Genomic DNA, 68,094 nt, shown 5'->3' on the forward strand with positions numbered 1-68,094 from the left:
ACTTAAAAGGTGAAACTAATATATTACCTAGTCTTATTACATGCAAAGCAAGATATGTTAAACCTTTGTTATAATTTTAATGATGGAATTGTTTATTGATTTCATAAAATATTCTCTAATTTATTTTTTATTTGGGGTTTTCATAAATGTGAGCCATAATCATCAAAATGATAACAAATAAAGGCTTGAAATATTTCACTTTGAATGTAGTGGGAAATAATATATTTGTTTCACCTCTAGTTAAATTTACTACGAATGACGTTTTGCAATATATTCAAATGTTCCAACCTTCACCTGTATGACATTAATAAATAAGAGCATAATATATGTCCGTATTGGTTCAATACGGAACGCAACTTTTAATTCCCAATTCCCAACTACCTGGAGTCCTCCCCGCTGTCTGGCACACACACACACACACACACACACACACATATCTATATCTATATCTATATCTATATATCTATATATATATAAAGATCTGGGCACAGACGCAGCAGGTCCTGTTGTCCCGCCACAAAGATTTTGCTGGACTTAATCTTTCCTGTGTTTTATTTTGTTCATTATTGATAAATTTAGTGTTGGTGTGTGTGTGACAGACGTGTGTATGGGGCGTTAATGAAAATACGGGACAAATCGCGTCCCGTATTAGTTCAATAAGGGACGCCACATTTTTTTCTCAAATAAAGCACAATTCCGTATTTTACGGGACGGGTGGCAACCCTACATTGCTGGCAAGTAGACTAATATGATAAAATCCACCATCCCCCCTGATTTTATTTTACAACTCGAGTCCTGGTTCCCATGTGTCGGCAAGAACACGCCAGTCCAGGTTGTGTTTTATCGCTACGTTTTATTTGCAGTTTGAACAGAAGCAGGTGACATGAGGAACAATCACAAAACAAACAAAAACAAGAAGGATCTTGGAGTCACAGGTTTCGACAGTGCAAACATGAATGTGCATCACGTGAGAGACGGATCACGTCTCCTGCTGAAACAGCGCCAAAGGTCGTCCTCACACCGTTTTCCTATTTAATCCAGAACAAAACCAGATCTGGTCTCGTTTCTGACCGGATCGTGTGATCTGAAAACCCGAGCAGGTGTCGGATAAACCCCGACGCTGGAAGCTGCTTCCTATTCCCTGGATCAAAGATTATCCCTGTTAACGCTGCAAGAACAATCAACTGCGTAGAAATGAAACCAACAAGTAAAACAGTTTGATATAGGAAACAAAAAATTATACTTCTTACATTATAACAACAACAAAAAAAAGCCTGAAATCGCTTGTTTTCTACTTGTCAGGTTTCCTGTAGGGTCCGTGTACTTCACGGCCATCCGTTTTTTGTTTTGAAATGACAAAATAAAAATAGAGAAATAAACCAAAATAATCCGTTCCCCATCTTTTGTTTTGATAATAAAAAACGGAAAACGGATCGTTATCCGTTATCCGATTTCATTGATGTGTTTGAAAATCGAAATTGTGAATTAAAACAGCGAGTGGAAAACTCTTTTCTCTATTTCCTATTCGTTTCCAAGGATACTGAAAACAAGGATTGGACAAATGGGGGGATTGCACATGCGCAGTAATAAATGAAGAAAGTTGTTTCTGGGTCTTTTGTTCATCAGATTGAAAATTAACAGTTTTAGATTTTTTTTAAATGTTGAAACAGAAAATAAATCAAATATGAAACCTGGGAGTGAAACACTCTGTCGCGAAACTGCAGTGATGTTGTGACAGTCCGTTCAGCTGCAGCGTCCAATCAATAACATGTACTGAACTCTAACATACTGCCCCCCCCCCCCGTTGGAAACGAATAGGAAATAGAGAAAAGAGTTTTCCACTCGCTGTTTTAATTCCCAATTTCGATTGTCAAACACATCAATGAAGTCGGATAACGGATAACAGATAATGGATGACGATCCGTTTTCCGTTTTTTATTATTATTATTTATTTATTTATTATTATTATTTTTTATTTTTGTATTATTTTTTATTATTATTTATTATTTTTTATTTTATTATTATTATTTATGTATTATTTATTATTTTATTATTATAAAAAAAAAAAAAAATGGGAAACGGATTATTTTAGATTATTTCTCTATTTTTATTTTGTCATTTCAAAACAAAAAACGGATGGCCGCCAAGTACACGGACCCTGTATCCAACTTGTATTCTGCCTATGAAGGTGTTTGAAACGGTTGCCATCTCCAACTTGACCACTAGATGTCAGTAAATGTTGCATGACGTTACTTTAAGTCATCGTTTAAATCAGACCAGGGGGAAAAAAGTGCTTTCTAAAACAAATCTTCGACGTGAAATCCTGGATAAAAATATGATGCAAACATCCGGAGGTGCTTTTTTTTTTCTCCTTCCGTCGCAGAGCGACCGGTGAAAGTCGGCGGCAGGAACTTCAGTCAAGCTGGAAATTACAAGCCGCCGCCGCGATGAGAAGATTCACTTCAACTGCAATGAAACGAGAAACGAGATGAAAGTACGAGACTTGTGTACAGAAGAACCCGTAAGAGGAGGATCGTACGCCCGTTTCCCTGTGGGGAACTCCACTTCCATCATGATTAATATGGAGTTAAATAAAGAGAGATATTGGTCTCTAAACGTGAGTCTGCTGCAAAATAAAACGCATTATGAAAATGTCAGGCGATAAAATAAGAAGATAAACTGAAGTAAACTGAATGAAAAACGAGTGAAACTGGCCTAAAACTGTAAAAACTCCAATTTGCGCTGAAGTTACACCCACAAATAAGAGAATTAGCTGCTTTTCTGAGCCATTTTTGCAGTGCAACTGTTGTTCAAATCAGATACCAAGATATTTTCTTCATTAGAAAAAAATATCAAAGTAACTTCTTGCAATTTAGAAAATGTACGGTGTGATTATTATTATCATTATACGTCATTTATTATTGGCTGGAAATGTGGAGGTTACACAGCAATGTATTTGGACTCCAGGCATCGTTTATTGAGTCTTTATCCAACAATAATATTGTTAGATAAAGACTTTATCAATATTATTGATGAGCAGATAAAACTCTGTGATCACGGAAACATCTGTAGCCCAAAAGGGAATTTGAAGTTGCTTCATGAACTGTTGAATTTGGGGTAACTATATTATGAAATGTGAATTATATACACTCATATGTAATTAAATATAGTTTTTAAATTAAGTTTGATTATAAACTTTAGTTTTTCTTTCCTAAATGAGGCGAGAGCAGGCGGGACGTCAGCTGAACGTCGGCTTCTTGCGATTAATAAAGATGTTTCTGCTCGACGGGGGAAACGTGCTTCACTATCTGGTTCCCCGTCCCAGAATGCAACGCTGTGTGCCGTTCGTTCATGTTCCCAGTAATTAACATATTTCTTTTTACAAAGATTTATTTGCAGAATGATGAATATTGAATGAAACCAACGGTGTGAAATACAAACGTTCTAAAGGCTTGGTTTTTCCGACTCGTCCTCGCTCGTTTCCAGAGGCCGCGCTCGCGTTCAGACACGGCAAAGAGAACAAACACGTTCAGTGTGGAGCTTTTATCTTTTTTCTTTTTTTTGTTTGAGTCTCAGAGCAACAGAAATTGCGTCTGCGCCGCCCGACTTTCAGAGGAACGGTACTGGTTTAGTGGAGCTCTTTTGTGCACACGGTGCAGTGATGGATTCCTACCACCGCCCGGGGCCCCGGGGCCTCCTCACTTCTTCTTCTGCACCTCCTGCAGCAGCTTCATGGCCGCCGTGTTCTTTGGTTCCACTTTCAGCAGAGTGTTCAGGTCCGTCACGCAGCCGCTCGTGTCCTGCAGGGACGATTAAAAGGAGTTAAAGGCTGAAATCAATCAGTACAAGTGAGGCAGAAACATGTCCAGCCTGTGTGGAGCGAAGGGGGCTGATTGTGAGTGAATTAAAGCATAATTAGGTTAAATATTAACCATTTCCAACTTCACTACGTGACATGGGGCTCATGAAAGTAAAGGTTGCAGCTGCGATGAAGCACTTAAACGCATCACGCTGCTTCAGGAGGATGCGGTTCTTATTCTGAGACGTTTTATGACATTACATACAGTAACGTCTCAGATAAATTCATGTACTTGGGCGAAAAATCTTTGGCCGAACTCTTAGCTTTAAATATGTTAAAAAATCGAGAAACACACTGAAGTTTAACGAATTTAACGTAAGGAATTCACTCACAGTTGAGGCTTCGAGTGGATCTGAATGTTAAGATTATACTGCATTTTTAAGATTGTATTACAAGCTGGTCTCAGTCAAACAAAACAGTTGTAAAACCACTTGAATTATTTTACAAAAGTGCCCTCAAGATCCATGTCAAATCCTGTCAAATACTTGATAAATATGACATCTTAAACTTTGAGAATCTGATAAAGCACTAAAATGTCTGATTACTTTTTTAAATCATTCACAATGCTGCAAAAATATGTTGCATGTTGGCTACTATCAAGACAAGAGTGAACATATTTATGAATTGTTATATGTGTGTGAGTCTTGTTGAATCTGCTTCCATGTCTCTATTTATCTATTTTATATAATGTCTCTATCATTATTGGCCTTCTTCTGTTATTTTACTTGATAATTAGGGCCCGAGCACTTGCAGTGCGAAGGCCCTATTGTATTTGCAGGAATTATTCTTTTTCTTCTTCTTCTTCTTATTGTTCTGACAAAAGGAAGGCCTTTTTGCCCCCCTAAACGTGCCCAAAAAGTCACCAAATTTTGCATGGAAGCCAGGCCTGGCGAAAAATTTGATATTTTTTGGTTTGCATTAATGGGCGTGGCAAAATGGCTCAACAGCGCCCCCTTGAAAACTTTGTGCCTCAAGCCCCACGATACGGTTTGACGTACATGCACGAAAATCGGTACACACCTGTATCATGGCGCAACTTAAAGAAAAGTCTCTTGGCGTCATGCCCGAAACCGAACAGGAAGTCGGCCATTTTGAATTAATTGTGTAATTTTGGCGCAACTTATGCCATTCCTTCGGCAGTTAATACGGCCCGAACCGTAACGTGCCCCCAGGTGTGTTATACATCAAAATGTGCGTCTCCATCCTCCGACACCACGCATTACTTTTCTCTTTCAAAAGCATTACCGTGGCGACGCTAGACGCCAAAAAGCGCGCCCACCCTTCATCTGATTGGTTCAGACAGAAAAAACTTTGCGCCTCAAGCCCCACAATACGGTTTGACGTACATGAACAAAAATCGGTACACACCTGTATCATGTCGCAACTTAAAGAAAAGTTTCTTGGCGCCATGGCCGAAACCCAACAGGAAGTCGGCCATTTTGAACATTCTGAATGAATCACGTAATTTTGGAGCAATATATGCCATTCCTTCGAGAATTAATACGGCCCGAACCGTATCGTGAACGCAGGTGTGTTATACATCAAAATGTGCGTCTCCATCCTGCGACTACACGCATTACTTTTCTCTTTCAAAAGTGTTACCGTGGCGACGCTAGATGCCATAAGGCGCGCCCCCCTTCATCTGATTGGTCCATATTTGATAGTTCCTCAAAAGTCACCAAATTTTGCAGGCAAGCCAGGCCTGGCGATAAATTTGATATTTCATGGTTTGCATTAATGGGCGTGGCCTAACGGCTCAACAGCGCCCCCCGGAAAACTTTGTGCCTCAAGCCCCACAATACGGTTTGACGTACATGCACGAAAATCGGTACACACCTGTATCATGTCGCAACTTAAAGAAAAGTCTCTTGGCGCCATGGCCGAAACCGAACAGGAAGTCGGCCATTTTGAATTAATTGTGTAATTTTGGCGCAATTTATGCCATTCCTTCGGCAGTTAATTCAGCCCGAACCGTAACGTGCACCGAGGTGTGTTATACATCAAAATGTGCGTCTCCATCCTGCGACACCACGCATGACTTTTCTCTTTCAAAAGCGTTACTGTGGCGATGCTAGACGCCAAAAAGCGCGCCCACCCTTCATCTAATTGGTTCAGACAGAAAAAACTTTGTGCCTCAAGCCCCATAATACGGTTTGACGTACATGAACGAAAATCAGTACACACCTGTATCATGTCGCAACTTAAAGAAAAGTCTCTTGGCGCCATGGCCGAAACCGAACAGGAAGTCGGCCATTTTGAACATTCTGAATTAATCACGTAATTTTGGAGCAAGATATGCCATTCCTTCGAGAATTAATACGGCCCGAACCGTAACGTGCACCCAGGAGTGTTATACATCAAAATGTGCGTCTCCATCCTGCGACTACACGCATTACTTTTCTCTTTCAAAAGTGTTACCGTGGCGACGCTAGATGCCAAAAAGCGCGCCTCCCCTTCATCTGATTGGTCCATATTTGATAGTTCCCCAAAAGTCACCAAATTTTGCATGCAAGCCAGGCCTGGCGATAAATTTGATATTTCATGGTTTGCATTAATGGGCGTGGCTTAACGGCTCAACAGCGCCCCCCGGAAAACTTTTCTCTGTCATAACTTTTGAATGGTTTGACATAAAGAGTCGTGGGTGGTGTCATGGGACTCGGTATTGAGTCCTTGACCATAATTGTTGAAAATTAGCCCCGCCCCTTCTTCTGATTGGTTGTCCCTATTTTCTGCTATAACTTTTGAATGGTTTGTCATAGAGAGTCGTGGGTGGTGTCATTTCTGATATGCTTATGGGGGGCGGTGGCCGTGAGTGCGAGGGCCCGTTCATCGCTGCTTGCAGCTTTAATTTATTTTATTTTCTCTTTTTATTCATTTATTTTTTTCCTATGTACCATATATATGTATATGTGAATAAAAAATAAATAAATCATAGAATATGTGTATGTTCTATGATTTATTTATTGGATATGAGACGAGTGCAGACGCTCCGCTCCATCGTCATTAAAGGACGGTAAACATGGAGCAGGTGAATTATGTAAAAACGTCGTAAACACCAATAACAGCACTGTTCTTCCTCCAGCTCATTGTTACTCTGGGTTTGAAGTAACCGTACTAACAATAACCACAATTATTAACAACCATAATTACCAGGAGTTGATGGATTTCTGTGAGACTCGCCTAAAAACGTAGGTAGGAAAATGTGACATGAATCAGTTTTGCTCCCGCTCTATTTTTATATACGCACACTTTTATGCTTGTGTGTGTTGTTGTAAAGTGGTGCTCCATATGTGTGTGTAGACGGCGCCTATTTCGTACGGTGCGTCGTGTTTGTTAAATACAGTAATGGCACACATAACTGAGACTGCGTCTTTTCATACGGGTATGGTCGTGAAAATACGGTATACTTTTAGGGCCCGATTTACTAAGATCCTAAATAAAGAGTACTAAATTGCGTGTGCACTGAAAAAGTTTGCGCGTGCTGTTGTTGCATGGTTTGCGGGTGATCAACTAAGATTGCGTGCGCAATTGATAACAGGTGCAAACAGCAGTATTTAAATGAGGTGTTGCGTGTCTTAAGGTTTGCGAGCGCAAACTCTGCGCCATGGAGAGTGGATGGAATGCACAGTCACAAGTGCAAAATGAAATTGAACGAGTTGGAGTTAGAGATATTAGTGGAAGAGGCAAATAAACACATTCATGAACTACAGCAAGAAATTTAAACATTACCAAAAGAAACGCAATATCAGAGAAAACCTGCGATAGAATAAATGCAGTTGGTAACACAAAAAACGGAAAAACGTCTGGTTTTTCATATTTCAATTTTAGGCACAGATCAAAAATACAAAACAGAAAAACGGGCCACAGGACCGAATTTGATTTTAATATTTAATTGGTCGGGTTTACGTGACAAAAGACAATCAGACACAGAGCTGGAGAGCGCTTTGATTCATCTATTTATGAGTTAAGTTTTTATTCAGATGTCCACAGTATATTGCAAATATTATATATTATATAGCAAACACTGACAGTAAATGTGTGACACCATATGGCCGTCGATTTAACGCAGAACCATAATTCAGGCGAAGCTGCAGTCTCTGCGCTGATACTGACACAGCGGGTCGGAGCGGATTTGGTCATGATGTTTAACCTGTGTTTTGTGATTAATAAGCACGGGTTTTAATTAAATGTAATTTACGAAGGATGATTTAACATTCAATAAGATAAGTAATCAATAAAATACAAAGTTTTGGCACAAAGGCTTGGCCTGCTTGTGGGCGAGTGGAGGGGGGCACACTAAAAGAAGAAGATATAAGGCGAAGAACTAAAGAAAAAGTGGCCTTTAATAAAACTTGTGCAACCATTTTTAAAATAGCATGCAGCAGAATAAAGACTCTCTCTCTGCGTATTCTTTGATTTTGGATGTCGCCTCCTTGCCACAATAACAGCAGCAGCAGATTAGCACCTTCCTTTCGAACGTATTAAATACAGACGCAATCACAATACGCGCAATTACTTTCAGGCTTGGTAAATCTCATTGCGCGTGGTAAATGGAGCAATTTGCATCTTCCCCTCCCAGTATTTAGGATTTCTGGCGGGTACGCCCCATATTGATTATTCATCAGGGCAAAAGTACTAAATGAACAGCGTGTGCTATTTTGCGCATTTGAGAGACACAGTCGTCTTTTCACGCTGTTAGTAGATCAGCTGGCACTTTGGTTTGCGGGTGCTGTCACGTTTGCACACGTTTTAACACACGCAAACCTTTAGTAAATCGGGCCCTTAGAGTATATACTGTTTAGTACAACATTTCAGACGCCCGGCAGTCTCACCTTCAACTCCTTGTGAGCCTGAGCTCTCCGGTAAAGAGCCTTCACGTTGCTGCTGTCGATCGTCAGAGCCTCGTCACAGTCTCTGATGGCGTCCTGGTACCGCTGCACTGACAGGTAGCACAGAGCCCTGATGACACACACACGCGCGTAAATAAAGATATTGTGGGAAAAAACAAAACAGTGATGTGAGTTAGAGGAGCTGCTCACCGGTTGGTGAAGGTCGTCACCTCCGTGGGGTTGAGTTTCAGGCTCTGACTGTATTTCTCAATGGCTTTCTTATGCTCTCCTTTCTTCACCAGCGCGTTCCCTTCGTCTTTAAGAGCTTGTCCTTTCTTCATGTCTTTATCACTGGAGGCTGAAGTGGAGGAAGAGAAACGTTAACATGCCTGGAATGTAGAATTCTGTTAAATCAAACTGGTTAAAACTTTTTGCATGATCATCCTAGGGGTAGGTGACATGACAATATTAGATGGTGAAGGATTACAACGTGAAGGCCATATTTCAAACTGCATTGATCGTGGGATCGTCTAGGTCTAGGACACAGTCTATAAATTGTTCTATGCTGAAGCGCCGACTCACGAGACGTAAAATTCCACCTCAATTGTCTTGATTTTTCCCGCAAGTGATCGAGCTCAAGCAAATTTAATTTGGAAAGTTTGCACGGAAACCGATCGCACGTCGGGTGGAAACACGACGGATCTGTTTAATCCCCTGAAGGGGAAGCAGCCCGAGCAGCTGAGAGATGGAAAGATGTATGAGAAGCTGTTACCGTTTATCTCCTAAATATTGTACCGTTAAAGACGGTACAAAAATGAGGGTTCAAAGGTTTAAAGTTAATTCAGCTGTCAGGTTGCAATTAAATCTATACTTTAATGAGATTGAAGGAAAGATTTTCTACACGGACCAGATTCCTAGAAAGTTGGAATAATGAACAAAAAGTAAATAATAAGAATGAAAAAAACATGAAAACTGACAAAACGTCAGTTATTAAAACAACTACAATCAGTTAAGGTTTGTTTTTCTGGCCCCATTTCTGCATTGAGGACGACGGTACTAACTCTGCTATCTTAGTTTTTAATAACGTGTTGGACGGCTCTAAACCCAATTTAGCAGTCTCTTTAAATTATTATCACCCTCAGCAACATGTAGTGTCTGTTTTTATTTTTTCAATTTAAGATCGTGATAAAATCTAAATCGTGAGTTTATCTTTTAAAGATCGTGATGATATTTTTGCCGTATCGCCAACTCCAAATTTTAAGACTCGTAGAACACAAACAACAATGAAAAGATTTTCTATATCAGTCAGTGGAGTTAAACTATGGAACAGAATGGATTCAGAATTAAAACAATGTCCAAACATTAACCAGTTTAAAAACAAATATAAAAACAGGATTTTCACGAGGTACAAAGAGGAAGGAGTTTAGCGGCTTTTAGGGGCCTGATATAAACTATTAGGTGAATCGGTAGATTTGTTTATATTTATGTTCAGAAATGGGCAGCTAATTATAATTATATGTGTATGTATGTAAATATGTATATATATATATATATATATATATATATATATATATATATGTGAGTGAATATGTGTGTAAGTAGATATACATAGATATAGAGCAGATGGAGTTAATATAGAGATAGTACGGTGTAAATAAGTATATTTATATAAATATTTGTATGGGCATGTGTGTACAAATATATAGAAAATACTCAACTATGTGTAGGTAAGTGTGTGAGTATAATTATAGTAGGAATGGGTGATATTTTACCGTTCACGATAAACTGTCAAAAAAATTCCTCACTGTAAGAATTTGTATCTCACGGTAAAAACGATAAATTCCCGTTGATGAAGCTTTTGTGTAAAGATGATTTATGGTTCTGCGTTAAATCGACTTAAATCGATTTAACGCAGAACCATAATTCAGCCTTAAACATGGTGGAAGGCGGATCTGAGAGCGAGGAGCTCGTTGTTAAACGAGGCTCCAGCTCCGTTATCTGGAACTGATTTGGATTTAAAAATACAGACGAGGAGCAAACATCATCTATTATATGCAGAGTCTGCAAAAAAACAGTGAGTGCGAAGGATGGCTTTTATTTATTTGTCCTGTTTCTTTATTTATCAGGTTGTATTTTTTTCTACTTTGTGATTTTATAAGCTAAGAAAATTTGAAGGACAATGGTACTTTTGCCGTTTGCACTGTTATCCCACTGTTTACGCCATACAGTTTGAATAAATGTTGAATCTGTTCTTACATTTCAAACTTGTTTCATTTGAATTATTACAGTTTTGCAGTACAGGTGAACTAATTTAATTGTTTTTTATTAATTCAATTTAATTGGTGTAGTTTAGTAGCATTTAGTATCTTTTAGAGCAGTGATTTGGCTCCAAAGACTGAATGTGGTGATAGATTTATAGTTACAAAGGTGGAGTTGAATTGGTATTTTTTCTATTGTCATTTTTATCGTTATCGGGATAAATGCCAGAAATTATCGTGAGAAATTTTTTAGTCCATACCGCCCATCCCTAAATTACAGTATAGTTATTATAAATACGTGTTAATAAATGATTAGTGAATGGGAATAGGATTAAATAAGTTTACACTTCTTCCTACTCCTTTTTGCACATGTAAATTAAGATATTATGTGTTACAGTTTTTCTCTATTGCCAAAACACAAAACCCAGTACTCTAAACCAAATGACCAGTTGCCTAAACACATTTAGTAAAACTACCCCCCTTTTGCCACAACCACAAACACAATTCACCTGTAGACACTGTTCACAAAACCCATCCCCTTTTTCTCAAAACTCTAAACACATTTTACCGTGCTAAAACACATTTTGCATATAACTCTGCTCCAATATCCATTGTGAAGCTCATGTGATGCAAAATGCTACCCACAATCAGCAAAACTTGAACACAATGAACATACCTGGTGTCAATCAGTAAACACAACGACTCATAATTGAAAACACCTATTGCAAATGATGTGACCACACCTATATAAGTCAGTGCAGTTTGCTGAAGCCTCAAAAACAAAAATAGATGATCAAGACAGAAGAAGAGGAGTTCGTGTCAGATGTGTTTGGCATTTGAGAAGGAAATACCATTTAGTGAAGAGTTAACATTGTTTTGAGGGTAGAGTGTGCTTTTGCAAGAGAAGTGTAGGATTTTGCATTTTGTGTGTGAGTTTTGTAATTTGTGTTTAGAGTTTTGAGAAAGTGAGGTAGTCTATCAGGAAATGTGTTTAAACAATTGTGAAAAACTGTAACATCAATCAGCAATTCATTAGTGTATGTCTGCCACCCTACTCTCCGTTCCTAAACCCAATAGAGGAGTTCTTCTCATCATGGCGGTGGAAGGTCTATGACCGCCAACCTTACACCAGAGAGAACCTTCTCAGGGCTATGGACCTGGCCTGTGATGATGTGGCTGTGGAGGCGTTCCAAGGCTGGGTGTGGCATGCCAGGGCATTCTTCCCACGTTGTTTGGCTATGGACAATATTGCCTGTGACGTTGATGAGGTCCTGTGGCCCCACCCAGCCCGACGTGATGCCGCCCCAAGATTTCGGTGTCAACATACAACATACTGTGTCCATTTTCAAACGTACTGTAATAAAAGAAATACCACCCTGAACATTGTGTTCTCAATTGTTACTGTACTGTATCTATTGTGTGTAATGGATCCTCTATGGAGTTTACAGTACTAATTTTTGCATTGAGTTGTGATATTACTGCATTTTCTGCATTATGTAACTATTCCCATGAAATGCACAAATCTATAGTAAATGCCCAAAACATATTTGAGAATAAATAAGGGTTGCTCAAATGCATCCTGGCAGTTGTGAAACTGTAAAAAGAACAGTCTCACACTGTGAACATTGTGTTTTAAATTTTTTTGGTAATGTGGTTAATGATGCTCAGTAGTGTTTACATTTCTGCAAGCCTTGAGTGGTATTTTGGTGTCAGAGTTTGCTTTTGAGCATATGAGCAACTGTTTTGGTGTGATGGGTTGGTTTTTGAGCATATGAGCATCTGTTTTGGTGTGATGGGTTGGTTTTGAAAAAAAAATTGTGAGGTTTAGTGTACGTAGCTTTAGAAAAGTGTTTTGTGTTTAGAGTTTTGTGAAAAGTGAGGGCAGTATCGTGAAATGTGTTTAAGCAATAGTGAAAAACTGTAAAGTATGAAATTCTTTGTTTTGCTGTTTTGTTTTCTTATCTTCCCTTTAATTGTTGTTTTTACATGTACAAAATCAAATCAAAAACCCCTAGATGGTCCCATTGAGGGACATGTTAAGCAGGTATTTTCCTGATCTCTGTAGAAAAAGTCCGTACCGGGCTTGGTTTTCTTGATGCCGTTCTGCTGCGGTGTGGGGTTTGGCTGCGCGGGGGGGTTGGGCTGCGCGGGGGTTGCTGGTGCAGGTTTTCCTGGTGCAGGTTTTCCTGCCGCCTGCTGGGACAGTTTCTCCCTCACGGACAGAGGAACGGTGGGGATGGGAGGAAGCTTCTCTCGCCACGACGGCCCGTCTGCCTCTGTGAGAGCCTTCGTCATCCTGAGAAACAACCAGAAAGAGACAAATCTTTATGTTTTTATTAACAAAAGAGCAAGACAAACTACCGCTTCTATGAAGGCAAGGCTAGTTTATCTGTACAGCACAATTCAACACAGGGTAATTCAAAGTGCTTTACATCAACATTAAAAGCGGAAAGACACAATTAAAACATAAATAACAAATAAAATGAAATAAAATGATGAGAAAAGAGGTAAAATAATAAAAAGCACAAGTTGTTAAAAAAACGCAGAAAGAAATTATACCAGAAACAAAACCCAAATAAAAAACACCCGACAGTGCTGGATAAATAAAAACTCATATGAACCCGAAATTCTTCTTGAAAGTAAGTGAATTTATCGGCCTTAAATGACGACAGAATAAGGTCTGGGCCACTTTACGCACCTGTTGGTGCCGTCGTGAGCGGCTGCGATGTTGCAGTCGATCTGCAGGGCGGTTTTGTAGTCGACGTAAGCCTGCCTGTAACGCTCCACGGCTTCATAGGCGGCAGCACGGCGAAGCAGAGACTTCACATTGTACGGGAAGAACTCCAGAGACCTAAGAGAAGACAAATATGAATCATTCTTGATGAAGAGACACAACAGAACAGGCTGCCGTCGACACATTATTGTTCGGCTCCCGAGACAAATCTACAGTAAACAGAGCTGGGTAGTAACGAGTTACATTTACTCCGTTACATTTACTTGAGTAAGTTTTGGGAAATGTTGTACTTTTAGGAGTAGTTTTGAATCACTATACTTTTTACTTTTACTTGAGTAGATTTGTGAAGAAGAAACTGTTCCTCTTACTCCGCTACATTAGGCTACGTTGAGCTGTTACTTTTCTTTTATCCCTTTTATCCACGTATGCATCAATCTCATGACATCACTGGGTGATTCTTTGGGAAAAATGTTTGTTTTTGCATGTTTTGTCACATTTACACAGACTCAAACACACAGAGTTTCTATGAGTTCATGTTTGTTCTAGTTCTGATGGTTAAAAAAGAAAAGTAAAAAGACTTGAAATTTTGTGCTACTTGTGCTTAATTTATTTTTTCATTCTGTTATTAATTAATTTATTTTATTATTTATTAAAGTACTTGAATTTACTTTAATATTGTTTTAATTTAAGCTATTTTTTTATTTTTTATTAATTTTAATTTATTTTATTATTTTAATTTGCCTGAAGATGATTATTTTGTACTTTTGTCTGTTTGAATGGTTGTGTTAAAAAAATAAATCAGACGTTACTCAACACTTACTCAGTACTTGAGTAGTTTTTTCACCGAGTACTTTAATTTTACTCAAGTAATTATTTGGATGACTACTTTTTACTTCTACTTGAGTCATATTATTCTGAAGTAACAGTACTTTTACTTGAGTACAATTTTTGGCTACTCTACCAGCTCTGACAGTAAAGCAGAAACATCTGAAATCCATCTTTGAGACCACTACATGTAACATGTAATTGCCACGTCAGACCACACGGAGGCGGTGCGTCACATGAAAGACTGAGGACGGCTGAGTCAGAGCTGCTGCCCTCCATCCAAGATTTGTACCTCTCGAAAGGGGGGCATCAGAAAGGACCCTCTACCCCTGATCCGACAGTCCTTCAGACCAGCACTAACAGGCCCTGCAGCAGTTTCCTCCCCCCAGCAGTCTCCCTTCTCAACCCACAACTGTTATCTGGCACAATTTTTGCTATTTGCAATTTTGTTGTATATACGTATAATATTGCATAGGGGTGTAACGATACACTGATCTCACGATATGGTACGATACATGATACTGAGGTCACGATAACGATACGATATTATAGCAGTATTTTTTTAACAACCTTGAATGAGGAACATATGACTGGAAAAAATGGTCTTTTATTTGAAAGACACAAAATACAAAACAATACTGTGCGTTTGCCCTATTGTTACAGTTTGTAATGTTTTATAACTGTTTAAGTTTTAAAGAGAAAACCAGGCCAACCATTTTCCACAAACTGAACTAAAAGTAAATGTCAGGTTTGCATTATGAATCTTCAGTTTCATACAAGTAAAATATTTAGCCACAAACTGAATAGTTTCTCTCATGCATGACTTGACTTTTTTCTTTTCCAGAAATTTAACAACTAAAATTTAATAAATAATTTATGAACGGTTCCAAACTCCAAATGCAACATGACAGTTATTTATCTTCTGCCAGAGCTCAGAGCTTCACCTGTTCCAGCCTCAGGTCGTAAGGTGAACCCGTTATCGTTTCATCCTGCTTCCACCTTTGGGGACGACACAATCTTTACATAATAAAAAAAGATTGATTCATGCTTACCTTATAAGTGTAAGAGGAGACTTATTTTTGTTAAGAAGGTTATTTTGGTAATTCAGGGTTCATTATTTTATAAATCTATTCTTTATATTGTGATGTAAATCAGGGACTATAATGACACTAGTCAGTTTATCTGTAGTGATTAGTCTGTTTTAGATTGGGCGGAGTGATACGCCACAGTACGGCACTAGGTGCTGTGTTGATGTTCTAAAATCCTACACTGTTGAGGGACATTAAAGTACACTGGAACTCAGCAGAAGTTGTCCCCGTGTTTATCCTACTCACCACCCCAAAAAGGTTTAATTTAATAAGGTAAGGCTTAACTCTACACCAGCCTTACATAAGTAAAGGTTCAGAGCTCAAAACGGGACTAGTTTCTTCTGAGCGGAGGAAGATTTTGGTCTGAAGGTCGAGGCGCGGTCGTTACTTGTCAACACAATATATTAATATTAATAACCCAATATCGTGATACAGTTTGTCACCTCCACGACACGTATCGTGACATTTTTGTACCGCGAAATTTCATGGCACGATATATTGTTACACCCCTAATTTTGCATGTGGCCAAAAGTGGTATTGCTACATAGATTGGCTTTAAAAAAGGGCCCAAAGGACCAACTTTATTGTAACAGAGGACTGTGGGACGCACCATGGACATTTATACCTCCAGATGCAGGAAACGCCTCCGGCGCCATGAAGGAAAACTGCCACATTATTATCACTGCTGTCGTGTCAGTGTCATCCGGCTGTTTTTACCGTTTTAATATTTTTTCTATTTAGAATATTTTTAGTATCTATTATTTTTTAAATTTTTATTTTATTTTATCGCTGTATATACTTTTCTCTTTAGTTGGGGCTTGCTTGGGGACCAGGGGAACAAATTTTGTGCAGGATTGACAATAAAAACTCCTTGAATAACAACGTTTCTGGCATGTTTGGACATTTGGTCTAGAAATAAATAAATAGCTGTTTAACCAAATGAAATGTTAGAAGAAAAAAAAACACACAAAACATACACATGAATGTTTCAGAGTTATAAATGTGATCTTACATGTAAAAGCAAAACTGGGCGGAATCACAGAGCCTGCCAACAGGAAACACTCCAATAAACTATAAATAACAGAGGAAAATACTTACATGTTGCAGTCCTTCAGACATTCTGCACAGTTCCCATCCTTCAGGTAGCTGGCTGCGCGGTTCGAGTACAAAATGCCCAAATCTTCAGGGTTCTTTTTACCTGAACAGGAAAGAGTTTCTGTGATTACAATAGCGCTTTAAATCAAAATAATCCAGCTCAAAATCCTGCGCATCTCTCTCCTTCATTTGTGCACAGACAGGATGGGTGTAATCTAGCGACGTCCCGATCCGATCACGTGATCGGTAATCGGGCCGATCACGTAGTTTCAGACTTGATCAGAATCGGACGTTGCATCCCGATCAAGGATCGGATTTATATTTTATTCTCGTTATTTTAATCAGCATCAAACAGAAGATGGAAAAAATTTTAAACAACTCGTGTATCAACAAGCAACGGGTCCACGTAATTTTGCACGACAACGCTGCTAATAAGAAGAAAGCTATGGGTATGCGCACAGTGGTGTTACAGTGGAGGTAAATAAATAAAAGTTAAGTTACAACGGTGATTGAAAACCGGACGAAGCTTCTGTGTCGATTCCTCAGCTGAGCGTTCAGAAAACGTTCATTCTAGCCGACTGTGTGCACGAGGGCAGCGTGATGGACTCCCTGCTACGAGGAGATTGTAGGTCCTTCAAACAGAAAAATTGTATTATTTAAGCCGGAAGGACAGTAAGAAGTACGAGTCTAAAAAGCACATTACTGCTATTACTACTTTATGCTACTGTTGCACTTTTATTTGCTTATTTGTTTACATGCCCGCTGGGTATTTTAAGTTGAGCTGCTGTTTTTATTCAATTCAAATTTGTATTAGGTAATAGTTGCACTATTATTACTTGATTGTTGAAGCTACCTCGAAGAAAACTGCTCTGTTTGAGTCAAAAATTATAGAATAAGGTTAATAAAATACAAACCTGGGTCTGTTTGTTTTGCATTTGCTAATTTTTTTAATGTGTAACAAAAGTATCGAATCGGGATCGGTATTGGCAGATACTCAAAATCGAATGACTCGGAATCGGATCGGGGCCAAAAAAACCTGATCAGGACGTCCCTAGTCTAATCAGGATTGTCTCAGAAAATTAGAATATTGAGATAAAGTTCTTTATTTTCTGTAATGCAATTAAAAAAATAAAAATGTCATACATTCTGGATTCATTACAAATCAACTGAAATATTGCAAGCCTTTTATTATTTTAATATTGCTGATTATGGTTTACAGTTTAAGATTAAGATTCCCAGAATATTCAAATTTTTTGAGATAGGATATTTGAGTTTTCTTAAACTGTAAGCCATGATCAGCAATATTAAAATAATAAAAGGCTTGCAATATTTCAGTTGATTTGTAATGAATCCAGAATGTACGACATTTTTGTTTTTTTAATTTATTATTTTTATAATTTATTACAGAAAATCACAATATTCTAATTTTCTGAGACAGTCCTGTAGATCAAATGTGTTTGGATGCAACCCCAATGTCAACATTTGAGGAAAGGAGGAATATGAAGCAGCAAACATCACCTGTCCTGTTTCTCTGTTCACAAATGATATTATGATGCTTTTCAAACTTTAAAGAGCCACCATTAAAAAAGAAAAAAAAAAAAAGCTCAAAGCTTAGATGTATGTGTAGAAATGGAAAATGAAAAAAAGACCAAATGTAATGAACAGGATGTTGATCTGAGGCCAAAAAAACAGTAGAAAAAAAACATAGAAAAACAGTCAAACCTGCCGAGAGACAACATCCAGATTAATTTAATAAAGTTCACTTTGTCCATGGCTTTACAATTTAATTTGCTAATTCTTTTTGTCGGAGAAGACATTTTTAGGTTTTTAAATACCCGACATGTTCCGGCGATTCCTTTCGCCTTCATCAGAGTGAACTAAAAATGTCTTGTCCGACAAAAAGAATGAGCAAATTCAACATCCAGATTAACCCAGAGCTGAGAAAATATATCTTTTAAAAAGACCTTGCTGATCCTTCAAACCAGAAATGAGAATATTTACATTTATTTAGGTGGGTTCAGATCACTAAAGAAGTCAAAAAGTGTAGCTGAAGAAAAACAAAAAAACAAATGAAAATCAATATGTTGACTAGATTTTCATTCAATTTATTGGAAATCAGATTTTCCATTTTCAGTCAAACATACTTTATACCCATAATTACTGGAAAATACACCAAAGCATGATCAAACTGCAGTTTTAGTCGTACTCACTGTTCTTCTCCAGCTCTTTGATTGCCTGGCTGTAAAGATTCGTGGCGTCTCCATACTGTCCCGTCTTGAAACTTTCGTTACCGGCTTGTTTCAGCGCCGACCACGACTTGTTCTTCTGTTTCGGAGGCATGTCTTTTTTATTTTTCTGTGAGAAAAGAAGGAAAAGAAGGGAAAGAAACCTTAATGGATGGATCTTTTCTTGCTCACAGGGGAGCCGGCCCGCTGTGTAAAAGCCCCTTGAACGCATCTAAAGATTCTTAATGGAGTTCAGATCTGGACAATGTGGTGACCAATCCATGTGAAAACAATGATGCTCATTCACTTTCAGCCGCTTTCACAACTTGAGCCTTTTAAATCCTGGTGTTATACAGGACTGTCTCAGAAAATTAGAATATTGTGATTTTCTGTAATGCAATTCCGAAAACAAAAATGTCATACATTCTGGATTCATTACAAATCAGCTGAAATATTGCAAGTCTTTTATTATTTTAATATTGCTGATCATGGCTTACAGTTTAAGAAAACTCAAATATCCTATCTAAAAAAATTAGAATATTCTGGGAATCTTAATCTTAAACTGTAAGCCATAATCAGCAATATTAAAATAATAAAAGGCTTGCAATATTTCAGTTGATTTGTAATGAATCCAGAATGTATGACATTTTTTTTTTTTTTTTTTTTTTTTTTAAATTGCATTACAGAAAATAAAGAACTTTATCACAATATTCTCATTTTCTGAGACAGTCCTGTAATCTTGGAAGATGCCTTAGCTATAAAAGGAGAAAAGAAAAATGTATTGACAGAAATAACTGGTCATTTAGTATTTGTGGTGGTAGATTTGTAGTTCTCCAGACCGGTCTTTTTGTGGTCCTGGTTTCGTCTCGGTCTCGGGTCTCTCCAGGTCTCAGACTCGGATAATTGAGAGTCCGTTTGACACCAAGGTGACAAAATCTGGTGATCAGCGGTTCTTCCTCTTGTTAATGTACAGTTTTGTAAACTATTTGTGTTTTGAATTTCATTTAACGGTAATGTTTTGGTGCATCTGCATGTGCCTTGTTTGAATAAATATATGAATAATATTTGGATTAGGGATGGGCGGTATGGACTAAAAAATGTAGCACGATAATTTCTGGCATTTATCCCGATAGCGATAAAAATGACGATAAAAAAAATACCAATTCAACTCCACCTTTGTAACTATAAATCTATCACCACATTCAGTCTTTGGAGCCTCCAAAACACTGCTGTAAAAGATACTAAATACTACTAAACTACACCAATTAAATTGAATTGATAAAAACCAATTAAATTAGTTACACCTGTACCGCAAAACTGGAATGACTCAAGCTCCTTGCTCTCAGATCCGCCATGTTTGTTACACAAAAACGTCATCAACGGGAATTTATCGTTTTTACCGCGAGATGACAAATTCTTACCCTGGGGAATTTTTTTGACGGTAAATCGTGAACGGTAAAATATCACCCATCCATAATTTGCATATCGTTGTAATTGATTAAGCATCAGGTCCATTTCAGTGATGCTGGTATACGGTGTAATCTGATTACTATAATGGTAAATAATGTAATTTCAATCTTTAATATCTAAAATTCAGGTTTCATCTCCAAATTCAGTCCAATTTAAATCAGTAACATTAACTATTCATGACTTTTCCGAGGTGGAGGGGGGTGTTGGAGCTGGTTATTCTGCTAGAGGACTTTGGGACTAGTTAGTAGTCGTGTCAATCCTTAAAAGCACTGGAGTCAATCCTCCAATAGTGTAGAAATAGCGGTAGTGCAGTCGCCACACAGATCTGATCTCAGCTGATGGATGAAAACATTTATAGTGAGTTCAACATCATCATCCACTTCTCTGTGTTATTGTGCTGCAGTTGAAAACAAGCTCATATGGAAACTGGATGAACCAGGATGGAGATGATGTTCTACAATCACGCAGGATCAGGACATTACTAGGTTTGTTTCTGGTCTCGGTCTTGAGCTGATCTAGTCTTGGTTTATACTCTCTGGTCTTAGTGTCTTGGTCTCGCTTTTGGCGGTCTTCACTACAAGTCTATGTGGTGGTCAGATAATCTCATTTAGTGATGCAACGTAGTGTTTAAAAAAAAAAAAAATAAATAAATATGCTAAAATACATTAGTTATTGCACTGTTCTTCCACCTGGAGGTTCTTCATCCACCTAGTATATCATTTAAGGCGAAAATGGTGTAAAAATGTGTATTGTTTATAGTTTAAAGAGCTGCAGTGACCTCTATGTTGGTCAGAAAGATTCACATCTTAGCCTGAATGAATGCTTAAAAGGCCCCCGTTAAAATGATACCATAGACCAGTGGTTCTCAAATGGGGGTACGCGTACCCCTGGGGGTACGTGAGGGCACTCCAGGGGGTACGTGAGATCTTAAAATATACATATATTTAAAAAGTAGCATCCATTCAAAAATCCTTTAAAAATAATTATTTCATAAATAATTGAGGAAAATCTAAGTCTAAATTCATAAAATTAATTTTATCTTCAGGAGTAGGCTATTCAACTTATTATCCTAAAACCGAGTATCCTGCACACCAGGATGGTTCCACCTAACCTGTCAATCACCTGTCAATCACTTGGACCAACGATGGAGTCGTGGTTGAAGCGTAGCAGCAATATTTTTATGTTTAATAAATCAGTTACTGATGGCACAGTGCTCTGTTTAGGTCTTTTTTTTACAACCAAAAGTTAGGGGGTACATGACTGAAAAAAGGTTGAGGACCACTGCTCTAGACAATATTGTGAAACATTGACAGATATCAGATATACGCAGCAGCATCTAAATTGTAATTTTCTGAAGGGGGTGGGTAACTTCATGAGCTGATAACTATGATGCAGCTGCCACTCAGGAAGGTTATCATACCAAAATATAATCTATAGACATAGATATTTTCAAAAAATGATAAGCAAGTTTTGTGACCTTGATTTTTTTTTTTAATTTATTTTATTTTTGTACATTTAAAAAATACCACACTTCATGAGAAGTTTAAGAAAACAAAACAACAAAACAAAGAATGTCATCCTTTAAAACTTGCTATCTTGATTTACATTAGCCAAAAAAGGAGTAGGAAGAAGTGTAAACTTATTTAGTCCTACCCCCATTCACTAATCATTTAACTTGTATTTATAATATATATTTATATGTACTCACACTGCTAAATAACAGTATTATTATTATTATATACTGTAATTATACTCACACACATACTTATACATGCATACATACTAGGAATGGGTGATATTTTACCGCTCACGATTTACCGTGATTTATGCTGATTTATGGTTCTGCATTAAATCCACGCACAACGTACGTGTGAAAGAAAGAAAGAAAGAAAGAAAGAAAGAAAGAAAGAAAGAAAGAAAGAAAGAAAGAAAGAAAGAAAGATTCCCGTTGATACGTGTTTGTGTAACAAACATGGCAGATCTGAGTCATTCCAGTTTTGCAGTACAGGTGTAACTCATTTAATTGGTTTTTATTAATTCAATTGGTGTAGTTTAGTAGCATTTAGTATCTTTTACAGCAGTGATTTGGGGGCTCCAAAGACTGAATGTGGTGATAGATTTATAGTTACAAAGGTGGAGTTGAATTGGTATTTTTTTTAATCGTCATTTTTATCGTTATCAGTATAAATGCCAGAAATGATCGTGATACATTTTTTAGTCCATACCGTCCATCCCTAGTGTAATTATACTCACACACATACTTATACATGCATACATACATACATACACATAGTTGAATATTTCTATATATTTGTACACACATGCCCATATAAATATAAATATAAATATATATAAATATATATATATATACACACACATATATATACACACACATATATATACACACACACACGCCTATCTCTACCTTGAGTGGTGCTGATATCTGGTCTGGAACATGGACTATTAAAAATAAAGAGTTGAGTCTGTTCCCCTGAAAGATATTGAATGTTACCTGTAGTTATTATTTAATAATAACTACAGGTAATATTCAATATATTTAATAATATAATAATAATTATTATAATAATATAAATAATAATAATATAATAATATAAATAATAATTATTTATTTTTAGGATGAATCCGAGTTGTGGTTTCTTTAGTGTATTTGATTATAAAATAGCCCACTTACTTTCAGTTTCTCAAGAAACCAGTAAAATGTATTAATTTTAGTCAACTCTACCCAGAAACTGAAAATAAAACAAAGTTAGAGTGAATAATGAGTGATTAAAGAGCAGGAAGGTAAAGCACCACATTAGCTTTCACCGGTGTTTTCTTCCTCTAACTTACTCTCTTAATGACAGTTGGTGGAGACTTCACTTTTAAAATAAAGTCCTCGACTCAATGTTACCTGAGCCAAAACATGTTATTTTAACTCTGACTAGAAATACGTATTTTTTTCTTTTTTTGGGGATAAAGTGTGTAGCTGCTGGTAATAGCTTAGCCGTGCTAACGTTAGCGGCTCTTACCGGCTCCGAGGAAACGCAGCGTAGAAGAAGAAGAAGAAGAAGAATTCTTCTTCTTCGTTTTCTAAACGGCTGAACGGCTCCGAGCACCGACTCCCCCCGGATGAAAGTGTCCGCTCTGGTGAACGCAGCCGCGGCTTGCGCTGCTCTCTGAGTCCCGGTGCTGTCACGGTGCTGGAGGATGGATGCACCGGCTGGTTCTGGTAACTTCTCCGGATGCCTGGAGGAGGAGGAGGAGGAGGAAGGAGGAGGAGGAGTGACGGTGTAAAGCGTGGTTTATGGTTCTAAGTTAAATCGACGCAGAGCCTACGGCGTAGGGTGCGCGTTGCCGCGTACCCTTACGCCGTAATCTCTGCGTTGGTGTGACGCAGAACCATAAATCAGCCTTAAGTGTCGGTTTCACTTCGCTCGAATGGTGCGTTCAGGAACCTGGAAAGTTTCATTAGTGTGGCGCCCCCCGGTGGCGACGGAAGGAAGACTTTCATCCTGGACGGTTAAAGGACACACGTTTCTATGGAGGATTTTTTGTGCCAAAATTAAATAGATAAATACATGATTAATTAATAAAAATGGGAATTAAATATATCATTAATTAATTAAATGTGTCATTAATTAATTAAAATTAGAATGAAATATGTCATTAACTAATTCAAATACAATTCATTTTAAGTAAAAAAATATATTATTTCAGCATTTAATTAATTAATGACAGATTTAATTAATGATTTCGTGTTGTGTGTGAATCATAAAAACAGTTATTTATTAATCTGCACTATATATATATATATATATATATATATATATATATATATATACATACACATATATATATATATATGTGTGTGTGTGTGTGTGTGTGTGTGTGTGTATATATATATGTGTGTTTATGTCACTGCATAAGCACTTCTGATTGGATGCTAACTGCATTCCATTTCCCTGTACTTTTTGACATGTGCAATGACAATAAAGTTGAATCTAATCTAATATATATATATGTATATATATATATATATATGTATATATATATATATATATATATATATATATATATATATATATATATATAATTTTACTGGTAATACTTTTAGTACTAATACTATATGGTGAAAATTATATCTCATGCTCCTCCAACTGCTTTCCCAAATTGAGCCTTATGAATCCTGGCATTTATAACCGTGCCATTAAAGAAAGAAAAAATAATTAATGGCTGGAAATACCTGCTTCTTTACACAAATCTTATTGCTGAACCTTGACCCGAGCAACAGAATCAACCCCAGATCAGAATACATCTCCGGAGGCGTGAAGGCTGCTGGATTCACCACAGCTACAGTCCAATATTTAAGCTCTCTAGCACATTTAAGCTCTTAAAAACATGTTAAGTTTCATTATCATTATTATTATTATTATTATTATTATTATTATTATTAAAAACATATTTTCATGACGTATATAAACGAGTGCTATTGCTACCAACGGGAGGAGACTAAACGTGGAAAACTTCACTCTAATTAAGTTTAAATAAAAGTTTTCTTATACCGGTAGTTAACCCATTCCTCACTGGAGATACAAACATGCTTATAGTTGTATTATTACTTTAATCAGCCAATCCCTTTATGTTTATTCAGCAGTAAAAGGTTGTTTTGAGGTGAAAGTCAGTTTGTCAGTTATTTTCCATAGCCTTGAACGCACCATGAGATGGAGCGGAGCAGTTGGTCAGTTTCTATTTTAGAATACAGAAACAGAAACAGACTATTTAGGGCAAATCTCGTGTTATTTCAGCATGAAGGAAATGTGATTTTGTACTAGCCTCTCAAAACACCTCGACACTTCTTTAGAGTAGGTTTCCAAAGAAACTTCGTCCCATGTTTGGCAACTTCATCACCAAATAATGTTTCCTTCTATGCAATGAATAAAACAATTTAAAAGTTGAAAAAAGCATCAATAACTACAGTTTACTCTATTTTAATTTACTGTGTATATTAATTTATATGTGTATATGTATATATATTATTTTACCGTGCAATACTTTTTCCCGGCCTATCTGTGCAATATTCCACCACATGTGTAGTTATATGATATTATCTGTAGATAGGATCTCAGGTCTTGATTTCACTATTCAAAATGCACCTTAACCTTTTATATTATTTATATTTCTTATCTGTTTGCACTGTGTTGCACTGGAGAGGTGATGCTGCTTGTAATCTCACTGTACCCATGTATAATGACAATAAAGTATTCTATTCTATTCTATTCTATTCTAATATTTTATAGGAAAAGACAGAGAAGACTTTACTTCTTGAGAAAGCTTATGTTCTTCAGTGTTTGCAGTAAGATGCTGTCTTTATCAGACCTTTACGGTATATCATTTACAGGACTGTCTCAGAAAATTAGAATATTGTGATAAAGTTCTTTATTTTCTGTAATGCAAAAAAACAAAAATGTCATACATTCTGGATTCATTACAAATCAACTGAAATATTGCAAGTCTTGTATTATTTTAATATTGCTGATTATGGCTTAGAGTTTAAGATTAAGATTCCCAGAATATTCTAATTTTTTGAGATAGGATATTTGAGTTTTCTTAAACTGTAAGCCATGATCAGCAATATTAAAATAATAAAAGGCTTGCAATATTTCAGTTGATTTGTAATGAATCCAGAATGTATGACATTTTTGCATTACAGAAAATAAAGGACTTTATCACAATATTCTAATTTTCTGAGACAGTCCTGTATATGCATGAAACATTTTTTGCATTAGTTATTTATTTCATGCAAATTACTTTTGGATTTTTTTTTATGCCCAAATAAGGGATGTTTTGTTGGACCGGACCAGAATAACTAGTGCCATGTTTTTTGCCTTTAAATATGTTTAAAAGTATGAAAACATTCAAGTTTGCAGTTATAATTGCATAAATTGTCTATATTTCATTGCTTTATATACTTTCTTGGAGTTAAATTTGCACAAAAACGCTAAAAACCAAATTCTCAAAAATCAAAAATCGACAACCGAAAAACACATAATGGAAAAAATTAAAACTGAATGTTGGAAAAAAACTAAAAGCGATTTCATAGGGGCCTCTGTTTGCTGCTCCGGTGTTCTGTCGATCCTTGCTACCCATCGAGATCTGCTACGTTGTGGTTCTGCGCATGCGCACAGTCGATTTTCTTTTTTTTTTTTTTTTATTGATCTTTTTATAGGAAACAACATACAATGAAAACATGGAAATCTGTAGTCAAACACACGCATTATACATTGTCTCCTTTTTTTTTTTTTTTTTTAAAACACACAAAACCTAACTAAGGAACAGAGTCTCTGTAGCGTTAAATAATAAATAAACAGATGAGCAAGAGATGATCAAAGGAGGAAAGTAATGTATGAGCAAAAATGCATACAAAAAACAAATGCAGTGGTGAATGTAGATGCCCATAAGTGATATCCCATTAACTGGAAATAAATAAAACATAAAAAAAAACAAATTAAGGAGATGAAAAGAAAATTAAGGGAGGGGGGGGTCAGTCGGTGGGTAGAGTCTTCAACGCGGTAAAGTGGTCTATGAAAGATTGCCATTTGCGAACGAATTTAGCTGCGTTGCCTTTTAAAGAGTATCTCACCTTCTCCAATTTAAGAAAAAACATAACATCACTAAGCCAAATAGAAATAGACGGGGACTTGGGGGATTTCCATAGAAGTAAGATACGACGTCTTGCTAAAAGGGATGTGAAAGCCAATACTTCTGACTGTGTGGGGCTGATATGTGAGGAGTCAACAGTGAGTCCGAATATTGCTAAGAGGGGGGCCATAACAACTTTTTTACCCAGAACTTTAGACATGATCACAGAATAATCACTCCAAAATTTCTGTAACCTAGGACAGGAGAAAAACATATGACTTAAATTGCATGGAGAACCCTGGCATCTGTCGCATAGGTCTGCAACATTCGGATATATTTCCGATAATCGGGATTTTGATAGGTGGGCTCTATGCAGCACCTTAAATTGAATAAGTTCAAATCTAGCGCAAGGCGTGCTAGATCGTATGCTACGGATAGCTTTATCCCACAGCTCCCCTGTGAAGTCAAGGCCCAACTCTCGTCCCCAACCCTCCCGAGCTTTATCTACAGAATGATCATCAAATGTCATACACAGTGCATATATCTTAGATATCAGAGACTTTTGACTGAGTTTCATTGTTAGAAGATCATCCCACGGTTGGTTAGCAGGAAGGGAAGGGAAGCATGGAAACAGAGCAGAGGCGCAGTGTCGAAGCTGGAAGTAGCGAAACAAATGGGAGGCAGGCAAATTGAACTTTGACCTCAGATCTGAAAATGTGGAAAAGATACCATCCTTATATAGATCCCTGAAGTGCTTAATGCCCCGGTTGTACCAAATCATAAAAGTGGTGTCTACTAGTGATGGAGGGAACAGATGATTCTTAGTAACAGGTGTATAGATGGATGGAGAAGCAAATTTAAAGTGGCGCCTAAACTGTGACCAAATCTTAAGGGAGGAAAGCACCACAGGGCTATTTGTAAACTTAGAGGGATTCAATGGTAAAGAGGAGGAGAGTAGGGCCGTTACAGAGGATGAAGAGAGTGACTGAGCCTCCAATCTGCACCATAATAACTCAGGAGACTGAAGCCAATAAATTAGTTTGTGAATATGCGCTGACCAATAGTAAAGCATAAAGTTTGGTAGTGCTAGACCCCCATTAAATTTAAATTTTTGGAGAAGCGAATACCTCACTCTGGGTGTCTTACCGGCCCATAAAAAGTTGGAAACAATTTGGTCAAGTGATTTAAAAAAAGATTTTGGTAGAAATAAAGGAGTGCATTGGAACAAAAAAAGAAATTTAGGCAATACAGTCATTTTCACTGTGTTAATTCTTCCTATCAGTGACAATGGTAGGAAGTTCCACCTCTGTAAGTCCGCCTTCACTCGAGTTACCAGTGAGGAAAAATTAGCGGTGAAAAGAGAGGGCAGAGTGCGGGTGACATTAATCCCTAAGTATCTAAAGCCTGACGGGCTGAGTTTAAAGGGGATATCAGATTGTTTGAGTTGTAAAGCAGAGGAGTTTATGGGGAAGCATTCACACTTGTGAAGATTGACCTTATAGCCGGAGAAGGATCCATAATTCTTCAACAGAGATAATATTGGTGCGATGCTGGTTAAAGGGTCAGATACATATAAAAGGAGGTTGTCTGCATAAAGTGACAATTTAAGTTCCACATTGGACCTAGAGACTCCGCGAAATAGAGGAAGAGTTCTTAAAGCAATTGAAAGTGGTTCGACGGATAGAGCGAATAGCAAAGGGGAGAGAGGGCAGCCCTGTCTCGTGCCACGTGATAATGTAAAATAAGTGGAGTAGTTGTCATTGGTGTGAATGCTGGCCTGAGGGGAAGTGTAAAGAAGTCTAATCCACGATATAAACCTGTGTCCAAATCCGAATTTATGAAGTGTTGCAAAAAGATAGTTAAATTCGACATGATCAAAAGCTTTCTCAGCATCAATTGCGATAACAACTTCAGGGAGTGGAGAAGAATCTTTAGAGAGAATCACATTAAGAAGTGTACGAACATTATAGAAGAGCTGGCGTCCCTTGATGAAACCATTCTGCTCCTCAGATATGATGCTAGGAAGGATCTTATCAAGACGAATTGCTAGTGCTTTGGCTAAAATTTTGACATCTACATTCAGTAAAGACAAGGGCCTATAAGAAGTGCATGATTCAGGGTCCTTGTCCTTCTTCAAAAGGAGGGCAATAGACGCCTGCATTAAAGAGGGAGGCAATGAGCCATGATCAAGGGACTCATTGTACATTGAAAGTAAAAGGGGGGCTAATTTGTCTTTGAATTTTTTGAAAAACTCAGCTCCGAACCCATCGGGACCAGGGGCCTTGTTGCTTTGCGTAGCTTCAATGGCGGCAGCAATTTCTTGCAAGCTGAAAGGAGCATCGAGGCCATTAGCCACATCCAAATTAATAGTAGGGACAGTGATATTATCAAGAAAGGAGGTCATTTCTGCTGTGTCAAGTGGAGATTCTGACTCATAGAGAGAGGAGTAGTATGATTTAAAAATTGTGTTGATGGCGATTGGATCGGTGGTAAGTGTGCCATTAGAATCTCTAATGCTGGGAATCAGTCTCGACGTTGCTTGCCTTTTTAATTGGTGAGCCAATAACCTGCTTGGTTTATCGCCGTGTTCATAATAGTTGGCATGAGCGCGTAATAGGAGCCGTTCAGAATCGGCTGTCGCTATAAGATCGAATTTTGACTGCAAATCAAGCCGTTGTTTCAGTAAACTCGGACTCGGGTTAACTGAGTTTAGTCTGTCTGTGTCCTGAATTTTAGATGTGAGCTCCTGTAATTTAGCCCTGCGGATTTTACTGGCGTATGCTGAATAAGAGATAATCTGTCCTCGCAAATATGCTTTGAGTGATTCCCATACTAGCGAAAAACTGGTAGAATCTGTTTTGTTTAATGCAATGAAATCATCTATTGAAGCAGATATAGAAACATTAAATGCATCGTCGGATAAAAGCAATGGATTAAACCTCCAGGGAGAAGAAAAACGGGGGCGCTCAGACCATGTTATATTCAAAGTTAGAGGGGCGTGATCCGAAATAACAATTGGGTGGTATACGACAGAAGTAACTTTGGGGAGAAGAGAGCCATCAACAAAAAAATAGTCAATACGTGAATATGACTGATGTACTTGTGAAAAAAAAAGAGAATTCCTTATCTCCAGGATGTGAGACCCTCCACGGATCAACAAGCCCGTTCTTGACTGTAAAATCGGTAATAGATTTTGACATAGAGGATTGAGTCAAAGTACGAGGATTCGAACGGTCCAAAGAAGGATTAATAACACAATTCAGATCACCGCCCAGTATTGTAATATGCGTATTTAAGAAAGGGAGGTTGCCAAACAGCCTATCCGTAAAATTGGGGTCATCAAAATTAGGGGCATATATATTCACCAACAATACAGGGTTACAGTATAGAGTGCCCGCAACAATAAGATATCTACCATTCTTATCAGATATTGTCCTGGAGACGGAGAAATTGACTCTTTTGTTGATCAAAATTGCTACTCCTCTAGACCTAGAATCAAAATTTGAATGAAAAATATCACCCACCCAAGCTCGTTTGAGTCTGAAATGATCTTTATTTCGCAAATGAGTTTCCTGAAGGAAAGCTATGTCAGTGTCCAGGCGTTTCAAATGTGTAAAAATCTTTGATCGCTTAATTGGATTATTCACACCTTTCACATTCCAGCTAGTGAATGTAATGTTTGATCCAGTATCAGGCTTGCGCAGATTACGATCGTTCATAGGCATTCTCTGAGAGAAAATAAGACCGACTCACCCACCACCAGAGGAGATATAAGGAAAAGAGGTAAAAGGGAAAACCAAAACAAACAAAACTCAGGAGTATATACATACCTACAGAGACAAAAAGCCAACATCCCATAACCCCCGCCCACCCACCCAACGCACATTAGATGATCCCATCCCCAAACGATGGAAACAGCCGTAGTCGAAAAGAGATGCTTTCGACTATAAAGCTAAATACAAAAACAAAAACAAAATTAGCTCCTGCAGAGTTAAAACCTTAAAAAAAAAAATAAAATAAAATATGAGGCATATGAAACCATCAATCTGAGGCATTCTGACGATCGCTGTCTTGTCAGGGTAACAACAAACGTAAATTAAGGAGATCTTTGGCCTATAGAACAATAATATATACATATATGCACTCACACACCCACACAGACACGCACACACATGCACACAATTTAAGCAAAGACAGGGGTGTGTGCATATTTTCTAATCAAGGCATCATACCAGAGAAATGATTAGGCCATCAATTTAAAACGGTGTTGTTCCCATTGATAGTTAGAAGAGAAAAGAAAAAAAAATTAATAAATAAATAAAAAATAAAAAATAAAAAATTACGACATAAAGTCCCATTTTCTGAATTGACTCAGTCACTCACCCCGGGCCAGAGTCCCGCACGGACATCAAGCTGGATAAATCGTCCCAGAAAACTAGCTGGTAGTCACTTTTTTTATTTTCCTGATGAATGCCAGGGCTTCATCTGGCGACGTGAAGTCACGTTGCTGGCCATCATGGGTTACGCGCAGCCGTGCGGGATACAGCAATCCATACCGGACTCCTTCAATCTCCCGCAGCTGACGGCGCACGTCATTAAAGGCAGCGCGCGCCCGCGCTGTCTTGGCTGTGTGGTCCGGGAACACGGAGATGCTCATACCCCGGACTTTGATCCGCTGCCGCTCTCTCGCCTTTCTCAGGATGTCAGCGCAGTCGGTGTAATAATGGAGCCTTGCCACTATTGCGCGGGGCCGCTCCCCGGGCTTCGGTCTCGGCATGAGGGTGCGGTGGGCTCTATCCACCACCGGCTCTGCGTCGAGGGAGAAGGCTTCCGCCAATAGCCTGGAAACACCGGCTGCAGATGAAGAGTCAGGATCCTCCTCCGGGACGCCAATAATCCGTACGTTCTGCCGACGAGACCTTGACTCCAAATCCTCGCATCTGTCCTCCAGCCTCACATATTCTTTCGACAAGTGATCCACTTTTTTCTGGAGAGCAACGATGTCGTCTGAGCAGCTTGAGAGCGAGAGCTCGATCCCAGCGACCGTGGTCGCGAGACCCGCGACGTCCGCCTTCATGGAAGAAATACTGCCAGAAAGATCGGCTTTAAGAGAAAGCAGCTCGGACTTAATGGACGTTAAATTCTCGGTAAGTGCTGCCTGAAGCTCTGACCGAAATATAGCTGCAACATCATTGCGGAGAGTGGAGAGGAGTTCGGTTTTAAGCCGGCTGAACTCCGCAGCTGGAACCTGCGCAGCGCAGGTGCTCTCCGGAGGAGGAGAATCACCGCGGGGCGAGGAGACAGCATGAGCAGCAGGCCGCGGGTTAGCTGGAGGGTTATTCCCCGCTTTAATGGACTTTGGAGGCATTTCCGTGGTAAGTTGTCGAAGTAACCGCGTTGAAAATAATTTAGTTAAAACCAAAGCCGTGGGAGTGATGCAAAAAGTGCCTATAAATGTTGAATTAAAATTAACTCTGCAGGAGCTCCGCTAATCACGTCTCACCCCATGTACAGCTAAGCCGGAAGCCCCCCACAGTCGATTTTCAATGTTTTATTGCGACGCCCATAATTTTATGCATCCCTTCAGTCCACGCTGCGGTTAACGGTGAGTAACATCCTCAAAATCCCTAAGAAGATATATATTTATATTTATACAAGCCAGCAGAGCTCATTTTAGATGCATTAAGTGACGGGAGCATTATTTGATAGGAAGTTACTGGACTATCAAACTATGCTGCCCCTGAAATATTGATTTAAAATATTGGATAATATGGGATGTTGAGTATTTGATCCTTCAAAATACACCACCCATGACATGAAAAGCATTACACTTTGTGAACATTATACAATGAAGAGAAGAAAAAAACAATTCTATTGCTTTATATTTGATATTCATTCAGTCATTCTGCCTTTATTTAACCAGGCAGGTCATTAAGAACATTCTTATTTACAATGACGGCCTGGCAAGAGACAAGGAAGTGGTTTAGGGAGTAAAACAGTAAAACTTTAGCTCTACAAAGGTAGAAAACCATTAGGGAGCATTTTTCGACGAAGCAGCAAAACTCGACAGAACACCGGCATGACGTCATCAGTCCGGGGTATAATGACGTGTATGACGTCATAGAATTGTATAAAAGGCGTTCTCACAGACTGTACCATCATTTTACAAATCAACAATGTCGACAATGCAGAATCCCAAGAGATCCGTAACCTTTAACGAAGACGAGACGAGAGAATATATCAGGGAAAAACTAACACACGCACTGCAGAAGAAACGTCAGTCACTTGACCTCGCTGAGAGAAAGATCCGGGAACGGAATGAGGAGTTACAGAAACCAAATGATGTGCAGAGAGAACCGCGTACAGTGGAAGTGGAAAAAGTAGCGGTGAATAAGGATCGGTTGGAGAAAAATGGTGACGATGACCACACCAAACCTGCCTCTGAACAACAGGATGAAGGAGAAGCTGGTTCTCCAGCGGCCTCCACATCATCAGGACTTCAGGGACAAATCCGTGTACCCATCGACACACGGTTGGAGTCGCCAGACTCTGACTTTAGAATGCCTACGGTAACAGGGTTTTTCAATAACCCTGTCCCTCAAAAGGGCCTCTAACCCCGACATCCTGGGATTTAACCCTTAATCTTCCTCTATGGGCCTCAAACCCTTTCTAAACCCACTTTCTATATATTTCCTCTTTAATTCCTATTCCAGCCTCTGTCATTCTTTTTTTAATTAAATTTAGCAGTTGTCATTAAATTCAGCAATTGTTCTTTAATTTAGCAGTTCTTAAATTCAGCAGTTATCATTCCTTAAATTTCGCAGTTTTAAATTCAGCAGTTATCATTCCTTTAATTTAGCACTTATTAAATTCAACAGCTGGGTATTTACTTAAGACTTTGGACATGGTCTTGATTTGAGTGATATCCAATGCAGATGAAAAGGCCTGCTTACCCTGAAAGTGCCGCGGCCCATGTCCTTGGCCTTTTTCGTAACCAGCTGTTCTTTCATAATTACCTATTTTCCTCTTTCTCAATCCCGGACGAGCCCCCAAATTGTTGTGATCGAACTGATCACCCCGGGTTTGTTGATTGAGCTGGAAAAGTTAAAGAAAGACACAAACACTGGCATATAATTAAAGAGGTTCCTCTGCAGAGGGAGATCAGCAGAGCAGGCTCTGCAGCCTGATTCTTCAATCGTCCTGCTGAGATCTGCCAGCTCTGTGTGTGTGAGGCATATTTATTACTCTTAGAGAAAGGGGGAGAGATGGCCCAAAGTTTTATGGCTGGGGGCCCCCCTTATCTCGTGTCTGGTACAGAATGCTTTTCTCAGTGAAAAGTCAGAAGAATGCACACTAGTTTCACACACAGAAACATTTAGTTAATCAGCACATGCAGTTTACATATTCAGTTTGGTTTTGAATTATTTTTATTCCACATGGCTCACAGGAAGGATTGTGCAAACGATCGCAGATAGAAGAGGACTAGTCCGCCAGGTGTGGATCAAGACGAAGACCAGCTATCTGGACAGACCTATTACAAAGGTTTGCCTTCTACAGGAAGCAGAAGATCGATGAGGACATGCAGCTGACCTTTGAACTTCATAGACTTTGACTTTGACATTGTCGTATGAATTTTGACACTGTCACATGGACTTTGGACTATTTTTGTTTTGTTTTTATTTTTTCTCTTCTCTTTTTTCTTCTCTGATGAGATGGAGTAATGGGAAGGATCACTCTTTACTAGGCTGAGGAATTTTTGTTTTGGCCTAAAGAAGAAAAAAGGACACTCAAAGGAACTGTATCTTTCTCTCTGAAGTTTTTCTTGTATATAATGTGTAGTGGTGTAATTATTGTTGGAATAATTAAGGGGCTGGAATGTAGGAGCTGTAAGTCTCCTCTGCTTTTATGTTCATGGTCTCGTATTGCACCTGCACATTTCATTGACACTTTAGGTGGTGGGCGTGTTCACCGGGGCATGGGCGGTACCAGCAAGAATAGTATTTCATTCATTACCTTCACGTGGTCTGGTTTTGACAGAGAGGGGGTGAGCTCGAGGAGGTGATATTTTTCTGTTGACCGCACTCACGCACGCAAATGTTGTCTCGGTAACTGGTACCTGAAGTATTTTAACGTGTTTGCGAGTAGAAGAATAAATGCTCAGACGCATCATTGGAGTGGAACTGAATTCTTTTAACTACATGCGTGTCACAGTGTTTCCTCCCCTGCTTAGTCCCTCGCGGCCCTTCTTTTGGACTAACAACAGCCGCAATAACGGGGGTCTGCTGGATCCTATCCCAGCTAATTTTCAGGTGAGGGAGACAGATTATTTTCATGTAAAATAAAAAAGGTTCAGCATTATTTTCTTGAAGGGAACATATCTTGCAAACACAAGCATGTGTATCTGAAGAGACTCTGAGTTCAAAATCTTTTAAACACCAAAACCTTGTTGCTGTGTTTGGTGCCACCCAAATTTGACCAAATGTCCTCCAGAGAGATTGTAAGAGACAGATTGTAAAATGCAGATTGTAAAATGCAGATTGCAAGATGCAGATTGTAAAATGCAGGTTATAAGGGCTTTGTGACGTGACACAGACAACAGTAGAATTATCCCCACGGTCTTTGCTCCATAAAACTCAATATAATTTTGCATGCTGTCTCTCTTAGGTGGGTAGTTCAAAGCTGTGACGTTAACTTCATAACAGGGACAACGTTCATCTAAAACACATAATAGACATTTCTTAAAGACCCCATGTCAGCTTTTTCTCCAGAACGTGTGCTTTTAGGGTTGATTGAGGCAGGATTTGGACCTATTTGTCTATTCCAATAAGTTTTGTACCTTGTCTTCCTTTTTTCTTTTACTGAGAGTTATCTCATGGCCCACTGTACAGAAACACCTCCGACAGGTGGGGGTGGAGGTCTGACAGCCAAGGCTCAGCTGAACGGGTCCAAACATGTCTGAACATCAGTGGGGGGGCAGAGTCCCTCCACAACCATGAGACTGATGACGTCAGACAGGAAACATCTAGCGAGAGTTCCTGCTGCTGAAGGTGGATCCTCAAGCTGGAGACTCATGGGGGAACAGAGTCACAGTCACCTCACTAACAACTGTTTCATTGAAATATTATTAAAAAGAACAGATCTGAGTCACATTAGACACTTTAAGATATCCATGTTATTGTTGTTGAGAAACTGCTACTAGAAACAGTCTGGAAACCTGGAACGTTACTCTGACAGTAGTTTTTAAAGTTTTCTGATGTAAAAAGGGTTAAAGAAAGTGTCTGTATTTCAGACAACTTCTCTTCCTGGAATCTGATGCTGATGAACCTCCCTCTTCTTCCAGCTCTCAAACCAGCAGATCCAGTCTGACCACGTGTTTCCTTGTTCCCTCCCCTGCAGATCTGCAGCTTGAAGGCGGGTCTGAACAACATGAGCTGAACACTGAGAGCTGACAGCCTCCTACTCTGCACAGACACGTGATTTGTAGATCTAAGCTCAGACGAGTTTCATGTTTGAGGAAGTGAAACTGTCTCAGTCTCAGTTATCGAGAGGAGAAATGGCGCAGAAAGGAGATCAGTTGGACCAGGAAACCTTTTCTTGTTCGATCTGTTTGGAGGTTTTAAAGGATCCGGTGACTATTCCCTGTGGACACAGTTACTGTATGAACTGTATTAAAACCTACTGGGATGAAGGAGAGAAGAAACTCCCCAGCTGTCCTCAGTGTAGAGAGACATTTACACAGAGGCCTGTGCTGGTGAAAAACACCATGTTCGCTGCTTTATTGGAGCAGATGAAGAAGACCGGACTACAAGCTGCTCCTGCTGATCACTGCTATGCTGGACCTGAAGATGTGGCCTGTGATTTCTGCTCTGGAAGAAAACGGAAAGCCATCAAGTCCTGTTTGGTCTGTCTGGTCTCTTACTGCGAGAAACACCTCCAACCTCATCATGATGTGGCACAATTGAAGAAACACAAGCTGGTGGATCCCTCCAAGAACCTGCAGGACAACATCTGCCCCCGTCATGGTGAGGTGATGAAGATGTTCTGTCGTACCGATCAGAAGTCTATCTGTTATCTCTGCCCTGTGGAAGAACATAAAGGCCACGACACAGTCTCAGCTGCAGCAGAAAGGGCTGAGAGGCAGAAAAAGATGGAGGTGAGTCAACAACAAATCCAGCAGGAGATCCAGGACAGAGAGAAAGATGTGAAGCTGCTTCAGCAGGAGGTGGAGGCCATCAATCAGTCTGCTGATAAAACAGTGGAGGACAGTGAGGAGATCTTCACTGAGCTGATCTCTCTCCTCCAGAAGAGAAGCTCTGAGGTGAAGCAGCAGATCAGATTCCAGCAGGAAACTGAAGTGAGGAGAGTCAGAGAGCTGGAAGAGAAGCTGCAGCAGGAGATCACTGACCTGAAGAGGAGAGACGCTGAGATGAAGCAGCTTTCAGACACCGAGGACCACAACCAGTTCCTCCACAATTACCCCTCACTGTCACCACTCAGTCAGTCCACACACTCCTCCAGCATCAGCATCCGTCCTCTCACACACTCCTCCGGCATCAGCATCCGTCCTCTCACACACTCCTCCAGCATCAGCATCCATCCTCTCAGATACTTTCAGGATGTGACAGCAGCCGTGTCAGAGGTCAGAGGTCGACTACAGGACATCCTGAGAGACACGTGGACAAACTCACTGGCCATCACTGATGTGGATGTTTTACTGTCACAACCAGAACCAGAACCACAATCAGAACCAAAGAGCAGAGCTGGATTCTTGAAATATTCATGTGAAATTACTCTGGATCCAAACACAGTACACAAACGGCTGTTACTGTCAGAGGAGAACAGAAAGGTGACAGTTATGAAGAAACATCAGTCTTATTCTGATCATCCAGACAGATTCATTAAATATCCTCAGGTCCTGAGTAGAGAGAGTCTGACTGGAAGTCATTACTGGGAGGTGGAGAAGAAAGCAGGTGAAGTTGAGGTAGCAGTTTCATACAAGAATATCAGCAGATCAGGGTGGGGGTTGAGAAGTGCATTTGGACATAATGACAAATCTTGGTCACTAGAATGTTCCTCAGACAGATGTGTATTCAGGTACAACAACACCAGAACCTCTATCTCAGGTACTCAGAGCTCCAGAATAGGAGTTTACCTGGATCACAGAGCAGGAGTTCTGTCCTTCTACAGCGTCTCTGAAACCATGACCCTCCTCCACAGAGTCCAGACCAACTTCACTCAGCCGCTACACGCTGGAGTTTGGGTTGGTGACACTGATGGAACCTCAGCTGAGTTCTGTAAACTCAAATAGACTTATTTACTCTTCATGTTTTTATCTCAGTTTTTCTGGATTTTCTTTTCTTCTCAGAGATGAACGACTCAAACTCTGATGGATGGAGTTTTTGTTCTATAAGTTGATGTTTTGTTGTTATTTCCTCTTTTGTAGGTGGAAGTTGTTCTTTTTGTAGTTTCACCTGGAAAATATTAATAATATTAGCATCTTCTATTTCAGTATAAAAACAGAAATAAGGCTGTGTTGTAATTGTCGTTAACTATTAGTTTTGATGTGTTTCTATGTTGTATTTCTCTTTTCTTCCACTTCATGGACTCTAACAGACGAGCCACCAGACCTTCTTCATCTCTGATATCATGTCTGTATTCACACTCATTTCCTCATTGGTTAGCAAACCAAATGTTCATGTTTTCTAAAGATAAAAATATTTTCTAGACTCGAGCACAAAGTAAATGATTTCAGAAATGTTACTGACCAGCAGCAACACAGCAAACAGTTCAGTGAAGCCTCTAGTTCAGGGGTGTCAAACTCATTTTGCTTGGCGGGCCGGATTTGACCAATTTTTTTCTTGCGGGCCGCACGCTCAAAATAACAAAAACGGTGCGGAAAATGTTTTCTCTAATTCTTTTTTTTTTACTATAGTTATCTAATCCAATATCAGTTTAGTTAATTTTAAAGGAAATATGCACTTTGTTTACACTCTAATTATGTAAAATATATTTCTTCAGCATCTTTTCTTGAAATTTCTCATTTTTTTTCAAATGATGTAAGATACTTTTAATATCATTTTACAAAGATAAACAGAAACAAGTATGTTTTTTTTATATTTCACTTTTTTATAGGAAATTTAATTAAAAGCAAAATCTTTCTTATTACATCCGAAATTGTTTCTTTGTGATTTAGAGATTTTTCCAGTACAATTAAATGTATTTATTTTTAAAAATTGGAGCGGATATTTACACCAGTGTGCCGAAAAAGTCAGCACTTCTTTTTTAACTGTTTTACTTTGTCACTATCCTCGTATTCAAAACTGAAATTCTCCGAATAAATATCTTCTATCATCTTTTTTAGCAGTGATATTTTTCCTGCGAAAATATATAATAGTAGTCAGTTAATAAAAATAAACGACCGTCTACAAAGAAATAAAATCGGCCAATGCATTCTAGAAAACTAAAAAAATTTTGAAAACTGCTCTATTTGTGGAATAACAATGGATTTGTAGAAGAAATATATTATCGGATATGCTGCGATTCATGGCAATTATTTATGCCTTCCTTTTTAGTGAATTAACATTTTGTTTTTTTTGCGTTGGAAACTTCTCGCGGGCCGCATGAAAACCTGTCTCGGGCCGCACATTTGACACCCCTGCTCTAGTTGGTATAAACTAGTGTGTTGGGGCCGGTAGTCATATCTGCAGCTGCAGGACCAGACTAGATCTGCAGATCAGATGTTGTTGATGTCAAAATGTGTTGAGGATGTTTCATGTTTAACAATCTGAATATTTAGTAAGAAATAAAACTTCTGATGTTCTAACAAAGTGTTTTCTTCAGTCTTCATTCCAGGATTTGACTCAGATCAGAAGGAGAAATCATGAATCTAATATTCAAGTAAAACTGAGGCAGTTTTCCTCCTGAAACATCACAAAGTACAGAGTTCATGTTCACAACAGATCATATTTCTGGATTTAAATGTGTCTTTACTGATTTTACTGCTCTTGTTCTGGCCAGACTTCACTCAGAAAAGAGGCTTTAAATCTCCACAATCCTCTTTTCCTGTTAAATAAAGATGAAATAAGTGAATTAAAACAGTAAACAGTGGAATCTCAGTTAAATGGACCCGTCTTGGGTGCAGGAGCCGCTGCAGGAACATGTTCTGCTTGGACCAGAGGGCGGTGCAGCGGTTCAGCTTCACTCTGCAGTGTGGAGGTCTGGGAACGTGATCAGGAAACCTCCCAAGATGAGTCACTTTACCGTCAGCGTGTTGACAACTGAGTGCACGTTGTGACACAAGATATAGTAAATGTTTGACTTTTAATGGGCCATGAAGCCTGAGAGCAAGGGTCAAGTAAACTTTGAGGTTCAATGTGCAGGTGAACAGAAGCAGCAATAAAAATGAATCATGATGGAGATCCAGGAGGGGATGTAAATTCAGCTCGGGTCGTCACTGGTGTCTACACTGATGTTTAGAAGACTTGTTTCAGTTAAAATGATGATAATCATATTTATTTATTTATTTATTTATTTGCACAATGATAACACAGTAATTTTATCATACAAGGACAAAATAAATTGTGCAGGAGAGGAAAAGAAGCCCGAAGGGCTTATAAAAAAATCCTCCCCCTCAATACAAAATCACCAAAACAAATCAATCAATAGAAAAAGAAATAGAAAGGAAAAAATAAAAGGTAAAAGAAACAAAGAAAAACACAATAAACACACAAACAAAAATATCCATGAAATGTAAATTCATTTCAGTAAGAATAGCCTGTTAATTTTGCTTAGATAAAAGATTCCCCACCAAGCTGGTCCTAAACGTTTTTAAGGATGACGCTAACTTAAGAGATCTATCTAAACTGTTCCAGAGTTGAGGGCCATGAAATTTGATAAAGGATTGACTGCAGGTAAGACAAAGAGGTAAATGAAAGTTCATCCCACCTCTAACTGAATAAGAATGAATATCTGATGATAACAGAAAAAAATTATGAAAAGTGCCTGGACTGTCTTGTTTGGAATGAATTAACTTAAACATAAACAGGCATGTTTGAAAATTGTTAATAGAAAAAATTGATAATAATTTAAATTTGCTAAATAAGGGTGCAGAAGGTGCTTGATGAGAAGAATATGAGATCATTCTCAAGAATCTTTTCTGAATTAGAAATAATTGGTTAAGGTACGAAGAATAAGAAGCGCCCCAAACAATGTTGAAATACGTCAAGTATGGATAAATTACACTATAATATGATATCATGAGACAGGACTGATTAACTAAGAAAGAAACTCTTCTAATAATACCATATCAATACGTGGATGTTTTCCTGAATCAGGTTGATTTTAAAGTTTAAAACTGATTGGAAGCGTTGAGATCTCAGAGTCTCTGACTGCAGACTGTGGTAAAGTGGAAGTGACTGCTGAACGTACCATGAGATGGAGCGGAGCAGTTGGTCGGTTTCTATTTTAGAATACAGAAACAGAAACTATTTAGGGCAAATTTCATGTTATTTCAGCGTGAAGGAAATGTGATTTTGTACTAGCCTCTCAAAACACCTCGACACTTCTTTAGAGTAGTTTCCAAGGAAACTTCCTCCCATGTTTCGCAACTTCATCACCAAATAATATTTCCTTCTATGCAATGAATAAAACAATTTAAAAGCTGAAAAAAGCATCAATAACTACAGTTTACTGTATTTTAATTTACCGTGTATATTCATTTATACGTGTATATGTATATATATTATTTTACCGTGCAATACTTTTTCCCGGCCTATCTGTGCAATATTCCACCACATGTGTGATAATATGTTATTATCTGTAGATAGGATCTCAGGTCTTGAGTTCACTATTCAAAATGCACCTTAACCTTTTATATTATTTATATTTCTTATCTGTTTGCACTGGAGAGGTGATGCTGCTTTTAATCTCACTGTATAATGACAATAAAGTATTCTATTCTATTCTATTTTATAAGAAAGGACAGAGAAGACTTTACTTCTTGAGAAAGCTTATGTCCTTCAGTGTTTGCAGTAAGATGTTGTCTTTCTCAGACCTTTACGGTATATCATTTACAGGACTGTCTCAGAAAATTAGAATATTGTGATAAAGTCCTTTATTTTCTGTAATGCAATTAAAAAAACAAAAATGTCATACATTCTGGATTAATAACAAATCAACTGAAATATTGCAAGTCTTTTATTATTTTAATATTGCTGATCATGCTTTACAGTTTAAGATTAAGATTCCCAGAATATTCTAATTTTTGGAGATAGGATATTTGAGTTTTCTTAAGCTGTAATCCATGATCAGCAATATTAAAATATTAAAATGCTTGCAATATTTCAGTTGATTTGTAATGAATCCAGAATGTATGACATTTTTGCATTACAGAAAATAAAGGACTTTATCACAATATTGTAATTTTCTGAGACAGTCCTGTATATGCATGAAACATTTTTTGCATTAGTTATTTATTTCATGCAAATTACTTTTGCATTTTTTTTTTATGCCCAAATAAGGGATCCCCAGAATAACTAGAGCCAGGTTTTTTGCCTTTAAATGTGTTTAAAAAGTATAAAAACATTAAAGTTTGCAGTTATAATTGCATAAATTGTCTATATTTCATTGCTTTATATACTTTCTTGGAGTTAAATTTGCATAAAACGCTAAAAAACAAATTCTCAAAAATTAAAAATCGACAACCGAAAAACACAGAATGGAAAAAATAAAAACTTAATGTTTGAAAAACTAAAAGTGATTTCATAGGGGCCTCTGTTTGCTGAAGGATTGTGAGCTCCGGTGTTCTGTCGTTTCTTGCTACCCGTCGAGATCTGCTACTTTGTGCTTCTGCGCATGCGCACAGTCTATTTTCAAAGTTTTATTGCGACGTCCATAATTTTATGCATCCCTTCAGTCCACGCTGCGGTTAACGGTGAGTAACATCCTCAAAATCCCTAAGAAGATATATATATATATATATATATATATATATATATATATATATATATATATATATATATATATATATATATATATATATATATATATAAGCCAGCAGAGATAATTTTAGATGCTTCCCGTCACCCTGAATGCATTAAGTGACGGGAGCATTATTTGATAGGACGTTACTGGACTATCAAACTATGCTACCCCTGAAATATTGATTTAAAAGGGATAATATGGGATGTTGAGTATTTGATCCTTCAAAATACACAACCCATGACATGAATTACCTTACACTTTGTTAACATTATACAATAAAGAGAGAAAAAAAAAACAATTCTATTGCTTTATATTTGATATTCAATCAGTCATTGGCCTTTATTTAACCAGGCAGGTCATTAATAACATTCTTATTTACAATAACGGTCTGGCAAGAGACAGGGACCACTTGGGTGAAAAATGAAGTGGTTTAGGGAGTAAAACACAGTAAAATTGTAGCTCTACAATAGGCAGAAAACCATTAGGGAGCATTTTTCGACGAGGCAGCAAAAATCGACAGAACACCGGCGTGACGTCATCAGTTCGGGGGATAATGACGTGTATGACGTCATAGAATTGTATAAAAGGCGTTCTCACAGACTGCATGATCATTTTACAAATCTACAATGTCGACAATGCAGAACCCCAAGAGATCCGTAACCTTTAACGAAGACGAGACGAGAGAATATATGAGGGAAAAACTAACACACGCACTGCAGAAGAAACGTCAGTCACTTGACCTCGCTGAGAGAAAGATTCAGGAACGGAATGAGGAGTTACAGAAACGAAATGATGTGCAGAGAGAACCGTGTACAGTGGAAGTGGAAAAAGTAGCGGTGAATAAGGATCTGTTGGAGAAAAACGGTGATGACGACCAGACCAGACCTTCCTCTGAACCAGAGGAGGAAGGAGAAGCTGGTTCTCCAGCGGCCTCCACTTCATCAGGACTTTAACTGTCCGGCCACCTCGTCTCCAAGGAAACCAGGCGTTATTCATTCTCTGCCCGGACCAGACGAATGAGGACGTCTTGGAGCGTCTTGGCCCGCTAGCAGTGGATGTCACCCCTCACCCCCCTTCACGTTAATAAATAAAAAATAAAAAATAAATATATTGCTGTGATTTCCTCAGTTTTTACTTTTAAAATTTAAATTTTTGGAGACTTTCAACTGCTTTCACATTAATCTGCATGATTTATTGTTGCATTAAAGGCAAGCCAAGTTTATTTGTAGAGCACAATTCAACACAAGGTAGCGTATTTTCTGGACTATAAGCCGCTACTTTTTTCATAGGTTTCGAACCGTGCAGCTTATACAAAGGTGCAGCTATTCTGTAGATTTTTCTTCCAACACTAGGAGGCGCTCTAACCGGAATTAGAATCAAAACTAAGACAAAATAAATACAAAGAAGAATACACTACTTCTTCTTTAGCAGATAGAAGTAGAAGCAGATTTCAAACAGATAAATAGATAAATAAATACCAGTTATTTTCTCTTGGTTCTGTCCCGTTTTAATCAGCAAAGTTGCTGCCGTGTTAAAAGACACTGTTAGGAAAGGATCTATTTAGGTACAAACATGTACATCATTTACAGTTCAGAATCCTTCTGTACATGTAGTAAATATCTAATCTAACAACATAAATATCTGCGGCTTGCATATCTTTTTTTTTTAAATAGAGCGGATGCGGCTTATATGCAGGTGCGGCTTATAGTCCAGAAAATACGGTAATTCAAAGTGCTTTACATCAGAGGTTTTCAACTGGTTTGTCCCAGTCCCACCATTATAACCAAGAAGCAACTCGGGGACCAACTGCTTTTGGGGATGTTTGTTTTATTTTGCAGCTTGCTTTTAAATAAGAGTATGGGCCTATATAGGCTATTTATTTGCATCAGTGTCTATTTTTCTTTGCACCTTTTGCTATAAAAAAAAAACAAAACAAAAAACATTCAATGAAAAATGAACAATAAGAAGCCAAGAGGGCTTATAATATTACAAAGTTCACTCTCACTCATTTGACATAATTTGGATGGGTAAATTATTCACAAAAATGAATAGTAAATGGAAAATAAATTGAGTCTAAAGAATAAATATATATTTTTTAATTTAAATTATTATTGTTTTCCATTTACAATTTCACAGACCACCTGCAATACCGGCACGGACCACCAGAGGGCCGCGGACCCCCGGTTGACAAACCCTGATTTACATCAACATTAAAAGTGGCAAGACACAATTAAAACATTAATAACAAATAAAATCATAAGAAAAGAGGTAAAATAATAGAAAGCACAAGTTGTTAAAGGGTACAGCAGGTACATCTCATTCTTAAAATGACAAGAATTACATTTCTATATGATCAAAAAGGCACTAAAGGCACTAAATGAAGCATAAGACATAAATAATTTTTATTTTAAACCTAAAAAAAGCCAGAAACCAGCTGTCGCCACACACACACACACACACACACACACACACACACACACACACACACACCCGCACACACACACCCGCACACACACACCCGCACACACACACACACACACACACACACACACACACACACACACACACACACACACACACACACACACACACACACACACACACACACACACACACACACACACACACACACACACACACACACACACACACACAGAGCTGTTCTTCAGGTCCAAATCACAACAATCATGATTTGACCCTGTTATTTTGTTGTTTTGTAGTCAAATGTCTGCAGAACTTAATACGTTCATTGTCACCGAAGAGAATCCGATGTAAAGTTTAACAGCTTCAAGCGGGTTTAATCTACGACGGGTCCTTCCTGTGGCTCCGGGAACCAGCAGGAACCAGCAGGAACCAGCAGGAACCAGTAGGAATCAGCAGGAACCAGCAGGAACCAGTAGGAACCTGCAGCGTCTGCTAGTGTTTTAGGATCTGGTCAGAGAGCCAGTCCAAACCCTCCACCAGCCCGGAGCCGCTGACGGCACAGGAGGCCTGGACCAACCACTGCAGGAACAAACCACACAGTCACCAGCAGCTACGAGACAAATAGAGTCACATTCAAATGGGTAACTGAGCCTTCAGGCCCGGCAGCAGCGACTCCTACCGGCTGGGCGACTCCGGACAGGCGGAGCGTCTCCGTCACGTCCCCGGCCGACACGGCTCTGGGCAGATCCTGCTTGTTGGCGAAGACCAGGACGGCCACGGCCTTCAGCTCGTCCTCCTGCAGCTGCAACGCACACACGCAGTCATGACACACGCAGTCATGACGTCCAGATCCCAGGGAGCTTCATTTCAAGGTCACAACACTCAGAAGTCGTGATGCAGCCAAATGAAAATTTGTGGCCGAAACCGAAAATAATAATAAACACTTGGCCCGAATACAGAATAATACCTAACAATGGTTGTTCGCAGTTTTTCATTTATTTTGCCAATTTTGTCACCATTGCATAAATCAAATAAATGTGCAGTGAAATATCCGCCAGTCACAATTTGTCTTACTGTACTTATTGTATTTTTTCTCATAATCCTTTTTCATTTTGTCCCGTTCAAATCCAGTTAATCGGGTCGCGGTGGGGCTGATCTCCGCAATTTGAAGCCTTGTATAATAATTGTAAAAATCTGGGTTTTTTTCTTGGAGGATCTTGTCCAGCGGTCGCCATATTGTACCAAAAACACAAAAAACAAATATGTCTGGAGCCGCAAAAAATGAAAAGTCTTGTATCAGCCTTAGAATGAAGGCAACACATGCTGCATGTTTCTATATTAGTTAGAACTGGGGGAAGATTTTTTATTTCATTATGCACTTCGAGAAAAAAGTTGAAATGTTGAGAAAAAAGTCGAAAAGTTGAGAAAAAAGTCGAAAAGTTGAGAAAAAAGTAAAAATGTTGAGATTAATGTTGAAGTACAAACTCGAGATAAAGTCGAAATGTCAAGAAAAAAGTCAAAAAGTCTAAATTTCGAGATTAAAAAGGAAAGGAAAAAGGAAGAAAAAAAAGAGAAAAAAAAGAAAAAAATAACAAAAAAAAAGGTCAAACATTTTTGAAAAAGCTCCAGGAGCCACTAGGGCGGCGCTAAAGAGCGGCATGTGGCTCTAGAGCCGCGGGTTGCCGACCCCTGGTCTTGTCATATCAGACTGAGGGTTCTCCACCGCGTCGGTAGTAGTACTACCGATTGTACAACATACTAAAAATACCGTAGTACGGTTCCTTTTCTCTGCTGTACGTTCCGTCACCGTCTCCATCACCAAGCGGTTTCCCAAATCCAACTCAGCCTGGATCATTTCTCGTGTGCTCTGCTTTTTCCCCACGTCAAGTAATGATCTGACATGCTGACATGTTTGCTGCATTTAACACCGCTCGCCCCTCACGTGTCATCACACGCAGTTATTAATTGTTCGGTTTTTTCCCCACTTATTCAACCGAACACGAAAGTTTTTTTTTGCTATTTTCGGCCGAACAATTACGGTTACCGAACATTCGGTGCATCACTACTCAGAAGTCGGGAGCTTTACTAGACTTTAGTTTAAGAGCAAACGTCTCACCATCATGTGGAGCTCGTCGGCGGCCTCTTTCATCCTCTCGGGGTCGTTGCTGTCGACCACAAATATCAAACCCTGAAGACGGACAGGAAAGTTGTTGATGTTTTCATAAACCTGTTCACCTGCAGCGTGGGTGGAGGTTTCACCTGCGTGTTGGTGTAGTAATGTCTCCACAGCGGTCTGATGACGGTCTGACCCCCAACGTCCCAAACTGTGAAGCTGATGTTCTTAAACTCCACCGTCTCCACGTTGAAACCTGCTCAAACGGAGACGGAGGTCCATCTCATGATGTTCACACGACTACGTTTCATCCAGCACTTTCAGTCTTCTACACACTAATAAAATACATCTAAGTGCATGTAAATATAACATACTTAAATCTGTGATATTAACAATTCAAAATTAAGTTTGTTGCTTTACATGAATACATCTAGTTTTGAACTTAATCTGCATTTGTTCAAAAAAACAAGACATTGTGCATTTTTTCCTTAACAAGCAGTATTTATGTGAATCCCAGGCAATCTTTTCATTTAAACTCAAACAACAAGCAATGATCTTGTTGTATTTAATTTTCCTTTAACAATTTTAATCTATTGGGCAGATTGACCAACGTTTAGATGAAACATGCTTTATTTGTTTAAGTAGAACACCACGGTAAAAAATATCTTGCTTGATCTACTTTTAAAAAAAAAAAATCAAGGCAACTTTTTCGCATGAGATTTTTATGTAGATCAAGAAAGACTAGTCTTTGTATAAACTACTTTATTTTTAGTACGTACAAAATTCATTTGCAAGTAAAGTCAACTTAATTTTTTGTCTTTCTTTTTTTCCCTTTTTTTCCTTTTTCTCTTTTTTTCCCTTTTTTTCTTTTTAAAGTCAACTTAATTTTGGTAAATAAAGTCAACTTTCTGAATTTTGATAAATAAAGTCTTTCTTGATCTACATAATACAGGACTGTCTCAGAAAATTAGAATATTGTGATAAAGTTCTTTATTTTCTGTAATGCAATTAAAAAAAACAAAAATGTAATACATTCTGGATTCATTACAAATCAACTGAAATATTACAAGCCTTTTATTATTTTAATATTGCTGATTATGGCTTACAGTTTAAGATTAAGATTCCCAGAATATTCTAATTTTTTGAGATAGGATATTTGAGTTTTCTTAAACTGTAAGCCATGATCAGCAATATTAAAATAATAAAAGGCTTGCAATTTTTCAGTTGATTTGTAATGAATCCAGAATGTATGACATATTTGTTTTTTAAATTTTGTAATTGCATTACAGAAAATCACAATATTTAAATTTTCTGAGACAGTCCTGTAATCTCATGCAAAAAGTTGACTTGTTTTGTTTAAGTAGATCAAGCACAATATTTGTATCAGTGACGACTCACCGACAGTGGGGATGGTGGTGACGACCTCGGCGAGCTTCAGTCTGTAGAGGAGCGTTGTTTTACCTGCAGCGTCCAGACCCACTACACACACACACACACACACACACACACACACACACACACACACACACACACACACACACACACACACACACACACACACACACACACACACACACACACACACACACACACACACACACACACACACACACACACACACACACACACACACACACACACACACACACACACACACACACACACACACACTTTTTTGTAGTTACATTTTGTAAAAGATATTTTGACGTTTGTCTTATTTTTATTTTTTTGTGATGTCATGACCGGAATTAAACTAAACTGAAAAACTGAACTGAACAAAGACAAGACGCTGTAATAAAGGCAATATTAAATGTTCTTTTTATATTAACATTTTTAAACGATTTAAGGGCTTTTAACCCTCTGATGCACAAAATAAGTACACCCCTTTTAATGCACAACATGGGTCAAAAATGACCCGCATTCATATCTCATGTTATCTCATGCAGGCTGAGTTTTTCTTTTAGATCAATGTATTTTAGTATTCAATAACATTCTTTAGATATCTTGTTTTTGAGTACCATGCATCATTATGTATATGTTTCCAGCCTTATTTTTTGAATATGTTTCATTTTTGTATTTCTATATCAAGTTTACACACTTGGGTCAAAAATGACCCGTTTATCCAAGTATGATTTAAAGATAAATGAAGGCATATAATAATAATATTTTTCTTCAATTAACTATTTTAGTTGTGATTTGGACCAAACATTCATAAAAGTAACTTTTGAAACATGTTTATTTCTCATTTTGGAACACACAAATACATCTGAAAATAGATAACTAAAAATAAACTGATGCATTGACACCGCGGTTGAATTGGTTTGATATTGGATATTCGACATTCAAAGACATCCATTTAACTTGTGATAGGCCTACATACCACTGATTTTGGTCAAACCACTTGTGAAGTTTTATGGGTGTTGAATTCATTAAACCTCATTAAATCAGCCCATAATATGATTTTATAATAATTACTCTCTTGTGATATATAGTCTAGATGACCATGAACGCATCACAAACAATATGACCAAAATCAGTGGTATGTATCACAAGTTTTATGGGTGTGGAATTCATTAAACCACATTAAATCAGCCCATATATATGATTTTTAAATCAGCCCATATATATGATTTTTTATATATGATTTTTTTTAATAATTACCGTTTTAGTCTAGATGACCATGAACACTTCACAAGTGGTTTGACCAAAATCGGTGGTATGTATCACAAGTTAAATGGATGTCTTTGAATGTCGAATATCCAATATCCAATATCAAACCAATTCAACCGTGGTTGCATTGACCAAAATAAAATAAAATAGAACTGAAAATAGAACTTTCAATGTTATATGAATTAAAAAAAGGTCTCCAATGTAAACAAGTGTAATGCTTTCTTGGAATAATGCCTTTTAGTTGACTTTGTATCAGCGAATCTGTACTGTCATGAAACTGTACCTGATCTTATGCAATTCTTCTAATAAATTCTTCAATTAATCAATCAATCAAATGATCACTTGGAGCACATCTTGTCAATTTAGTTCTTAAATTAGGTATGTCATGACAGTGAAATGTGTATTTTTATCTACCAAACTCCAGAGCTATCAAATATTTTGTATTATTATTATTATATACAGCTACTGCAGGATAATAATAAATAATAATAATAATAAATAATTTCTCACCCATCAAGATCCTGGCTGGAGTTTTGGAGGTGAATCTGGAGAAGATCTGGGAGATGATGCCGCCCATGTTTCAGGGAGAAAGTTGGAGGTTTCTGTCTGGTTTCTGTCCGTGTTTCTGTCCGTGTTTGGGTCTCCATGTCGGGCTTTTATTTCCCCGCAGCAGCGGGTTGTTTTGTGGAGCGTGTTCTCCATGCTGTCACGCAGACAGCTGTCACATATGGACACGCTGGACGCCGGAAGTGGAAACACCGGACACACCGGACTGTAGCCTTCAAGATAAAAGCCTAGACTTTTCCCTCGGACAAACAAAATAGATTTTTGTGACAAACTAATTTTGAAGTACCGCTTTTTTCCTTTTCTTTCCTTGTTTTGTGTGTGACTGCCTGTATATATTTTATAAATATAGAAATTTACTTCAAATGTGGCTTTGTAAACAGCGCGACTAAAAGTGGGTGCTTTTATTTTGAAAGCCATGCCTTTATTTAACAAAAACAATGACAAACTCAGATGTTACACCTATTTAATTGAGATTGTATAAAGGCAAAAGAAGAAAATAAATAAATTAATATAAAAATAAATACATTTAAAAAGAATGAAGAAAAAATAAATAAACATATGAATGAAAAATGAGTACCGGTACTTAAATAATGAATAAAGAGGGAAGATCATATTGAGAAGTAGGCTATAAGTTGTAATCAGAGTATACAATTCGACTGCAAGGGGATTAATTATGTGTTTTAGACACTGGTGAAATAAGATGTCATGTTTAAGGGGGGGATTTAGCGTAGCGACACTTATATAGTATTTTGTAAGAATAATCAAATTATTCACTAAAATTTCTTTTTTTTTCTTCTTGTAGCCAGAGGGATGTAAAGACATGGCATGGGGGGGGGGGGGTTAAGATTATTAAGTCAAAAGTTATTGTGAAATGTCTTTTATAATAATATCCTATGTGTGAATAAAAAATCAATAAAGATATTGTTAAAAAAAGAGCTGCAGGTTGACCAAGCGCAGTTTCCTGAGCACCAGAGAAGGAAGGAATCTCACCTGCTCTTCAACAAAACATGACACTTCTTTAATCTAAAAACAACTTCTTGTTTTTGTTTTCTTCTTACATTCGTTCTTATCTTTGAAGCGCCTATGTCAATAGTTTCATTAAATGCCAGGGGCCTCATTTATCAACCGTTTGTACGCACAGATCTGTGCGTAAAGTGTGTGTAAGAACATTCCCACGCAAAGTATGGAATTTATCAACATGTACTTGTGCGTAGGAACGTGTGTAAATGTAAGCAAAACTCTGACCATGCGTACACACAAAACCTAGTGGTAGAACAGTGAAACTACAAATAGAACCCAATAAAATAGTCACAGTGTTCAGCGATCTCAAACTTCACACATGTTCCCTGTTCCCTCTAATTAATAAAAATTCTTCATTAGTAATTTAGACATTTTGAATAATTGGTGTGACAAGCTATAAAAGACAGCTTTGGCAGGACGACCTGAAAAGAAAATACAAGTACCACGGCTTATCTTGCATTGTTGGAGGATTTGGAGAACCGTGCGTTCCGCAGGGAGCGCGTTTTCAAAGAGCGTGTTGATGTTCAGTGAGAGACAGAGTGGCTTCTCAGCAGTAACCGCTTCCCCAAAAACATTCTGATGGATCTATGCAGTGATTTACAACCTATGTTGGAGCGAGAGACCAAACGCACCATCCCAGTCACATCCTGTCAGGGTTTGGCACACCTTTTCTCCACCAGAGGGCGCCAAAGTCTGGTCAGGCTTGGCCAGAGCAATGCAGGTGATCCCAATCACCCTCCCCACACCTGACACCACCCAGCCTCGTCACCCAGTCTGCTCTTAAGCTTGCCTCCCACAAGCTGTAGTGTCGGATTATTCTCTCCAGCTCAGAGCGCTGTATGCTGCCTGTTTTGTTGGTCTTCCATGGTCTCCTGTTCATGGACCTTCCCTTCCTGGGTCCTTTGGATTACTTTTTCCAGCCGTGAGTTTCCCTCCGGTCTGCGCCTTTAGTTAGACTTTCCAGCCGCGTTTTTTCGGTCTGTGATTTTGTGTTTGTATTCCCTCCTGTGGAGCGCCTTTTGTTAAATAAACTTTGTTACACTTGAACCTAGCTCGTGCTGTCCTGCATTTGGGTCCGCCCTCCTTCCCTCGAGCCTAACACATCCAGCTCCTGTCACCCTGGGATTTTTGGCCACCGGAACATTTCAGAGAGATTGGAGACATATGCGGCATTTCGCAGCCGACACTAAGCAGAATCATGCCGGCAGTGTTGGATGCAATAATTTCTCTGGCCCCAATTTACATCCAGTTCCCACATCACCAACAAGTTGAAATTAAACGAGGATTTCACGCCATCGCCGGATTCCCAAACATAATTGGAGCTATAGATTGCACCCAAATTGCAATAAAAGCACCATCACATAATGAATTCTCGTGAACATGAAAGGATTTCATTCAATCAATGCACAAATAATCTGCGATGCAACTATGTCTCTGTCAAACGTTGCCCGGTGGCCTGGAGGAATGCAACACATTTATTCTGCAGAACAGCTCTGTTGGTGTTTGCACCTCCGAGCAGGAGGTGATGAGGAATAAGCTTGACGTTTGTGTTTCATGTGCAGTTGTTTAGATATCAGAACTTTATTCCAAGTAGTTGTTCCCCATCTTTAACACTTGTGCAAATAAACTCGGATTCATTTGAATGAGAGAAGTTGTTTGTTGTTTTACACGTATTTGTAACAGTTGCTGGTTTAAATAAACGCCTGTTCACATTTTTCGGCATGTTATTTATGCTACAAAGGGGTTTAATTACAGGCATTTAATATAAAACTGTTGCTTTAGTGGCACAAAAGCTAGTATTGTGTTACAAAAAATCTCATGTAAAAAGGGTCAGTTGAATCCTTTTTTTTTTTTTCTTTAAAGCTTTTATTAAACAGATATCGGGCATTCTTCATAGATACACTTCTGAGGCAGCAACAAACGATATATTATAAATACTTATGAATTTCAGAAATACTTATTCAACTAAAATTCCCAGCTCTTTGACGTAAACTTGTCTACTTTTACAAAAACTTGCAGCAAGTTTACGTTTCCCGTCGTCATTGAAATCACTGACCCGAGTCAAGGAAAGACTTTCAAAGAGCCCGTTGTGCAATATTATAACAATTCATGGGACGAAGTTAGTGCAGCCAGGTAACACAAACGATGTCTAACATCACAAGTTGTGTAAACCGAGTAAAACCTACAACAAATATATAATCAGTGCATCAAATATCTGGTTTGTAAGGAGTACATGAGAGGAGTTTATGGTTTGACGTTGACGACGCAGCTGGCCTTGAGGTCCCTGAAGGAGGAGCAGTCCAAGTCCACCAGGAGAGTCCTCTCTCCGCTCTTGTAGGGAACGAAGGAGAACTTGACGCGAATCCGGCAGTTTGGCGGCAGATTTGGAAGTCTGTGACAAAAAGGCAAGAAACAATCCGTCAGCTTCAAGGTTTAGTTTTCCAGAGAGACTTGGGGGCCAATCCCAATACACCCCCTACTTTCTACCAGCCCTAAAAATGAAGCTTTAGGGCCCTTGTAATTAGGCCTGTGTTGAAAAGATCGATTTTCCAATTCTAAATCGATTCTCATATTCATTCCTAAAAATCGATTCATATGTCTAAAGATCGATTATTTTTTTATTTTTTTTATTTTTTTATTTTAGATTTTTTTTCCCATCATTACAACTTTTGGTATTTTTTTGTTTATGCCCAAAAAAGGAATGTTTTGTTGGACACGAGAATAACTAGTGTCATGTTTTTGTCTTTTAGATATGTTAAAAAGTATGAAAACATAAAAGTTTTCAGTTATAATTGCATAAATTGTCTATATTTCTTTGCTTTATATACTGTCTTGGGGTTACATTTGTATAAAATGCTAAAAACCAAATTCTCATCAATGGGAAATGGGATAAATTGATAATTCTACTCCACGATGTTTCTGAAAGCAGTTCTATCAGCATTCTGGGAGCTGATTGGTCCTTACAACATCCTTAGCTGCCAATACTGGCTGTTGAATCTCAATATAATACTAGTATTAATATGTTGCAGAACTACAGTCATATAATTCATGCAACAGCTCAAAAAACTGTTTTAATAACACTAACCCAAATCAATATCGGAATCAAATCGGATCGAATCAAAGTGTGATAATCGATTCTGAATCTTAAGAATCGAAATCGAATCGATTCTTGACATTTGAATCGATCCCCAGCCCTAATTGTAATGTTCCCTAGGGATTGGGACACCACTTGCTCCGTCACTGCGTGGTTTACGTTCGGGTACGTAAGCGACTGCGTAGTTACGTTTGCACATACGTCACACCATATCAGGAAGCCCAGAGCTAAAAGCTGTTTTAATTTCAGCTGTAGCGCTGTTAATATGCCACTTTATTAAGTTTTAATATTTTTCAGGCGTAAAAGTAACCTTTAAGATCCCCAACCTGGGCTCAGTTTATCCAAATAAGTTAAGAAATTGTTAAGAAATTTGCTCCGAAGTTTTCGGGATGAGAAGAGCTGCCGGCTCGGGAGCTGATTTATGGTTCTGCATTAAATCGACGCAGTACCTACGGCGTAGGGTACGGCGTACGGTGCGCGTCGCTGCGTAACCTACGGCGTAGGCTCTGCGTTGGTGTAACGCGGAACCATAAATCAGCCTTTATTCTGGCGAGATCTGAAAAAACGAGCAAGCGAGTGATTATGTACATTCACTGAGTGATTATTATGAAAGTAAAATATATATTTCTCACTAGAAATGTAATCAAAACGCATTTTTATGCAGAAACTAACTCAAAATATTGATTTTATTCACTAAATGTATTCACATTTATATACCAGTATTTCTTATTATTTATTTTTCTTCTTATTATTATTATTGTATATACCAGTTTACTGTTTATAGTGTCATACTGATATTATTACTGTGTTATTACTATTTCTATTGATGCCTCTTGTTTTGCACTATCCCCTTTGCTGCTGTAAACTGCAAATTTCCCCTCTGTGGGACTATTAAAGGATTATCTTATCTTATCTTATCTTATCTTATCTTATCTTAAAAAATAAGAAATGTCCACCATGTTTTTTTTAATTCAGTCCGCAAATGATGACGTAAAGCATTCTGGGAAATTTCTCTGGCCCTCGGTCGGTGAGTCAGCATCTGAAATCCCTCTCTGTGAAGGGCTAGATTCATACACACTAGCCCTCGTTAAAGCCACTACCCCTAGATGCAAAGAGGAATTGGGACACCACTACCCTCAAGGGAGCGGAGTAGGGATGAAAAGTAGGACTGGGGGGGATTGGGACTGGGCCTAACTGTACTCACTTGGAGACGACCTCTCCTCTGAAGATGCCGCTTCCAGAGAAGGTGAGAGTGCAGTTCCTCAGCGTCTCGTCGATGGGGTTCATGAAAACCATCTCGGCACTCGTGGTGAGGTTCACTCTGCTCTCGCTGGTCACCTGTAACACGTGGAAATGTTAAAATCCACAGAGAAACACAGGGAGAAGATGATGATGGAACCAGACGGGCTGGTACTGACGCTGACGGAGATGGGCGGGTCCTTCAACACCACGCGTTTCTCTGCCAGGTACACGCCCTCCGGGTCGTCTTTGTAGGAGACCAGGGCCGAGATGTTCATGCTCTCGCAGTCCCGCATCAGTTTGTGATAGGAGGAGAACGGGACCAGGATGGGGACGGACAGCTCTGGAGAAGACAAAATAAATGGATAAATTGGAAGAAACTCATTATACAGGACTGTCTCAGAAAATTTGAATATTGTGATAAAGTCCTTTATTTTCTGTAATGCAAAAATGTCATACATTCTGGATTCATTACAAATCAACTGAAATATTGCAAGCCTTTTATTATTTTAATATTGCTGATCATGGCTTACAGCTTAAGAAAACTCAATTATCCTATCTCAAAAAATTAGAATATTCTGGGAATCTTAATCTTAAACTGTAAACCATAATCAGCAATATTAAAATAATAAAAGGCTTGCAATATTTCAGTTGATTTGTAATGAATCCAGAATGTATGACATTTTTGTTTTTTTAAATTTCATTACAGAAAATAAAGAACTTTATCACAATATTCAAATTTTCTGAGACAGTCCTGTATACGCCATGGAAAAATTGACTTTTTGCTTGAGAATTAGAGGAAGGGATTTTTCTCAAAAGTGGCAAAAATGGTCTACATTTAAGGTCAAATCCCAGCCATGCCCTTAAAGAAGGGAAAGAAAAGAATGGCAAAATACTACATCTCCCCCAGGAAGTTTTAATGTTATAATTGTTACTATCATTTTTCATTTTTATTTATTTTTATTATTTTTTCTCTTTCCTTTCTGCGAAACTTGAAAAAGACAAAATAAAAAGTATTAAAAAAAAATTATAAAAAAAGCGTCAGGTGTCACCAGTTGGTGTCCTGCAAACATCTCTGTTGTCTCGTAGCTTGCTCAGATGTGATTTTGTATACCTAATTTATCTTCTTATGTTCCAAATCTTCCTGTTATGAACTTTAACCCCGACTAAATGATCTGCTTCTACACAGACAGCAGGGGCAGAACAATCACCTTTCCCCGGCTGCAGCGTCTGCTCCGTCGTCTCCGTCTGGATGTTTCCGGCCGGCGAGCCGTTGTACCTCATGGCCTGGACGCTGATGTTGATGGACAGTTGCTTGGCAACGGTGTTTTCGCTGGTTACCACCAGCATCAGGTTTACGTCTTTACCGTTCACCGGCTCGGACACCTGGAGACGGGAACCAGATCCTGCGTAAGTAAGAGGCTCGTGGATCTGTCTCGTAACCAGTACTGGAGTTGAGGGGGGATGAGGGGGACGGCATCCCCCCCTGAAATAAAAACGGTCCAAATCATCCCCCCCCGTAAAACTGCCATCCCCCCTTTCCATCCCTTATGTCATTTCATCAATGAATGTGGTTTTACTGCTATTTCAACATTTAGAGTTATCACCAGAAAAATAACACCAGAAAAATAACTTATTTGACAATTTTCACCTGTTTCAAGTAAATTTTCACTTGAAATAAGTAGAAAAATCTGCCAGTGGAACAAGATTTATCTTCTCATTACAAGCAAAAAAATCTTGTTCCACTGGCAGATTTTTCTACTTATTTCAAGTGAAAATCTACTTGAAACAGGTGAAAATTGTTGTTTTTTCCAGTGATGAGTCTTGTTTTAAGTGTAATGAGATTTTGTTACTAAAATGAGACATTTTAACTAGAAATAAGACAAATATTCTTGTTAAGATTTAGAGTTTTTGCAGTGATCCATTTTACTTATCCTGTGAAGGACAGAGTCATATTGATAAGATCAGAAAAGTGTTTTTTATTGTTGTGTTTTGATGTATTTGATGTAAGCCCAGTGGATATTTAAAGCTTACAGAAGGCTGCATTTAACTGCTGCTATGTCATTCCTGCAGTATTTCTGCAGCTGTTTTGGTCACTGCTATTATTTGTAATATATTATATTATTTGTAATCAGCACAAATTATCTGTCCCCATATGATCAAATCCACCATACCCCCTGATTTTATTTACAACTGGAGTACTGCTCGTAATAATATTCAAAGAATCACCACTTAAAACCAAAACACTCAAGTTTTATTTATTCAGAAGAGTCACATAGAGCTGCTTGGCTTTGTGGGTAATAGCCACCTTCTTCGTTTCTTCGTTCACATGGGTCTTTATTAATTCATTTAATCCACGACAAACAGAGCATGTTACCAAATAAAGCCTCATAAGATCTTTGAGGGCTTTTCGTTGGAATTTTGAAGCTACTTTATTGAGCCATACCAAATCTGACCACAAGGGGGCGTATAGACCTGCTGTTCTGATGAAAGAGCTGCTGAAATGATGATGACGAGCGAGGCTTTCCGCCATGACATGGATCTCATTTTGTTGTCTTAAGTCTTGGGCCGATACGTGAAGTGCTGCCCCCTTGTGGCCAGAAGTGGCACAGCCGCGTAATGTTTCACGTGGTTTTGTTTCTCCTAACATGACCAGTGCTGAAAGGTTGGCTCTCCGGGTCCCCTCACACCCAACATTAAGTCTTCTGTAAAGAATCTTGGGGTGATATTTGATCGCTAAAGTCAGTCAACCATTCTTTTTCATACCTTTGACATTTAAAGAAATTTGCGGACGTGCTTTTAAGTTCAAAGCCCCATCAGATTGGAACAACCTACCTATTTATATAAGAGAACTCAATTCATTACATCTCTTTAAAAATGCACTATTTTCCAATCTCAATAAACCATGTAGTTGCCTCTAGTAGTGGTATTGCCTTCTCATTTATGTCATTTTTTTTAAATATACATAATGTATCTATTTTTTCATATATTGTACAATAATGATGATGACAATGACTATTATTAATATTGTTGTTCTTGTTGTTATTACTGTGTTATATGCAGTATTTACCTGTGATCTTCGGGTGTGGTAGGTCTTGGGGACCGGTGTGTGAGAGCCTTATATGTTATGAATTATGTATTATGTATGTAACTGTTTTGTACTGTGTTGTATGTTTTATGTTGGACCCCCTTCGAAAACGAAATAATTCTCAAGGGGCTATCCGTTAATAAAAAATGTAACAAACTGCTTTATAAATAAAGATGGAGTCAGGTTTAATTCAAACTAAAACTAAAACAGAAAAAAGAGACGTACGTCTTGAATCTGCACGGATGGTTTGGGTGTCGTGGGCACGCAGACGGTGATGTCATGAGGGTGGCTCTCCGAGCATCCGTTCTCCAGGCCGTCCACGGCGTGTTTGAACACATCCCTCTCCTGCTCGGTTCCTGCAGGAGCCACGAAGGAAACGGATCATTAAACTGGAGGTTCCTGACTGTCAAGGCCGTGTGTGATGCTGGCGTCACGTGCACCCACCTTCTTTGTATTTATATTCGTCGGTGATGTTGTTCCTCTTGTTGGAACCAACAGACTTGGTGGAGATGTTCTGTCCAACTTTCATGGTCTCAGAAAAGATGTTCATCATCGAGCCGTCAGGTTTCTCCTGAACCGACACACAAAACAATGAAAAATAAGCGATCCGTGACATGGAAGTGGGGAGGGACGCGTGCAGATGTTGCTTATAGCACCCTATAATGTAATAATTTCATCCTATAATGTAATAATTTCCCTATAATGCAATAATTTCACCCTATAATGTAATAATTTCACCCTATAATGTAATAATTTCATCCTATAATGTAATAATTTCATCCTATAATGCAATAATTTCACCCTAAAATGTAATAATTTCCCTATAATGCAATAATTTCACCCTATAATGTAATAATTTCATCCTATAATGTAATAATTTCACCCTATAATGTAATATAATTTCATCCTATAATGTAATAATTTCATCCTATAATGTAATAATTTAATCCTATAATGTAATAATTTCATCCTATAATGTAATAATTTCACCCTATAATGTAATAATTTCACCCTATAATGTAATAATTTCATCCTATAATGTAATAATTTCATCCTATAATGTAATAATTTCACCCTATAATGTAATAATTTCATCCTATAATGTAATAATTTCACCCTATAATGTAATAATTTCATCCTATAATGTAATAATTTCACCCTATAATGTAATAATTTCATCCTATAATGTAATAATTTCACCCTATAATGTAATAATTTCATCCTATAATGTAATAATTTCATCCTATAATGTAATAATTTCACCCTATAATGTAATAATTTCACCCTATAATGTAATAATTTCATCCTATAATGTAATCATTTCCTATAATGTAATAACGCCTAAAAATGTAATAAAATTTGCACTTAACTCAATCGAAAATGTAATAAAACGCAATAATGTAATAACTTGACCAATAATGTAATAAAATATCCTGACTGATATTGTAATAACATTTTTACCGATAATGTAATACCTTATTACATTATTGGGAATTTATTACATTTTCAGGTGGGTCTTTTTTTTTTTTTTTTTCCAAAACTGATAATGTAATACTTGACAAATGATGTAATATATTCCTTCATTTTCAGTCCAGAGTTCTACATTTTGTGTTTTAAGAATCTAAGAATGTTCTATACACTGGATTTGAAATAAAATGTAATAACGCCTGAAAATGTAATAAAATTTGCACTTAACTCAATCGAAAATGTAATAAAACGCAATAATGTAATAACTTGCCCAATAATGTAATAAAATATCCTGACTGACGGATATTGTAATAACATTTTTACCGATAATGTAATTCCTTATTACGTTATTGGGAATTTATTACATAGTACTCAAAGTCTGCAATTTAACCCAATAGTCATTCTGGTGTTTCAAATCCAGCGTATATAACATTCTTAAATACTTAAAACACAAAATGTAGAACTCTGGACTGAAATTTAACATATATATTACATTATTTGTCAAGTATTACATTATCAGTTTTGGGAAAAAAAAAAAAAAGACCCACCTGAAAATGTAATAAATTCCCAATAATGTAATAAGGTATTACATTATTGGTAAAAATGTTATTACAATATCAGTCAGGATATTTTATTACATTATTGGTGAAGTTATTACATTATTGGATTTTATTACATTTTCGAGTGAGTTAAGTGCAAATTTTATTACATTTTCAGACGTTATTACATTATAGGGTGCTACATGCTGAAGTAGCAGCTTGTGCTCACTGACCAGCCAGTAAACGCAGTCAGCGTTGACCTCGGCGAAGACGAACGGGATGTCGTATTTGAGGTGAGTGTCACCGTTCCGGATGGCGGCGACCGGAGCCGGACCGCAGCGGTACACGCCTGCAGGAAGAAACAAAGAAACCAATCATTGAGATTCTCCTTCAGCCGTCCTCACAGTTATTCATTACTTATATTAAAAAGGACATAACACAACATTTACAGAGTTCTTAAATGAAATCTCTCTGAAATGCTTCGGTCAAAGTACCAGGGAGATACGAGTCAGGAGCGGTAAAATGACCAGTTAGTGGTCGTATATAAGCTATAAACTTTAGCCAATATATAATACAGGACTGTCTCAGAAAATTAGAATATTGTGATTTTCTGTAATGCAATTACAAAAACTAAAATGTCATACATTCTGGATTCATTACAAACTGAAATATTGCAACCCTTTTATTATTTTAATATACTTTACTGTTTTTACTTTAATGTTTTTATACTTTTAAACACATTTAAAGGCAAAAAACATGGCACTAGTTATTCTGGTGTCCAACAAAACATCCCTTATTTAGGCATTAAAAAAAAAATCCAAAGGTAATTTGCATGAAATAAATAACTAATGCAAAAAATGTTTTATGCATATACAGGACAGGAAAATTAGAATATTGTGATAAAGTCCTTTATTTTCTGTAATGCAAAAATGTCATACATTCTGGATTCATTACAAATTAATTGAAATATTGCATACTTTTATTATTTTAATATTGCTGATCATGGCTTACAGCTTAAGAAAACTCAAATATCCTATCTCAAAAAATTAGAATATTCTGGGAATCTTAATCTTAAACTGTAAGACATAATCAGCAATATTAAAATAATAAAAGGCTTCCAATATTTCAGTTGATTTGTAATGAATCCAGAATGTATCACATTTTTGTATTTTTAATTGCATTACAGAAAATAAAGAACTTTATCACAATATTCTAATTGTCTTGTATATATAAAGATACAGAGCTCTGCAACTGATGTGACTGATCACGTCCATCAGGGCAAGTAATTGCTGGCAGTACATTTTTTTTACTGCCAGCAAAATTTAAGGTAAAGTCAATAAAGAATGAAAAATAAGAAATTTATGGGAGGAAAAAACTTTACCTCCACTTGTCTCCTGAGGTGTTGGATCCAGAACCTGCCAGCCGTCATACGAGGAGTCTGTTCCCAAGTCCGGCCTCCTCATCCAGCCCTCCACCCACACGTGGAAGTTCCTGGAAGCAGAAAACCACAGTGAGCTTTTAGAAAGACCAGTTTTCTGTATAGGATGAAAGCTTAAACGTTCCTAAAATCTCCAGAAGATTAAAATCAAAACCCTGGAGATAGAACCAGAACCAGCTGATGTGTCTCACCAGATACTGTCCTTGCTGTCTCTCTCCCTGACGCCGTAGTCGGCGTAGTAAACGTCGATGGTCAGGTTGCGGTCGGTGTCGTGAGCGGACTGGAAGTTGGAAACGACGCGGCAGGGGATGCCGAGCAGACGCATCACTGGGAGGGAACACGAGAGGTCAGAGGTCAACATTTAGCAGCTTTTTTGATTTATTTTATTTTTGTACATGTGAAAAAAAAGAAACAACACTTCATGAGAAGTTTAAGAAAACAAAACAACAAAACAAAGAATTTCATCCTATAAAACTTGCTATCTTGATTTACATGTGCCAAAAAAGGAGTAGGAAGAAGTGTAAACTTATTTAGTCTTACCCCCATTCACTGATCATTTAACCTGTATTTATAATTATTCACACACTGAACTCACACTGCTAAATAACAGTATTATCATTATTATTATTATTATTATTATTATTATTATTATTATTATTATTATTATTATTATTATTATTATTATTATTATTAGGGCCCGAGCACTGACAGTGCGAAGGCCCTATTGTATCTGTAGGACTTCTCGTTTTTATTTTCCTTCTTCTGACGAAATGAGCGCCTTTTCCCCCCTAAACGGGCCCCAAAAGTCACCAAATATTGCACCAAGCCAGGCCTGGTGAAAAATGTGATATTTAATGGTTTGCATTAATGGGCGTGGCCTAACGGCTCAACAGCGCCCCCTAGAAAACTTTGTGCCTCAAGCCCCACAATACGGTTTGACGTACATGCACGAAAAATAAAGAAAAGTCTCTTGGCGCCATGGCCGAAACCGAACAGGAAGTCGGCCATTTTGAATTAATCATGTAATTTTGGCGCAATTTATCAATTTCTTCAGCCGCTTCTTCGCCCGAACCGTAACGTGCACCCAGGTGTGTTATACATCAAAATGTGCGTCTCCATCCTGCAACGATGTGCATTACTTTTCTCAGTCAAAAGTGTTACCGTGGCGACGATAGATGCCAAAAGGCGCGCCCACCCTTCATCTGATTGGTCCATATCTGATAGTTCCTACTTTCTGCCAAAACTTTTGAATGGTTTGACATACAGAGTCATGGTGGTGTCATCGGACTTAGTTTTCAGTCCTTGACCCTTATTGGTGAAAATTGCACGTGCGAGGGCCCGTTCATCGCTGCTTGCAGCTTTAATTATTATTATTATTATTATTATGTATACTGTATAGAGGATCTTTGCTTATATCTATGTAAATTTCTATGTATATTTCTATGTACATTTACAAGAACTTCTACGGCGCTGACGTCACCATATCGCACTGATTAAAACACTTAAGTGGCACCGGAAACATCAATCTAAAACCAGTTTTACAATAGAGTTCTAAAGCAGGTGTGTATGACACCCAAACACTCACACACACCTGAGCATTGTCTGAATACCTGGACCAGACAAAGCGATGGGCGACGCCCTGCTGGGTGGAGTCGGCCCAACCCAGGTCCAATCAACACTGGGCAGGGCCGTTACCAACGTTTAACATTAATTATGTGTGTGTTTGTCTCGTTGAGGGTTCTCATCGGGGCGTGTTTCAGTCCTGCTGGCCCCGCCCACACGCCCATATTTGGATGAGCAGCATCAGTTCCTGACCCTTCAAAAGCGGTGATGTCACTCTGCTTTTTATCTAAAGTTTGATTGTTTTGCCTGAATAATTTGACCTAGTGCGTAAAAACCTACTGCTAATCCGTAAATCTGATGTGATTAACCCTTGAGGGCCTTCGCTCTGGCTCGGGTCGCCCTGCACGGGTCTGAGGTTTTGATTTGATTTGATTTTTATTTGTCTTAAACATGCACAAGCCTAAAACAAACAGTATATATAATAATGTAAAAAAAAATAGAGCACATTACGATGAAGTGCAAGTTCGAGAAGGAGCTGAAGGAAGAAAAGCTTATCAAGTTCAGCCCCCCTTTACATTGTCATATAGTATATAATACAATTATATTTAAAATACAATTACATATATATATATATATATATATATATATATATATATATAGATTTGTGCAGAAGAAACTGTTCCTCTTACTCCGCTACATTAGGCTACGTTGAGCTGTTACTTTTCTTTTATCCCTTTTATCCACGTACGCGTCAATCTCATGACATCACTGGGTGATTGTTTGGGAAAAATGTTTGTTTTTGCATGTTTTGTCACATTTACACAGACTCAAACACAAACAGAGTTTCTATGAGTTCATGTTTGTTCTAGTTCTGCCTGGTTAAAAAAGAAAAGTACAAAGGCTGGAAATTTTGTGCTACTTGTGCTTAATTTATTTTTTTATTCTGTTATTTTATTTATTTTATTATTTATTAAAGTACTTGAATTTACTTTAAGATTATTTTAATTTAAGCTATTTTTAAATTTTTATTATTTTTTATTTATGTTATTATTTTATTGATTTAATTTGCCTGAAGATGATTATTTTGTACTTTTGTCTATTTGAATGGTTGTGTTAAAAAAATAAATCAGACGTTACGCAACAGTTACTCAGTACTTGAGTAGTTTTTTCACCGAGTACTTTTTTACTTTTACTCAAGTAATTATTTGGATGAATACTTTTTACTTCTACTTGAGTCATATTATTCTGAAGTAACAGTACTTTTACTTGAGTACAATTTTTGGCTGTACACATCCATTTACACACACATATATTCACCCATTCATACATACATACAAATACAGACACTTTCACGTGAAAGGTTAGAGAGCAGAGTGGTCATTACCAGAACACATGACGCCGGCGAACACCCAGCACTGTCCGAACTTGACGGGCCGGCAGTTGGACTGGAACCATTTCTTCAGGATGGGGTAGCTGCCGCTCCAGTGAGAGGGAGAGACTCCTCCCCAGTAGTTACCGCCCCAGTTTCCCTGCACCACGCCGTGGTCGTCCACACTGTTGATCTGCAGGGGAAAACGGAAAAAACTCATGGGCCGGAAATCAAGGTGAACGTTTAACTAATACATTAAGTACTCTGTTGTTGTTTTTTTTGCTTCTTAGAAACCACAAAATAGTGTAAACACAAATCACAGTTGGACAATTTGCTCCAAATTCGTCCACAAATTCATCCACAAAGGATCTTACACATCTAAAACAAAAAAAAAACTCAATGGAAAAGATCTAAGCGCTAAAGAGGATATACAGGACTGTCTCAGAAAATTAGAATATTGTGATTTTCTGTAATACAATTAAAAAAACAAAAATGTCATACATTCTGGATTCATTACAAATCAACTGAAATATTGCAAGCCTTTTATTATTTTAATATTGCTGATTATGGCTTACAGCTTAAGATTAAGATTCCCAGAATATTCTAATTTTTTGAGATAGGATATTTGAGTTTTCTTAACCCTTGTACTGTCTTTGGGTCAAAATGACCCAATTCTTCTCTCCTTCTTTCCTCCTGCTCTCTCCTTCCTTCTTCCTTTCCTCTTTTCTCTTTTTTACCCTCCTTTACTCCTTTTTCTTCCTACCTCCCTTTCGTCATTCGTTCCTTTATTACCTTCTTTGCTTTTCCTTCCTTCTTTCTTTCCTTTTCTCCCTTCTTTCCTTTCTTTCCCCCTTCCTTCCATCTTTTCTCCCTTCCTTACTCCCTTTCCCACTTCCTTCCTTCTTTTCTCCTTTCTTCCTTACTTCCTTCTTTCCTCCCTTACATCTTTTCTCCCTTCCTTCCTTACTCCCTTTCCTACTTCCTTCCTTCTTTTCTCCTTTCTTCCTTACTTCCTTCTTTCCTTCATTTCCTTTCTTCTTTTCTCCCTTCACCCTCCCTTGACCCAAAGACAGCACAAGGGTTAAACTGTAAACCATGATCAGCAATATTAAAATAATAAAAGGCTTGCAATATTTCAGTTGATTTGTAATGAATCCAGAATGTATGACATTTTTGTTTTTGTAATTGCATTACAGAAAATCACAATATTCTAATTTTCTGAGACAGTCCTGTACTTATAATGTTCTTCCACTAGAGAGAGACCAGGGATAAAACGATAAGAGAGTAAAAAGGTGACTGTAATCTAGATACTCTAGCTCGCCCCCATGTGGTCACACATGGAATTGCTCAGAAAAGAGTGGCTTTAAGGATTTTCTTTTCTTTCTATGCCTGTGTCAATGTGTGAAACTGAGAATAAAAAAACGTAATAACTGCTTTCTAAGCTACTAAACAAACGTTTATAATAAGAGCTCAGTTTTAACGACACTGATCACCTGATGGTCTGTGAAGTGAATGGTAAAACCCGGAGAGGTTTCCTACCATAGCGCTGACCACGCGGCTCACGTAGATGGGGTTACAGCGAGCAGAGACGTCGCCAGCCGGGTCTCGCAGGTGCTTGTTGTTGACGTCAAGCATCCTCAAGCAAATTTTCACCATGTCGTCCTCGAACTGGGGGAGAAGGGAGGGAGAGATGCTGCTCAAAGAAACGTACGGGAGTCTGATATCTTGCGGTTTTTGAACTTGAAGGAGAGATACTTCAGGAGAGGGTAACACAAAGCTGTGAAGCAGTTTTAAAAACACCAAAATCTAAACTGCACAGGTACAGATAGAATAATAACATAGTAGGAGGAGAAGACAAATATAAACTCTAACTTCTGTACCTGTCCATAGTCCCAGTCCATTGGAGAGATGTACGGTCCACTTCCTCTGTACAGTATTCCTTGTTCGTTCATCACATATTCTTGTTTTTGGTCCTTGTCTGACAGAAACACCCAGTCGTCTGCAGAGAAACGGAGACAGGAAACAAAATGTCTTAAATTAACTAATTAATGACCTGCTGCAGCCGTGATAAAGAGTTAGGCCCAATCCCAATGTTCACCTTACTTTCTACCACTAGCCCTAAAAATGAAGCCAAAGGCGTGGGGTCCTTGTAATCTTCCCTAGGGATTGGGACACCACTTGCTACGTCACTGCGTGGTTTATGTTCGGGTACGTAAGCGACTGTGTAGTTACGTTTGCACATACGTCTCACCATATCAGGAAGCCCAGAGATAAAAGCTGTTTTAATTTCAGCTGTAGCGCTGTTAATATGCCACTTTATTAAGTTTTAATATATTTTCAGGCGTAAAAGTAACCGTTAAGATCCCCGACCTGGGCTCAGTTTATTTGCTTTATTTGCTCCGATGTTTTCGGGGATGAAAAGAGCCGCCGGCGATTTATGGTTCCGCGTTACACCAACGCAGAGCCTACGCCGTAGGCTCTGCGTTGGTGTAACGCGGAA

The 68,094-nt window shown here is 38.1% G+C and overlaps 4 protein-coding genes across 4 annotated transcripts in view; 1 reads left to right on the forward strand and 3 right to left on the reverse strand.

Moving 5' to 3' along the window:
* Nucleotides 1-2,094: 2,094 nt before the first annotated feature.
* On the reverse strand, nt 2,095-23,680 carry tomm34 (translocase of outer mitochondrial membrane 34). The gene is made up of 8 exons (XM_061726616.1): nt 23,413-23,680; nt 18,899-19,043; nt 16,692-16,791; nt 13,645-13,797; nt 13,025-13,242; nt 8,899-9,046; nt 8,692-8,818; nt 2,095-3,800 (listed from the first exon to the last, which is right to left on the reverse strand). Exons 2-8 carry the CDS (start codon nt 19,026-19,028, stop codon nt 3,699-3,701), a joined length of 978 nt encoding a protein of 325 aa, XP_061582600.1. The 5' UTR covers nt 19,029-19,043; nt 23,413-23,680; the 3' UTR covers nt 2,095-3,698.
* Nucleotides 23,681-36,569: 12,889 nt separating this feature from the next.
* LOC133449092 (tripartite motif-containing protein 16-like) lies at nt 36,570-38,330 on the forward strand. Its single transcript, XM_061728224.1, has 2 exons — nt 36,570-37,541; nt 37,773-38,330. Exons 1-2 carry the CDS (start codon nt 36,576-36,578, stop codon nt 38,328-38,330), a joined length of 1,524 nt encoding a protein of 507 aa, XP_061584208.1. The 5' UTR covers nt 36,570-36,575.
* Nucleotides 38,331-45,892: 7,562 nt separating this feature from the next.
* On the reverse strand, nt 45,893-50,787 carry LOC133449093 (uncharacterized). The gene is made up of 6 exons (XM_061728225.1): nt 50,721-50,787; nt 48,939-49,025; nt 47,687-47,796; nt 47,544-47,615; nt 46,107-46,229; nt 45,893-46,006 (listed from the first exon to the last, which is right to left on the reverse strand). Exons 1-6 carry the CDS (start codon nt 50,785-50,787, stop codon nt 45,920-45,922), a joined length of 546 nt encoding a protein of 181 aa, XP_061584209.1. The 3' UTR covers nt 45,893-45,919.
* A 2,918-nt stretch (nt 50,788-53,705) lies between these two features.
* tgm8 (transglutaminase 8) overlaps nt 53,706-68,094 on the reverse strand; it is a 19,080-nt gene continuing 4,691 nt past the window's right edge. Inside the window, exons 3-14 of the mRNA XM_061728226.1 lie at nt 67,475-67,593; nt 67,134-67,262; nt 65,610-65,787; nt 62,854-62,989; nt 62,606-62,715; nt 61,458-61,573; nt 59,663-59,789; nt 59,444-59,574; nt 57,342-57,516; nt 56,310-56,473; nt 56,096-56,229; nt 53,706-54,189 (exon numbers count right to left, since the gene is read on the reverse strand). Of these exons, the coding sequence (XP_061584210.1) occupies nt 54,042-54,189; nt 56,096-56,229; nt 56,310-56,473; nt 57,342-57,516; nt 59,444-59,574; nt 59,663-59,789; nt 61,458-61,573; nt 62,606-62,715; nt 62,854-62,989; nt 65,610-65,787; nt 67,134-67,262; nt 67,475-67,593 (1,667 nt within the window). The 3' untranslated portion in view covers nt 53,706-54,041. The remainder of the gene's footprint in view (nt 54,190-56,095; nt 56,230-56,309; nt 56,474-57,341; nt 57,517-59,443; nt 59,575-59,662; nt 59,790-61,457; nt 61,574-62,605; nt 62,716-62,853; nt 62,990-65,609; nt 65,788-67,133; nt 67,263-67,474; nt 67,594-68,094) is intronic.

Source organism: Cololabis saira, chromosome 8 (genome assembly GCF_033807715.1).
Source record: "Cololabis saira isolate AMF1-May2022 chromosome 8, fColSai1.1, whole genome shotgun sequence".
Lineage (NCBI taxonomy): Eukaryota > Metazoa > Chordata > Actinopteri > Beloniformes > Belonidae > Cololabis > Cololabis saira.

What these genes read in the sequence shown, in the direction of transcription:
- tomm34 (XM_061726616.1), bottom strand. Translation starts at nt 19,028, where the DNA reads ATGCCTCCGAAACAGAAGAACAAGTCGTGGTCGGCGCTGAAACAAGCC. An exon ending in CAAAGAGCTGGAGAAGAACA is followed by an intron (nt 16,792 to 18,898) that starts GTGAGTACGACT and finishes TTTCCTGTTCAG; the next exon opens with GTAAAAAGAACCCTGAAGAT. An exon ending in GTGACGACCTTCACCAACCG is followed by an intron (nt 8,819 to 8,898) that starts GTGAGCAGCTCC and finishes GTGTGTCATCAG; the next exon opens with GGCTCTGTGCTACCTGTCAG.
- LOC133449092 (XM_061728224.1), top strand. Translation starts at nt 36,576, where the DNA reads ATGGCGCAGAAAGGAGATCAGTTGGACCAGGAAACCTTTTCTTGTTCG. An exon ending in AGTCCACACACTCCTCCAGC is followed by an intron (nt 37,542 to 37,772) that starts ATCAGCATCCGT and finishes CAATCAGAACCA; the next exon opens with AAGAGCAGAGCTGGATTCTT.
- LOC133449093 (XM_061728225.1), bottom strand. Translation starts at nt 50,787, where the DNA reads ATGGGCGGCATCATCTCCCAGATCTTCTCCAGATTCACCTCCAAAACT. An exon ending in CCGACGAGCTCCACATGATG is followed by an intron (nt 46,230 to 47,543) that starts GTGAGACGTTTG and finishes TGTGCGTTGCAG; the next exon opens with CTGCAGGAGGACGAGCTGAA. An exon ending in TGTCCGGAGTCGCCCAGCCG is followed by an intron (nt 46,007 to 46,106) that starts GTAGGAGTCGCT and finishes TTGTTCCTGCAG; the next exon opens with TGGTTGGTCCAGGCCTCCTG.